Genomic DNA, 72,089 nt, shown 5'->3' on the forward strand with positions numbered 1-72,089 from the left:
CTCTCTCCATCTTAGCGCTCATCCCGCTGCTGCTGCTCCTGCTGCCTGCGCTTCTCTCTCTCTCTCTCTTTCTCTCTCTCTCTTTCTCTCTCACCCCCTTTACCTCGCTGTCTATCTGTCCCTCCCCCCTTCACTCTCTCCCTCTCTCTCTCTCTGTCACACACACACTTAGACACACACACACTCTTTCTCTCTCCAACACATATATACATAAACACACACATGCTCACACACACACGCGCGCGCCCACTCGATCCATCAGAGCCCAACATACCTGTGCAGGCTGGGGGGAGCGGTGCTGGAGGGGCTTTTCGGCAGCGTTGTCTCTGAGGGTGCTGCGCTATCATTTGGGGAAGAAGCGGGTCTCAGTTGTTTCCTCTTTCCTCTTCCTCTCACTCCTGGAATGCTAAAACTGGACTGATGGACATTTCAGAACTTTGTCTTCCAGACCCTCTCAGCTATCATAACCAGTAGGTGCACCTTGTTTCTGTATTTCCACTTTTTAACCCCTCTGTTGTGATGCACTTTCTTTCCCGTCTTCTTCTTCTTTGAACAGTGCCTGCTCTAGTTTTGTTTCTTGAACCCTTCTAGTCTACGCACTGAACTTTTTTCTCTTAGCAGTAATGTACTTTTCTCTCTCCGTACACCCTCTCACTCCTACCCACACTCTTAAACATGCACTTTCTCTCGCTCATTGTTTTAAGGGCTCTTAAATCATGCAGGATTTGACAGTACAGAGCAACAGGGCAGGTGCAACTGTGCAGCGTGTGTGCATGTGTGTGTAGATTTATTGTGCGAGCACGTCATGTATGCCAGTCTTTTTAAATTTCACTCAGAGCATGGCCGATTGATTTAGCCCGTGTGTGTTTTCCCCCTAAAGAAGTCGGGGCTGCTGTCCAGTCGGGTTAGGAGGTTGTTTGCTGATGGCTTTGTTCCTAGATCGGGCCGCACAGGGAGAATGGGGAATTATGTTTTAGGGAGATGAGATTAATGCGAATCCGTAGAATCGGAGAGGATAAATTACACACTGTAATATTTGTAGTCAGAGAGAGAGGGATGAAAGGACCCTGTAACCCTCGGTGAGCTGGCAGCTCTGTCCCAGGCAGCGGCTCACGAGGCTGCTGCTTAGACAGACCCAGGCTGCTGGGACAGCCTGAGCTCACACTACCTAACACACTTTAACTTTCTAAATCCATCGCTAACTTATATTTCATAATATAAAAACAAAACATACGAGGAAAGGAATATTAACATGTTTTATTTTCTATTGGAAAGAGTTTAGTGGTATGATATTAATGAACTGACCTGAATGACTTTCTGAAACCACAGACTGAAACATAAGGCTTGTGTAAAAATGTGCTTAAATTTATAAAACATTTTCTCTCATATTTATTATATTCCTTTATATTTTCAAAAGATAGAATCGATAAAGTAAACTACATATAAAACTGAGGATTTTGTAAAACAAATCACGTTTAAAGAAATTAAAATAGCCTGTTACAGCTCGATACATCAGAGCATCAAACTATTTCAATGTCAACAGTTTAATTCAAATTGTGCGTTTGTCATTTCCCCAATTAAGTGTTATTATTACTGAATTTTTGTGTAGATACCATAATAAGGAGGTAATTTTTTTTCTAAATTAATTAGATTTTAAAGCAATGTTTAAAGCAAAAAGAAAGATATCACGAAAGAGAAATGAATCGAGTGTCAGGTTACAGAGCTGAATCCTGTCAGTGTTTATTTCTTTACTTGACCCACCTGTTTAAAGATCATCTTTACTTTAGGCTGAAATATCTGCAAATTCAAAAAAGTCCCTCCAAAAAAATCTGTTAATTTCTTACACATATGTGCAGCAATCTCTTTTTTTCCACCTCATTAAAAAGAATTTACACGTTCACTTCTCTCCCTGTTACACTTTAATACAAAACTACACACTGAGCAGTAACAGAGGGGCTGCTTCTGTAACACGTCAGGTGTTGTACGTTCAAGTGTATTCATTGTTTTCAGTTTAATAAGTCTTCCCTAAATTGAAAGGAAAAACTTCAATAATTAATATTAACAACACTCCACCAAGTGCTGTGTTTGTATTATAAAAATAGTTAATACATGATTTTCACATAAAGAAATAATTTTTCCTACAAATATTCTGTCCCACACATTTCCTATCATATTCATCACAACAAAGATAAACATTATTAAACTTTGGATCATTTAATTTATGTTACAAAACATTTCTTTAAAATCTTTCCAGTTGCTTTATTCAACTTTTCCGGTGTTCAGGCAAAATTCAGACGAGTATTTTAATTTTTTATTTTACACTCAGCTGTTTGAAACTATTTATCATATATAAAAAAATATACTCCTTAAATTGTACATGCAGAATATTGTTCAATGACATATTACAATAAATATTTATGTTAATTTGTTCTTTTTTCATAAACACTACAGTTACACAGTGACATATTGCAACATTATTATGTTTGGTGAAGATATGCACTGATTTCAGCTGTGAATTTAATAGAATAAAATACAGATTAATATTTAACAACAATCTGCTCAAAATAACGGTTTTATCTTTTTGCCCCACGTTCATAAATTGACCTTATTTTAGAAACATTTCATGTCACGGTAAAAGAATGTTTCAAAGCTGACATGTGAACAGGTGTTCAGTGGAACAGAGAGTGACTCACTCTACATGTGTTATCATAAAGTGTTTCATTATAAAACCTTTTTCTTTTACAAGTAATAACAGTAAATGAGCATTTCACTAATAACATATGTAGTTATGTGTGGTGTCTCTCCAGCATCAGCCTGAGTGTGCTGTATATGTAGGGCCAGCAGTGGCTCTCTCCTGCTAATTGTTCAGCGGTATTTGCAGCCCCTCACTGTGGGCTGGATGTGGCGCTGATGCCTGGTTGAGAGGATTAGTGGGACGTATGTGCTTCATGTAATTAGCACAGCACTGTTGTGGAATCACTGTAGTAATACACTCAATAGATTGACCCGAGGGGCAGCGTCACTGCCTGGGAGTCAGAGGGAAACAGAGTTTTGCCTACAGAAAAGAGACACACACCTCAAAACAGGTTTAACTTTTATTCCACGAATTTAATCCAAATTACAAAACAGAAAGTCAAGCTCAAATTGTCGGTGTTAAGCCCATTACCCTCATCCTTTTCTCTACTTTTCCCTGGTTCGTTTGAGTCTAAATGCCGCCTGGCTCATGCAGCGAGACGAGTCATTTACTGTGCGAGTCTGACAGGCTTGTTGTTGATCATCTATTGCAGTGGCAGTTCGCGCCACTCAGAAGTCAGCCAATGCAGAGGATTGTCAGTTTGAGTTCCCCCGTGCTCGCTAGAAAACACACACAGAGTCTGAGCGGCAGTGAATTGAGATGTGACTTCTCTCTGCTTCTAAATGTTCCATCAACACCCTCGCTTTCCTTAAGCCCTGGCAGAGCCACTGCTATAAACTAACTAGGCTATCCAATTTCCCTTCATGAAATAAGAGCTTTTTAATGTATTTCTTCAGAGAAGTTAGCACACAATGATGAATTAGATTTCAATTTATTTGACTTCATTCCCAGCTTGCTGCATTAGAGCCTGCAAACACCCATCTCCAGCAGCCCGTCCGCTTCATTCTTATTAGGTTTCAGAAAACAAGGCGAGGGAATTGCATTAGTGTATCTTAAGTTAAAAGCTCTTTGCTCTTTGACCAAGTGTTTCATTGTTATTGGGTTAATCAGATTTTTGCTGTCTTCATGGAGATGCTATCGCAGGCTAGAGGCAGTGGTGGGTAACCAAAGCAGCCGTGCACAGACACTATCCAGATGGGATCAGCTTACGGTAATTTGGTTTCAGAATACATTACCAGAAGAGGCTCCTGGCCGAGAATGGCCGTCCCGCGACGCGAGCCAGGAGCTGGTGGCCTCTGTAGCTGCAGCTCCAGGAAACCAACCTGTCCCGCTCCCACCCTCCTCATCTCCCCGAGCGTTTAGGAGGCGTTGGGATAAAAAAAATGTGCCTTTTTAAGAAAAGCTAATGTTTTCAAATTCAGTCTGTCACCCCATTCTAAATACTTCCTTCTTGTACCAACAGGGCTTTGTTGTCCAATTCATTAGAGAGATTCCTGAGTCCACTGGCCACGCTGGAGCCCTCTCATTTCTGGTATCTAGTATCATTACTTTCACTGTAAATATGTCACTCAGCTCAGGCTGAGCGGGGGGAGGGTGGAGCATGTTGTCCCTCTCCAGGCCAAATGGGGATGCAGAGTATATTGACACTCTGGATGTTCACTGTTCTGTAGCTTCAGAGGTATCTGGGTTCATACTCCTTAGGCTGGCACATTAAACTCACTTACTCATTTGTAGTGGGGCTTTATTCCCCAGGCAGTTAACTGGGAAAATGAGAGTAAGAAAAGCATGCACCATCTAAACCTGTGCTGTCCTATAACTTCTTAATTTCACATTTTATTTGCTTTTGCATAAATATCAGTATAAAATGTTACTTTCTGATATTGTCTTATAACATTTCCTCTCTTGAGCCTCATCTGACGCCCGGCCTTTAAACCAGCCAATGATTAGCGTCACTGCCTTTTCGGCCATTTCACCACATCCACCCGCACTGAAACCACCACCCGTCACCACACGCGTCCCTTCTGATTTCTCATCCATTGTAACCTTGGACACCTCCACCGCAGCAGTGTGAGAATCTGTTTAAAAATAACCAGGTCCATTAGTCTAGAAGGATAATGCTAGCCTACGTGGGCTCTCATGCCCTTGTGGCAGCAGAGTGCTATCACTGACACGGTGCGTCAGCACTTCTTCCTGTTGCTCCAACATTGAAGGGCTTCTCCTCATTTACACACACATGCACGCATGCCTGTACACACACTTAAACACACACACACATATACTGTCTAAATCACAGAAGTTGAGGAAATTAACTGAGTCACAAAATGAGCTGTTATCATAGCAACACTTGACAAAATGCTGAAAAGGCAAAGTGGTAAATTAGCTGCAAGAAAACATGAAGTTTTTCTCCGACAATACAGTGTGACGTGTTTCCCTGTAGATATGAATGCTCACTACAGTGCTGCTGCGTTTCTTCCACTCTATCCTAAATGAAGTGGAGGGAAAAATCTAGGTCCACTAATTCTCACTCGGTAAGAAAATGTGATGTAAGCTGGGTAACTATATGGGTGTTTATCAGGGAAGGCTATTGGTATTGAACGGCCAGTTGTTTGAAGGTTATGTTTCGGAGCAGTAATTGAAATGCAAAATAACATTAGGATCGATGGTTAGCTTTGTTTATTTATGAAATCAATATTGAAACCGTCCGTCACAGTCGCAGCTCTGATTCCCACTGACAGCTTCACCAAGTCTCCTGCACACGGCCGGGGTGAGCCTTGCACCCATCACTGCTTTTAGGACAAACACTTTTTTCCCCCTCGTCACTCTTTTGGAAAAGCTGGGGTTAAATGTTTCGGGCTCGCACGTTACAACACACAGACCATTGTACACTTCACTGTAAATGTGCACACAGCATCAGTTTTTACATTAGCTATGTTCTGGGTGTGTCTGTGAGAGAGAGAGAGCTCTACTATCACTCGTCCCTGATTCGCCCCAGGCAAGTAGATGTGACCAATAACCAGCCATTAACATGGCAGTGCACAGACAGGCAGCCACTACAGGCCTAGTTTCTCTGCGCTGGATAGGAATGATTATTGATGCGTGTGTTTCTCTTGACCCACATCAATTATACATTGGTCATTGTACAGAAATTCCCCTTTATTTGAATTTTAAGTTAGAAAAATTCTTCTATTCTTATTATTGTCCTCATCTTTATAGAGAAATCAGAGCAGCAGATTTGGCGGTGTGATTTTTCTCACTTAAAACATGGCCAGTTAACAGTTTTTGATGGTGGTTCATGTTTAAATCTGTGCCATCAAGACCCCAGAAGTGCCCTGATCAAAATCTTCTCTGTATTTTGAATACGAAAGAAATTTAAAATCAAATAGAAACAGCTTTATTAATCACAGCTTTATCAACAATTTGTTTGTGTCATGTCTTAATTTAGAACTTAACTCTTGTGATACAATCATTTATCGGCTAACTGACAGATTTGTTAGTGTAAAAGTGTGTGCGTGTGTGTGTGTTCCTTCTTGCTCGCCTGCCTTCACATTATACAACTGTGTGCTTTAGTGTGTATTTGGCTGTTGGTCACAAAACATGCTCACATTAAAAAGCCTCTTTATGAGACCACCCCCACAGCGCTCAGTGCGATCCAGTAGTCACATTGAGTGTCTGGTTGTTGAACCTGCCACTCGGAGGGTCCCTCCCTCCCCTCCCTCCCCTCCCTCCCTCCCCTCCCGGTACGTCCGGTGACACCAGACGTGCCGAACGCTGAAATGTATGTTTAGATTGCCCCCTGAAGGAGACGCATTAATTCAAGAAATATCCCCAAAGTTTAATTATTCCTGAATGGTGTGGTGGTGGACACTGCCGTATAAATCAGTTAGGCCCACCCGCCTTTTTATTACCGGCACTATTTATGGGGAATGTGTGGCAGCTGGTGGAGATGAGCCTGTAAAAAGCTAGAGGCGATTGCTATGACTGTGTCTGCTGCTGTGGCAGACTGTCATACAAACACTGTTTTGAGCTGCATCAGTTCTTTTTGGAACTGCTTGAATTTTGCACTACAAAAAAAATATTTCAATGATAGAAATCAGGCGCAGTTTTTGACATTATAATGATGTTGTATTCTGCATGTAATTCTATTCTTACCTCGCGTGAACCTGTACAAGCATTTACACATCTGATTGCATTTAAATGATCCTGAGCAGCTGATGATCCTGCTAATATCGGCCTGCTCATTTTACTTTGTATATATTTGTGTGTTTGTCTGTTTATATTTGGCTCGTCTTGTTATGAAGAGATGATGAAGGCAGGACGCACTCTTTGTTTTTAGCAGGTAGAGTTCCCCCCTAAACAAGGACGGCCTATCAGAAGAAGATTAATGAAGTAATTTCATGCATGGCTCTATGCCTCCGTCCTCCTGTACGCACAGTCACTGTGTCTAAACCTGTCATTTACACTGCACTGTGTTAAATGGCCTTAACCCTTTATAATAATATTTCTGTTTGTGACACACACTCACACAAAAATAACACGCAACACAATCAACATTTATTTCACATCTTTTCTCTGTGTGTGACGCTGAACAGGGAGGCATGACTTGCGCTCATTTAAAATTTTTGTGCTCAAGTTTCCATCATTCATATTTTATAATCCCCCCCTCTTTATTTTACATAAGGAACCCTCCTGAGAGGACGTGAGAGGTGTGCTGTGGTTGATATCTGCTGGCTTTCCGCATAATTTATGGCAGTTAAACAAAACCTCGCCTTAAAACAGGATTTTTACGACTTATTCCTATAAATTTAGATCTGCGCAGGTCAGACTGAATCTTTGAGTCATTTCCTCTAACTCTTTTATTAATATGATTATGTTACACTCTTGAATTCAAGGAAAACATCACTGTTAATAAGTGGATGAAATCATAAGGTAACTCGTGATATACTCAATATAGGTTAATGACAACATCATGATGTAGAGATTCTGTGATAAACAACATTCATTTGTGATGCATCATACATCGGTGTATCTGAAGAGGAAAACATACTTAAAAAGCCAAATTAAGTATTTTTATTTTTTATGTAAAATTCTTTACAGCAAACAAAATGAAGATTAAAATTGTGTCATTTTAGTTACATATTCACGTTTTGCACTCATATTAAAAAACAGTCAAAGAGCTCAAAGCTGTCATGAAGCTAACAGTCCAAAAGAAGACTCTACCTCTGCCTCAGTGTTTTGTGATATTGGTGCCAGAGTATCAGTTACGTATCACCAGGTTGAGTCTGATGTCATCACCCACACCAGCTTTCTTGCGTCTGCTTTAGAGGGGATTTTAAAACACAAAACCTTGATAATAACAAACTTATTTTAAGGTTGATTTTTGCAGTATAGTCCGATAATTACTTTTTTTAATTATCACGAGCCATTGTAAATGTATGTTGTTAAATTACACCATGGCCATGCCACATAATGGATGTAATGGAAACTAATCTTTTCTAATGAAAAAGGCAGAATTAGAAATTTGATCCCAAACGTCCCGCGCGGCCGACTCGACTTATCTCTGCACTTCTTTTTTTTTTCATACAGTATGATGAGCTGTCTAATTCTGCAGGGGGCTTCCCCACTGGGTCCTCATATGATTGTTAACTCTTTGCTCCCCACAGCGGGAAGTTTAGACGGCAGACGACTCTCTCACATCCCCCACTGACAGGAGCTCTATCATTAGCCATTTGCCTCTCTCAACATCCTGAACTCAGCCTCTTATAAGAACCAGATCTGCCCAGAGCGGCCCAGACAGTTTACGTCAGACAAACAGCAGCGCCTGTATCACAAGAGGCCCCTCTCTTTCCTGCCAGCAGCATCTCTAGAACAGGAAGGAGCACGAAGGGGGATCAATAGATGTGATCTGCTTCTTGGCCTGCGCTATCTCGTGGTGCCGCTGGAGCATGGGGCTCATGTTGTCGTAGTGGAGTGAGCTCATGGCTTTATAAAGACTACAGTGACATCGCTGTGGAGCAGCTAAATATAATCCTCTGCTGGAGACTGAAAAACTTAATTGCCCAGGCCGCAGAGCAGCTCACCCCCCCCTCCCCAGTGGTAACCCTGCACGAGCCCCGAGCCTACGGACTATTGATCCGGGGCCCTCGCTCTCCATCGGTACGATAAACACAGATCTCTCTCGGCCTCCTCTCTCTCTCTTTCCCTCACGTATCGCTTACTTTGTCTTTCCCTCTTTTCCTGTTTTTCTGTCTCCTCCACTTCCCCTTTTGTTTGCCTCCATAGATCTGCACGTCATAAATCTCTGTCAGCTTCTCCTGACTGTCTGGCATATCCGTTAATAAAGAGGCCCCTCCCTTCCCTTCAGGTCCACCCCCGCCCCTCTCTGTGCCCGAGCTGGACTAATGAATGAGAAACTCCAAAATTAGGGGCCTCTCCCTCACAGATTAGAATGGGTCCCTATGGAGAGCCGGGCTTGCCTCCAACCAAACCACAGCCGACCCCCTCTCTGCCATATTTCCATCTTTCATATTCTGTCTACCACGCTAACACACAAGCCCCCAGAGTGTTTTTGCCCCTTATTCCCCTGATGCTCTTTAACCAGGACCAAGTTATACAGAGGGTGCTGCTCACTAAGAGTTATATTTTGGAATCTTTATTCCCTCTTTTCCCGAAGGCCACCTGAGTTTACATTTCCTCCTGTGAGGACACACACCGCGCACCCTCGGTGGCATACACACCGCTGCATGCGTTTCTGTGACTTTAGTTGGGCTGTGCAGAATTTGAGCGTTGTGTCCGCTCTCCCAAAAATGACTCGGTGGCTGTGTGTTGGAGCGGTAAGAGGTGGCAGTGGCCCCTGGAGGGAGAGGTCAGCGTGGCAGCTGCCAGTGGGCTCTGGCGGTGGCGGGGAGGCTGAGCCGGGCTGAGAGGAGGTCTGTCAGGAGCTAATTGAGTTCGTCCTACCAGCGCTGACTCTGGGGCCAGTGGCTTATCAGGCCACATCGCCCGGGGCCCTCCAGACAGATCTGCCCCTACTGGGGCATCTGATATCAGCATCACCCTGCCTGCAGATGTCAACCCCCACCTCCTCCGCCCCCCCCCCCCCCGCCTTCCCCTCCACTTACCCAGTCTGATCAGGTAGCTGGGATGTGACACTCTGGGATGAGGTTAGCAAATGTTAGAAAATGGTGTTTTTGGCATCCGGTGGCCTTGAGAGTGAAAAGGACATCAGGAATTTACTCAGTGTTTGAGCTGAGCCTGTAGCACAGGTCTGTGCTTTTGATTTACACATGAAACAGGGAGAGCTGTAGTCACCCAGAGAACAGCGGAGGACGTCTGTGTCCTCCTGAAGGGAGCAGGAAGCTCTCAGCAGGAATACGTACAAATTGGCTCAATTAGATCCTTAATGTACTGCCTTCTTACGACGGTGTTCGAGAGTTTTCGCTTGCAGGCGAGGGAAGTGTCGAGACGTGAGAGAACGAGCGCTCCTCGGTTCTCCTCTCGGATGTGGAGGAACAGCGAGTGTGAGACGAGCTGCCAGATCATTAGGCCAGCTAATCCCGGTCACAGCAGCACCGGTGGAATGATATTAGGGATCTGAAATGCTGTTAGGGGGGCCAGGTGGAATCAGATTAAAACCAAACTGCGCAGTGTGCGTTTGCGGGCCCATAACCCACTACTCAGCATGAATTTTGATCGGTACAAAGGGAACAAAAGGAGGAGGAACAGAGAGAGAAAAGGAGAGGGGGAGAGATACTGTATCTTAGACGAGCAGCGCTCCTTTGGGCAGCCAGGCAGCAGAATTCGAAATGCTCTTACCTTGAGGAAGGAAGGAAGACAGAACTATAGATTTTACAGCATCAAGCCGACCCTCTCCTGTCGGCTCTGTCTGAATAGCATACAAGCTAATTAGCACCTGCCCCACATATTGAATTATTTATTACAACTATTGCTGCTGTCAGACTATTTAATGTCCATAATTCATTTTTCCATACAATGGTATTTATAGATTTAAATTGGACCTGTCCCATTAGAGATTACTAATATTTATAGAAATATTTTAGACTGTTTGATTAATTCGCCAGGTTCAAGTGGTTAGTATTCCCTCAGTATCATTAATCAATATATGCAGGCTGGTTAAAAACATAAGCATAGCAGTGGTATAATGTGTCATAGCAGAATGAGTTAAGGGGGATTCTAGCCAGCACATTTATTATAAATGACCACATAGAGCTGGAGGGGAAACAGTTAAGACACTTATGCAATTATGCTAAGTGTCACCCTGAAGGTGGCCTTTGAACCGGGGTTAAGCTTACTCTGAATTTGTGAAATAAAAGCTAAATGGAGCCATCTTGGGCTCCTGCGTTTTAATATATAGCCTTTAATAAGCCAAGTGCAGGTGCCCTATCGCACAGGTGCACATATCCATCTGAAACAGAGAACATAAAGCAGATGAACACAGAGCCGTGCATTAATTTATGGGGATGCAATCTGCATTCATTATCAAGCGCGGCAAGTTCTATTTTAGAAAGGCATGAAATGGATTCACGTTTTCAATTTCTGTCTGCAAGGACGTTTAAGAGCACAAGCGGGTGATTTTTAAAACAGCAAATCTGAATAACCGCCGCTGATGCCATCAGGAGGATTATTTTTTCCCTCGTTTTAATCAAGACATCCTGAAAGGAAAAACTGTAAATAGAAGGATTTTTCTCCTACACAACAATAGTTTTTATAGTGGAGGCTTTATATTGCAAGAAGAATTCCAGAAGTGCTCCGGCAAAGGGCTTATTCCACAAGGTCACCGGCTTTAACAGGGGGCATTTTTTATTATTTATTTTAGCCGTTAACCTTTTTGTGAATTTCCAGAAGTGGTAGTCACCTGGAGCTCCGATGAATATACATGACAGCAGGAAGGGAAACCTGGGAATGAGATTTAATTTGACACGCTGACCCCCATCTCCACGGGCCCAGGAAGCCTGGGTGAGAAAATAAGGTTGACCCACTGACCCCTGGGCCTGAACCTCTCTGTCACCCACCCTCACAATTAAATCAGCCTCAGAGAGCAAGAGGCAGTCCGGCCAAGCGAGTGGGGACGTAGCCGAGGCCTCTCGTTTCCTGTTTCCTCAGACAGACAGACATCGTCCAATCAGGCAGATAGAGCCCCCGCTCCCCGTGCTGATGGCAAACTGACATGTCAAATATGTAAACATTACCATTAGTTGGCAATATGCTAATGGAGCTAATGTGCTAAGGCACAACTTGGGCTGTCTAGCTGCCACTCAGTAGGAGCCCCTGTGTCTGAATTTGCATAAGCCATGCAAGGCTCAATTTTGTTAATGCAGGCAAGTGCAGGTGACCTTTCACCCCCTCCGTGGTGCCTAATGCAAAGAGATGTGTGTGTATGTAAGTGTGTGACCTCGCCTTGACCCTAAGAGGTCACTATGTCTACATTGCATCCCCAACACATTGAGTTATCCTCCTCTACCAGTCCAACTCTTCAGTTCACTCTATTTGCAGACCAAGTTTTCCTCTCGTTCTCCTCGCGTGAGTTAAAGGTTACAGAGCGGAGTCTGAAAAAGATGTCTCTGTGCAGGGACGGCTTCAGAGTGCATTTTGTGGCCACCGCTCAAAGGCTGCACTTTAGTCTGCACACGTTACAGCATCATATTGCATGTACTCCAAAATACAGTTATTAGGCAGACAGTGAAAAAGTCAATATCTTGCCTTCATGTTTCCTTTTGGTTGACTGCTGACTCAAGGAGACAAGCCAAGGTCCATTCTGCTCTCTAAACTATGGAGATGCTCCTGACTTGATGCGCTCTGTTTGTCTGTGTGCACTTGCCTGTTAAGTTATTTGAGTGCTCTGTCTCTCTCTCTCTTTCTATCCTTCCCTGTCTCTCGCTCTCTTTTCACTTTCCTTTCTTTCTGTGTATTTGTATTGTGAGGGCATGTGTGTAACTATGTGTGGACATGATGTGTGTATATTTACTGATGCCATAGCGTGTGGCTTAATGAAGCACTAAGGATCCTCAGTCTGGCTCAGTGGTTTTTAGAGAAGGTTTGGACACTTGGAAAGACATACAAAACAGACGCATGACAATAGTAGATATGCAACATGTTTAAATGTGATCCGGCTGATACATTATGACACATGAATACAAGCAGTACATCACGGCCTGTCTTTCATTCACCATAGGAACTTGAACACAACGTGTAGTTTAAGTGAAAGAGCATTAGTGTTGTAAGTGACATGACTTGTTGCAGGACAATTACATTTTGTACTTACTGTCAATCCAGTAATTTGCTGTTTAGGCATTTATGTCCCTCCACTGGTTGATGAGATTCATTTCTAGTCTCTGAAGACCTCCACTAATCATTTTCCTCTTCTCCTCCCCCTTCCCCATCCACCCTCCCCCTCCGTCTCCCACCCCAGGCTGCTGAATAGAATGGCCGCTGATGACCGGCACCTACCCTCCAGTTGTGGGTCCTACATCAAGACGGAGCCGTCCAGTCCCTCCTCAGTCATCGACACGGTCAGCCACCACAGCCCCAGCGGCAACTCGGACGCCAGCGGCGGCTATGTCAGCACCATGAACAGCCACTCCAACGGCCTGGACTCTCCACCCATGTTCACCCCCAACGGGCTCGGGGCCGGCTCCTGCCGCAAGCGCTACGACGACTGCTCCAGCACCATCATGGAGGACTCGTCCATAAAGTGCGAATACATGTTGAACTCCCTCCCCAAGAGGCTGTGCCTGGTCTGTGGAGATATAGCCTCGGGGTATCACTATGGGGTGGCCTCTTGTGAGGCCTGCAAAGCCTTTTTTAAAAGGACAATACAAGGTATTTTCCCCCTCTCAATACAAGATATTTCATCCCATGTTGCCGCATCACCAGACATAAAAACACCCTCCATACAAGACACCTTTGGCCTCAGTACAACACTGAAACATACTCAGTGCAAGCGATTTACTATGTAAAAAAAAATCACTGGAGTGTGGAAGATGTTTGCTCTGCCTCCTGAGAGCTGCACCAGCCATTAGGAAATGTTCAATACGTAAATACTACAGGATGGAATCAGAAAATATGAAAACTTACTCACTGATTTTAAATAACTAAACATTTAATGTGGATTGTCCTGGATTTAAAGGAAAAAACAGACACGAGACAGATCAATAGTGTAGGTATTATTCTCTCATCTGTCATGGTAGGTGGTGTACAGTGGACATGACATCATCACTCAGAGGTCAGATTTGGGGGAGTGTCGGGGCCGTTTGCCCAGATGCCTCCGGGGGGGGCTCAGAAAAAAAAATCTTTATTATTCCCGTCCTGTTTTGTGTTTGTGTGTTTATGTGTGTGTGTGTGCAGGGGGGCCTGTGTGTGATTGGCTATCTGCGAGGCATGATGTATCACAGCTTCTCATTAGAGAGGCAATGAAAGGCCCCCTGCTGTGAAACTGTGCGCTCTGCTCCAGATTAATCAGGAAGACGGAGATATTGTTGAGCCTGTAAAAAAAAAAAGTATCTGCACAACAGGCACAGCTGCCCAGGTCTAAGCTCTGCCGGCTTAGCGGGGGGATACATGCAGAGGATAAATAGATACAAAAGGTAAACTGAGCCAAACGGTTGGAGTCTGGTGGGATGAGTAAGAGAAGAAGAAATATAGGAATTTGATTTAAACTTAGTCAGACGTCTTTTATCCTCTGCTTTCTGCACATGTTTATCCATAAAAGATTGCAGGTATTATATGGAGAGCAGGCTGTCCGTCTGGATGATAGGTGTTGATTTTGGACCTTACAGCCCTATCAGCTTTAGACAGTCTATGTACCTTTTGCAGGCAAACAAAAGCATTAGGCCAAATCCTGCTGTTTACCCATGCTGCCATCAGCAATCCTGTCTGTTGACAAAAGATGAACATTTTCTCTCAAGTAACATAACTGGGCCTTTGTCCGCTCACTAAAAGTACACTGACGGCAACACAATGGAACAGAAAAGAGGCACCGGGGGAAGAAAGAGACGTCTTAAGTGGAGCAATGGCCCAAACAATTAAGAGAAAGGTACATGGTGGAGAAAAAAGAAAGCTCCTCTTTTTTCCCCTCCTCACTCTGCATTGTCGATTTGAAATCCCTCTCTTTCTCTTCTTGGAGGGCTGCCTGTAATGGAGCTAATCTGCCGTCGTTTGTCCGAGCCACAGGAGTTTTGTCAATAACAATCAGCGTTTGGAAAGTGTAATTAAGGCCGAGGCTTTTCATTAGGAAGAAGGGAGGGGGCCGTCTCCAGGGACGGGCATGCCAATTAGAAACTCAGGCACGCGTCGCCGGGTAATTTCAGGGAAAGGAGGGGAAAAAAACCCAGGACTTCTTTAGATTGGAGAGGGACCCTGCTGCTCTTTCAGAGGAGAGGAGGAGAGGCTTAATGGCATAATAATCAGACAGGGGTCCCAGGCAGAGAAGGCAGGAGGACACTGGGACTTTTTTTTGGAGGGGGGCGGGTAAAAGCTTCCCAAATGATAAAAGAAACACATGCAGGATTGCTGGAGGAAAATGAGGGCGGTAAAAAACGGGATGTAGAGCCCTTGAAAGAACGAGAGGGTGCCGTAGATGAGAACTGATTAATTAAAGGAATAACGAGGCAGTCAAGGGTGGAGTGTGAGACGGCCCTCTCTAATGAGAGGAAAACAAAGGAGCTGTCTTTCCCGGCCCTTTATCACATTGTTCTGTAGCTCTCAGGGCAAACAACATGCTAAGTTAATGTTCACCATGTACAGGACTGTTTCTTTATCACCTTGTGCTCACCTTGTGCTCACCTTGTGTAACTCTGTGATACTGCAGCTCAGTCATGATGGGAAATTTGTAGTTGTTTTTAGATATTGAAATATAATTTAGTTGTATTGAACATATTTTTGCTAAATTTTGGGCGTCTATTCACTGAAAGATGTTGAGTCTTTGTTCCACTTCTGCACTTCTTCAGCCGATGCCCTTTCCTTTTCAACAGAAGCGGTTGGAAAATCCATCTTCTGTCACCTATTCATCCAGTAGAAAGCCCCTTGAACTCTTACGTGGAGATAGTTACATTAGTCAAGGCCAGGCCCAAATTAATGTCAACCTGGATCTCCATCCATCCCAGAAGTACCCCTGTTCTCAGTGCTCCCTAATCACCCCCCCCGCTCCTGCACCTCTCCTGCCCCACCAATCAAAAACATAAATCTCTTATTGAACCGTGTTTTCTTCCCATTTTGAACCCACGTGTAAAATTGCTTGAAAACCAACTGAACTCAGTGGCCCCGCTTTTATATGAAGTAATAGACCTTGACAGTAAGCCTGTAAAAGTCAGTTTAGATTTTGATGAGAAATACCTGCCATTTTACTGTAATTTACTTACAAGACCTGACTTTCCCCTCTGTGCCCTGGCATGGGTCCTGAAAAGCCATAAAATAGATTGAGACAGATACTTATCAAGAGAAGAAGGAGGGAAATCTTTTTCTTCTCCCTTCACTCTGTAATGTTATTGGTAACCATACCGTAACCTCTCTGAAGACAGATAAACCCCAGCATGGCCCTCGGGTTAAAGGGGTAAGCTTCATCTCTGAGAGTGAAACTGGACATACTTTCACTCCACAAGCCAGGATGTCCAGGGTCCTTTTTTAAATGACAAGGGTACCGAAATACATGTAATAGGTGCGCCTGTTTGATTCTACGGCAGCTAAAATATCCTGTTTAAACCCGTGCTAGTGCAACTTTTGTTTTCTTTTAACCTCTTATCTTGTTCATTGCATTGTACTTAAGTTTATTTCACACAAGCTGGTTTAGTTATGTTTAAATAATAATGTTTATTAGCCTCCAAGGGCCGATTTTTTGGTAAATGAGACAAGAAAATATCATTTGTTAACACAAAGACAAGAAATCAACATAAAAATAAGGCCTACATCGTACACTTTAATACCTATTCTCTTTAAAGTAAAGATTAAAAAGAATAAACATAATGTTCTATAATAAATTATGAAAAAAATCATTTTAAATAATAATAGCAGAATAAAAGTAGAGGCTTTTTGCCAACGTAGCTACAAACATTACAAAATATTTACCAGATTTTCTTATTACATGCTCTACAGTGTTTGCATGTATATTAAAGGACATATAATCAATTTTGAAATCAGAGCAAGTTCTAATATTGTAGCTTTTGGAGGTGTAGCTAAATTAAACCTTCACTACAACATGTCTTAGATATTTGTCTTCTTTCGTCACCGCTCCCCGAGGAGGTCAGAGCTTACTGCGCTTTAGACCAGCTAAGAGGCGTTAGTCGTGTTTTGAAGTGGGACTTACTGTTTGTGTACTGTCACTGAAATACTCCCTCTCCTAAATAGAAACCAAATGTAGGGATGAGAAATTAGTTAATCCCCCCTCCTCTCTGCGCTGAGCTAAGAGAAGCCCCCTCTGACAGAACATCAGACGCACGGGGAGCTCGACGGGACAGGTGGACGCAGCAGTGTGTGAGCGCGTGTTTGTTTTTGTTTCTGGAGTGTGTGATATCAAAGGGCTCACTCTCTCAGTTAGGCACCAGGTGTGGTTTGTGCACGTGCACTCCCGAGAAAGGGAGGGGAAAGGGGCGAGTAAAACGCCCCCATAAACAACACATCCTCAGGGACACACAGGGTCAACTGTGCCGGGTTGGGCCGAGCATGCATACCCACAAGATAGCATGCTACATTGGCTCTTTTTGAATGATTAAATAAAGTGAATACGATGAGAAGGTTTAAAATCAATCCCTACGTTCTTTTTAAAGGTATTTACGTGGTAATTGGTTAGTGTATAATGGGAACGCAAACCAAAAAGGCCTGAGTGAATTGATTCCTGCGCAGGGTGCCACTGATTGCCTCCTCCCAGCATATGGGAAATGGATAGGATTATTATGGTCTGGCTCTGCTAAGACAACAGAGAAAACAGGCAGAGGAAAGACAATCAGAGCTCATCAGCCGCTTCCCTCACACCTTTATTTACCCCAATCCCGAAGAGATGAGCAGAATTAGCATAATGATTTCTTACCCAGATATAAGGAGGAATTTCTAATTATTTATAACATCTTGGGACCCTCCACTTGATCTGTCCAATAATGTTAACATAATTGCATAAGTTGTCAAAGGATGTCGGAGGGTTAGTGGGGAGGGGGATGCCGGTGGAATATTACACAGCTTTCTGTTTCTCTGTACAGAAATGTGGAGCGAGGGTCAGAGCTGAGGAGCAGCTACAGGATGTTGGCATGCAATCCTAATGGGCTTCTGTCTGTCGGTTCACACAATGCAACGTATAAAGAAGCTCTTTTCCTGCACAGAATATCTGTGTTTAATCATTTAGACAGAAAGCATATTTGCTGACATGTATGCACAGTTATTTTAGTAGTAATATATCAAGGCAATAATCATGATTAAATGTGATTTTATTTCTCTGCAGTAACGATGGCATGATCTCTGGGTTAAAAGAAAAGTTAAGACAAGTACCAATGTCAAAAGCTTTAAAGCTGAAAGCCCATCCAGAACGAGGATGATTCAAATTCCTGGGCTGAAGCGACCATTACATTGAAACCCTTTATTGAAACCCCTGAATACAGTAAAATGTAGGGAATCAGACGGAAGCGGACGAGCTGCCTCACATATCTGCCCTTTCTGTTGCTAATGCTAGAGCAGAGCTCTTTTATTGTGCAGCAATGAAACTCTTTTTCATTGCTCCGTCCTGGAATCAGACGCTGCAGCTGAATAATGCATAAGGCCTCTTGCCTGTACACTATGTAAATAGTCAACAATGGCAACAGTGGTAACAACAGGTTTGGGTCTGCAGGAGTATTATGTAAAGTGGTCGGGGGCAGCGTGTCTGGCTCTCCAGCCTGCTATTGAGGCTGTGGCAGGCCCCTCTGAGCGCAGGGGGGACGCGGCCCTCGCCCGGGGCCCGGAGGGGACACGCGCAGAATTAATGAGGCCAATTTAGTGTTGGACCAGGGTGGCGTCTACTGATGGGTCCTGAAGGACTACTGTAGCTGTACCTCCCACCTCCACCCCTTTTACCTCTTACTCCAGCTTCTCCTCTTGCTGTGGCCCTCGGTGCTGTAAGGTCCTGTACTCGCTGGAGAACACCTGAGCCACCTGCACACTGCAGAAATGGATTCTATAGGAATCTGTATGATTAACAAGTGCCCACGCCTGGTTGGCGAAAGATGATTTATGATAGACCTGGAGTACACACTGGTGGTTATTACACCAGTAGCTGCACCACATTTACCAGTATATTCACTGTAGTGTCAGGTAAAATGCCTCTAACTCTTATTCCACACAGTATTCGAATAATTCCACAACACTGCATTTTAAAGGGGGGGTATTATGCTAATTTCAAGCTTCATATTTCACTCTGTGATACCTGTAAAGTAGCTTAGCATAATTTACAGTTTAAAAAACTCCTCATTTTTCTCACACTGGTGTTCTGTGCAGGCCCTCATACAGCTTCTGCCTGAAACGACTCAGTCAGCTCTGTCCCTTTAAGAAACCCCGCCCCTACAAGCCTGCTTTCTTCTGATTGGCCAGCTCATCCAACATGCTTTTACCTACAGATTTGAAACTTCACCCACGTTTACGATGGCCATCCAACATTAATATAAACTGTGTGTCTTAAAATGTGAAACAGCATAATACCCCCCTCTTTAAGTATAATGTCATCGTCTTCTTCTCCTCCTCAGGTAACATAGAATACAGCTGTCCTGCCACAAATGAGTGTGAGATCACAAAACGGAGACGCAAATCATGTCAGGCTTGTCGCTTCATGAAATGCCTCAAAGTGGGGATGCTCAAAGAAGGTAAGAAGAGTAAGAACATTTTTATTATTCTTGCACCCACAAATACACATACTGTTAGATTAGATTTTTAACATGTATGCATATAAAGAAAACCACTGCCAGTGTAATAAAACATCCTCAAACACTAATTCTCATTAAAGCCGTTTGAACTCGCAGGCTGCTTCAGTAATGAGTCACACAGTATTTCTCTTCCACCAGCCCTGAGTAAGACACACATACAACCGGTCAACAGTTCCCAGCCCCCCTGTCCTCCCCCTTCCTACACAGCAGTAAATAATGTGCAGTTGAGCTGGGGACAGGAATATGCTGAATAGGTTGATCCTGCCGTCTGAGTAATAGAAATGTAACAGTATTCCTGCTGGAGAGGCTCAGGCCGGGTCCCTGAGCACACGCTAGGCACGGTCTCAGCTCTCCCCGGCATATTGATCCACTAAATGTTTTCCGAACATCTCAGCTCTCTTCCTGTGGATGCTTTTTTAAAGTCACGCCAGCAGGGAATTCAGTGACAATTAAACATGCTTCCGATGGATTTGTCTGGCCGGGTTTTTCCCCCCCCTTCCCTATTGCCAGGGACTTCTGAGCCCCCTGAGACCCCGAGGCTTGGCTTCTTTTCCGGGGGGGGGGACACCTATCCGTTCTCCCTCACCCCGTAAGATGCATTCTCCCCTGCCTCTCTCTGTCTCTGTCTCACTTGTTGGTTGCTCCAGAAAGGCCAGACAAATGAATAATGAAAGATATGTGGCTTGGGGGTGAAGTGGCGGTGTAATATTTATTCAAGCCTCCCCTGGGAGTAGCTCAGAGACTCTGTAAGGAAACGTGTTTTCCTCAAGTGCTGATGAGAATGGGTCAGGTAGCACTTATGTTGTGCAAAGTATGATTGTCCCTCATGGTTATACAGAGGAATAAATACACTCTGGAATTCTGTAATAACTTTAAAGTCAAACTCTGTTCAGCATATATATATTCCACCATTATTCCTCCCGTTATTCACTGCAGAGCAGGATTTATGGATGCATATATATCCAGTCGCCACCTGAAGCCAGAGTCACCGCCCGTATGGATCTCGGCACAGTAACAGAATCCCCTGGACCGCATGCAGCCAGATAAAGCTGGAGTGCCAGAAAGACAGAGTAATCGCATTACTATCTAATGAAAAATTTATGCCAATATATCATCTTGGAGAATAAGAGACTACAAAAATATGTAGCCGTGGCTATAAATGAATGACCAGTGTCAGGTCGGAGTAAAAGGAGTGTAAAACTCAAATATGCAGAGTTGGGCTAAGCCTCAGCTTCTAATGCACACTTCTGTGTATTCAGCACATTCACAGAATAAGACTCCTCTTTGAAACAGCGGCCATCATCACCACACTGACACCATTGTACTTATTGAAGTCTTGCGCAGGTGTTGTCATAAATCCCTCAAAAATAATTCCTCATGCTTGTGATGTTAAACGGGGGAGACAGGAAGTACATAAGTCCTACCTCGAGGCCCGGCTCTTTAAAGCGTCACCAAGACAAGTGGAAAAGAGAGACACATGCTCCGTGTCCACTGTAAGCCCTATGAAGCCGTCGGCTCAACGCCACGCTCGGGCCCGGGCTGCGGAGATGGCCACCGCTCATGTGACTGAGGTTGCCTCTTACTTTCATTACCGCAGAAAGGTCACATTGTGTCTCAATGGAAAATCGCCTAATTATAACTTTACAGCTCCTACAAGGTGCAGTGCTGCCCCCCAATGAGACAGAAGATTAAATCCACCTCTGTCTTTAAAATACAAGATTAGATATTAGAGTAAATTAATGTTTATACTTCCATAGGATATCATATCCACTGAGCAACCGCAGACGCAGGAAGAGGTGTGAGGAAAGCTGTCTTGGAAGATCAGCAGTCTGATTACAAGAGGCCGGCTTAAACCCTGTGTTGAGTCGCTGTACTTTCCCTTGACTGTATAAAGGAGGAAGTGATCAATAGAAGAATCAAATGTCAGGGGCAACAGGTTTTTCCTCTGATCAATGGAAACGGATCAGAGCTTAGAGCAGGAGAGAAGACAAGATACTTTTGAGAGATTACATTGACATCATTCAGTGGCAGCCACTTCCTTTCTCCCTCGCTCGCCGACACACAGACTCTTCCACGTGCACACCAGTGCAGAAAAAAATGTCTGTGAAGGTATCTTTATATTAATAAGACAATAGCTTTTTGTTCCATTGTCCTCAGTGTGTATCAGTGCTGTGTGTGAAGGTAGAAAGTATCCTCTCTTATTCTAGGAGCAAAGTGCGTCTCTGTCTGCGCTGATATACAATACACCTCTCATTGTTCAGCCGACTGGCATGCAAAGAACAACCACATCCCACAATAGCCCCGCCGTAGTCACATACACAACATACAGAACATACGCACAAACCACACTGCACTCATGTGAAGTCCCTGAAATACTAGACAGATAATGTTCACGTGTGATGCAGGCCGTGTGTACCAATACGCAGTTCCAAGACTAATACAGTCTGTTTCCAAGATACAATAATGGCACACAGGGAAGTAAAAATTATACACATTTTTTCTGAGGCCAAAATAACTTCTTTTTTTTTTACTATGTTGTAATTTTTACAAATCTAAAGTGTAGTTTTAAACACCGTTCAGTCTTTTCAATTAGCAGTACGAGCTGCTCACTTGGGATATTGTAGCTAACCTGTAAATGGAGTATGTGACAGGGGTGTCACTATGGCAGCCCCTGGGGTCAGCAGAAGGGGAGGGGGGGGCAATGCGTGACAATTTTTCCGCTACCCTCGCTCATCACCACTCGTGATCAAAAATGCTGCAACACACTTACAAGTATGCAAAGCTGGCAACAGGGGCCCTTTGAAATAGTGCTGACGGCAGTTTAGCGGGGCGTCTTCCTTGAAAGGCAAGGTTCACCATGCCTTGCCATGTGGCCTTCTGATTTTCCCAGCTAAAATAGGGTCCGCCTAAGCCCCCCTTGGCATTGCCAACCATCCCAGACATCCTGACACTTTCCCCAGGGAGAGACACCCAGAACAGGTGAGGGACTCAAAATAAGGGCCCCTACCACGGTCGGCCACACAAAGTGAGTGAAGACAGGCCCTTTTGTAGGAGTGTGCTTGGAAAGGGATTATTATTGTTTTTGGAGAGAAAGAGGAGCCCTAGGTCAGCTGGCCCCAGCCCCCACCCCGAGGCCTGTGCTAATCCGTGCACAAATGCCAGCCGCCTTGGCCAAAAGCCCTCTCCCCCTGCACCCTGCTTTGAAGAGATGATACCCGAGCTCTCCCACTGCTTCCCTCGCTGCTCTGCGTGGTGGCCCATAAAACAGTGAGATGACTTTTGATGAGGTGTAGTCGTCATCTTCGCACATTTATAACACACCTACTGTTTGCTTTGTCGGGACCCCTTAAAACTTCAGGGCGACACATGAACCTCACAAAGAGGCGGTCGTAGTGCCGGACAATCCGAGCGATCTATCTGCTCTTAATCACTCTCTCTACCTGTCTGCCTGTCTCTGGCCCTGCTGGACAGTAAAATGAGACAGGTTAGTGCCAAGCTTTAATTCCTGTCAGCATCTGTTAATTATGGCCAGGACTGTTCTAATTAAAAGAGGCACCCATCTACCTTCATCGCTGGCTTTACACCGGCTCACCCAGCCGCATGACTCAACCGGCAGAGAGGCTCACGGAAAGCAGAGGCGCAGCCACCTGGCAGAGTCGAGCTCATCGCCAGCGCCGGAAGAAACCGTAGAAAGGGGTGACATCACGTTTGACAATGAGAGGAATTTTCCATCCCGACAGTAACGGCAACATCTCAGCTGAATAGGAAAGTTTGAAGCACTTAAGCCTGAGCGACAAGAGGAGGATGTTTGAAGACTTTTCTCAAGATGCCTTCACAGAAAAAAGAATCTGTAAATGTTACACATAACAATGAAATTGTCCTGGTGTGTGCGTGCGTGTAAAGTAGAGGTATAGTTGCCTTCTGATGATTCCCTGATGCTTGCTGGGAAGGATGAGGCTCTGTTGGGAATTGGGGGTAATTAGGTTAGTGGGTTGTCAGTGTCAGGAAATTGAAAGACAATCCTAATCAGATTTGTGTTTCTTGGGAATCAAATCATTTATATAAGTAGAAGAAATCTCTATTCTTCAGATACATTATGATACACTTTGATACATGCGTGGGTGTGAGGGGTAGACGCCTTTGTCATGTAAGATAAGTGTTGAAAATTAGGAAGATATTTTGCATAAATCCTCTTTGTTAAATGAAGGCCAGCACTTCTCTCCTACATCATCTGATTTTGCTTCCCACCCACCGCTCTCCGTGCGACCTCCAATCACAGCGCATGGGACGCATCCAAACTCATCCCCTCCAAGAGCACTCGCTGATGGGCAAATTGTATTAGGCTCATTTGCAGTGGCCACACAAAGCCCAGGTTTGACACCGTCCTCCCTGTTATAAAGTGATGAAATCATCAAGGAAGTGCTCTGGCTGCGGGTGTTTTGTTCACCCAGAGGACGCGGGCGGCTGACAAATTAACTCCTCCTCCACCGCGAGCGTTTCATTGAGCCTTTCCTCATCCCCCCCTTTAGTATTAAATTTGTTTGGGGTGTTACATTATGCATACAAGGTAAATTGAAGGGATTCTCCCTCTTGACAGGATTAAGATATCAGGGATATTTAGGCTGTAAGGTAGCAGCGGGGATGGGTGATAGAAATGTTTGCATACAATTGCATTAAATAACCAAACACCTGCCCGGTGGTATCACATAAATAGAAGAGTGTAGATGAAATATTTTAACTATGTTGAAAATTAATAGAAAAGAAAAGACATCCAAATGGAAACAGTCTTATCAAATAATGAGATAATAAATAACTTATGTTATGATGAGGCCGGTTTGACATTTACAGTATCAGTGTGCAACCTGGCCCTCTAGCTGTGGCTGGGGGCGATAAGGCCTCAGTGCTACTCCTGTGAAAGAGGGGTGAAATAAGGGTCTTTTATGGGAAAGCAATACCTAGTTATCTATCTGCAGCGTGACAGCGGAGGGTTTGTACAGTGTGTGGGGGGGGCTGTGTCTTTGCTAGGCTGGTTAAGTTTCTTTTTCTGGACAGCGAAGACCACACACCTGAGCTCTCTCTCTCTCACACACACACACACATAAGCAAAGCGGCATGTAGCTGGCAGCTAATTAGTATGCAGCCTGCCTCACCCCAAAAGCTAAATAATTAGAGGGCCAGTCTGTGAGATCATTGACCCTGCGTTAAATATTCATATGTTTAGACCTGCTCTGGGCTCAGCTGTGTCACAGTAGACCAGCCAGGCATGGACCACATATGGGAAGGCAGCCGTGCCTCTGACACATCCGCACACACACACACACACACACACACACACACACTTATGCCACTATGCAGTCCTTTTACAGTGCTTACACATAAGATAGTGTACTACTGCTTCCACACACACACTTATACATACATTTTTCATTAAAGTGTTACACATGGAGGATTTCTTTACTGCTATGTCTAACTGAAATGTACACACCTTTTTTTACTTTATTAATTTTCATGTATTTGATATCCCTTAAAATCCATTCTGTAAAAACGCACTCTCTTCATGTCATGTCCCTCCTGTCGTTTCTAACCCAGGGGTTCGTCTGGACCGCGTGCGAGGGGGCAGACAGAAGTACAAGCGGAGGCTGGACGCAGAAAACAACCCGTACCTGGGCTTGACGCTCCCACCTCCCACCAAAAAACCTTGTGAGTACTTCCCCGTCACTTGTCTCCCTCTGTCGCCGCTTCTCCTTTGCCAGGAGGTGAAACTGAGGCAGAGTCATCGGCATGTTCCTCTTTGTCTCCCCCATGTTTGGACGGCTACAGGTACACAGGTCAGAAATATAGGCCAGGTATAGCCCCAGTCAGGGCTGAATTATGAGAAGTCTATAAGCAGCAACAGCTCGAGGACACTTTCCACTCATATATTTGGTCCCACTCTCGTGCATTCTGTAGGGATAAGAGCTTTCAGTGCCTTCATTTCACTCATACAAATCCATCCCCCATCCATTAGTTTGCATAATAAAGGAGAGAGAGATTCTACCATGCTGTACCATTTTATGTGTCTTTTTATCAACACGTTGCATCATTGTGCCTCACTGATCTTTGACCCTTGACCCCACCTCCTTCCTCCTCTTCCCTCAGTGACAAAGATCGTGTCTCATCTGTTGGTGGCAGAGCCGGAGAAGATCTACGCCATGCCCGACCCCACCATGCCGGAGAGCGACATCAAGGCTCTGACCACGCTGTGCGACCTGGCTGACCGCGAGCTGGTGGTCATCATCGGCTGGGCCAAACACATCCCCGGTACGACTTATTTTTGCTTGCTTTTTAACCTCTCTGTTGTGTCTTATTTTTAAGCACTTTCCTCCAGTTGTATCTTCTTATCTCTTTCTCTGTCACGCACAGTCTGTACAAATAAACAAGCTCACACACGTAGCTAATTAATGACAGCAGCTCACACAGCCTCGGGGTGTGTGGACGATAGAGCGGAGTGCAAAACGGACATAGCTGCGCGAGACACAAATCAATAGAGTGCATCAAAAAACCCCTGCATTGAATAGAGAGGGGGACGGTGCCAATGTATGTTGTAATCACAAGGGAGATTCAGAACAAAGTTGGGGGCCTGCCCAATCACACAACACATCATATCACTCACACGCGCGCACACACATGAACGCACAGAAGCACAAGCACACACACACATTGAATTATTGATGGGCATAATCATGTTTCTTCCCTGCCCCATAGGCATTCTGATAGACGAGGTGTTAGGTTATAAGAGGCTGTTGAATTAAGGATACAGCGCCTCACGTCAGCAGAGATTTTGCTTCCTTCAAGAGTTTTCCTCTGATTTTGACAGAGAACACGTTGTTTAGACGCTCTTTTTTTTTTTTTTGCAAGCGAGGCAGATTCTCCTTGATCTTGAGCTTGACCCCCATAACTCTATAACATTACAGAGCTGCAGGGACGGAGGGGTACCAAACTAAATGAATGTGTCCCTCAGCGGCACCCCCGTAACCTCTTCTTCTCATCAGCATAACTCGGACAGGCACGGAGATGTCAGCGTGAGAGAAGTGTGCGACATCGCTACAGCCCTGACGCACACACACATATATTTAAAAGTGTGTGCATGCTTGGAGTCATATCCGTTAATTCAGATGATACATTTGTGAAATGGACTGTACCTGACCTCCCTCGAGCAGGTGCATTTAGTACTGAAAAGGTATTAGACTACTTCTCAGAAGGAGGGGTATTAATCAGGTACAGATCTGATAGTAAGGAGATTAGAGATGGATATGCTCCCAGCCCCTGGCCTCAGCCCCGGCCCCCCTTTGCGCGTCGAAACAGTTTGGATCCCTCCCCACGGGCCCTGCATGGTCAGCAGGCTGAGAGTTTAACAAGGAGCTTAGTCAGGACTGGATCACAGCTGACCCGATAACACACTCTCATCGTTGTGACCCAAAAATTACAGCAGCGTCGCAGCCGTGCGCAGAAATGCGACGTTACTTTCCAAGCTGCTGAGCGGAGGCATGGAGGCGTCACTCATCGAGACACACACGCGTCGTCTAAGGCCACGAAGCAGCTAATAAAAGTCAACACAGCTACCACGCTCGCATGTACTGATTATGATTTGCAATATGATTTTTCTCTGCAAGTCAAACTCCTTTTAATGTCCACAAAGGTTTTACAACCCTGTGTGTGCATCATTATTCTAATGTGTGTTGTACACTTTAATTGGATTGTGTGTCATAGTGTTGAAACACTGTTAATCAGATTACACTCACACGTATTGTACAGCGGATTGATTCATAACATTAATGGGATTTGCCAAACGGATGCGTCCTTAATGATGATTTAACCCAAAACCTGAGGCGGTAAGCCCGACTGTCTGTTCCGGCTGTGAGTCAGTACCTGGAACTGAACAATGTGCTGCACCTGCGAAAGTTTAAGTCGATTATTCAGATCTGCGCAAGCACGCCTATGCTTTATTTTATTGTTGGTAATTCTTTAACTTTAACCGTAAAATCAGACGCAAACTTTTAGATTAAAAATACGATTTGACATGATAAAGACTTCAGCTGAGTGCCTGGTCCCTCTGGTAGTGTCTGTATTAGGACAGTGGGTGTCCTCTGGCCATGAAATGGCTGCATAATTGAGTTGTACATGGCTGAACCTGATCAGAGACGGTTCACTGCTTGAGCGAGACTCCATGCACTAACACTCCATGCAACAACGGTACCCGAGGGCAGCCTAGCATGCTCGCCTCCTACAATATTTCTCCTTCCCTCCGCTGCGGGACGAGAAAGGAACAGGGGGGAGAAAACTGCTGATTGCATTCTGATAGATTTTTGCAGCCTTAGGCGATGGAATTAAAAAGATTAACAGTTCATTATGAAGTAGACCACATTGATTAGGCCATTGACAGATGGGCCAATAACTAAAGTCCAAATGTAACAATTTAAATGTCACGAAAATTGGCACTTACCTTCTCCCAATTGATTTTTAATTTCCCCTATTCACGAGCAACATTTGAAAACGCGTTTGAAAAGTGGCATAATGTGGAGGAGAGTGGCCCTATTGAGTTTTAATTGGAGGGCGATTGGAGGATATCAAAGCTCTATCATTAGTGTAGATGGTATCTTTGTCTTACAGGGTCCAATGTCAACTTCCTCATCCCGGCTCTATTAAGCATCACATGACGGGTCAGCTTGGGTACAGGAAGTGCTTCTCCGGCTTTACAGGATTTTTGGTGCGTTTTTTAGATGAAATAAAAACCTGATTCATCACTCAGCTCAGGTGCACCTGTGCCTGCGGTGTAATGAGGTAGATACTGAAGGCCGGTGTCACGTACCAGGAGCCTTTTTACGGGTTTGCCGTTGCCAGGCTGCAGCCGTGCCCTCGTTCTGAATCAGCCTTTGATTAATTGATAATCACTGCGGAGCTTTTGGACACTAGTGTCACTGCTCCAAATAGCACCATGAAGCAGAGTGTAACACGGCTGTTGCCTGAGGGGGGCAGGGTCATTAGGAGCAGTGTTAGGGGGATGCTGACAGATGGCTTGTTGCTCCTAAGGTGCTAACAACCTTTGACACACATAGCAGTCCACTGTCCACCCCTCTGGCCCCCGTCCATCCCGTAAAGCTGCATTTCACTCCGTCCGAGAGGTTTAAGGAGGAGCTCAGTGTACTGACAGCTTCAGTACACGAGGACTTGTTTACCACCTTGACATTGCTGCCTTTTCAGGAGCGTCAGGATACCAGCGTGACCCGCGCGGCCTCATGTCCCTTCCCACCTGCCATGCGTTCATATGTAAAAATTGCTGTGCATGCTGCTTATACAGGTTGTTTGGTGTTTGTCAGCTCACATCCCGGCTTCCCAGGCGCGAGTGTTTTCAGTTGGGAATTCTCGGAAGGCTAAAGGGCCAAGCAAACATTGACTCTCTGCTGCTGCTGCTGCTGCTTTGCTCTTACACAATAAAACATATTTTTACTCTGACATGTCGCCCCCAGAATGTCAAATATTCAAACAGTATCTGGATTTTTTTAGCGATTTTTCTTAATATTACGTCTTCATGTGTTAATGTAATGAAAAAGTCCTGTTTGTTTTGTTGTTTTCATGACGGGTGTGTTGGGAATATTCATCATCCGCGCTTTATTGGATTCCTGCTCATCAGCTCCGCTGTTGACAGACAACCGCCTGGCGTGTTCGTTGTTAGCATGGAGGCAACGATGTTAAGAAGAGATCGCGCCTCTTGTATGTTGTCGTGTTTGTGTCAGCTCAACCCTCCAACATAATCACCCACCCTCCTCCCCATCAGCCCACCCTCCCTCAGCCCCCTCCGGGCTCCTGTTTTCTCTTTGCCATTAAATTGTGAAATCTACTTACTGTGTTGCCAGCCTGATCCCACTCAAGCTGCGTAATCTCCTTGTAATAGAGTGTGAATACTGCCCGGCAATAAATCAGCACCTCATCAGTGCACTTTATTAAATATAGACACCAACAGACAGCTCTTAGTATATTCAATTTACCCTCTGACGTAGGCTTCAACACGGGAGATAAAGATAGATTGAGCAATCAGGTGGATGCTGAGGCCTGAACCCCGGCAGGAGAGCGGGAAGAAGGCGGAAAAGCTGCGGGGAGATTGAGATGGGGGCGTATTTGGAGGCAGACAGGCAGGCAGGAGTGTGCAGGGCCAGGAGAGGGACATCTGCCAGGCCGGGTGGGGGAGGGCTTTGTTTGGTTACTGTGACACATTAGCAGGTACGTTCAGCATCGCAATTATGAGCGTGCACCGTTCACATTGTCCTAAGTTGAATCTGTACACACCCCTGATCTGTGTAGAATTTTTAATGCTCTGTAGGAAACTGTAAATGCTGATGTGCCTTTAAAAGGCCGTCAGCAGAGCGCCATCCCTCATTAAGCAATGTTGCTTGACGGCAGCGGAAATAAATTACGTGTAATTACGGCGATGATTAAAGCCTGATTCGTCCTGGTCTTTGGGGCTAAACTGAGATATGTAGCGTCAGAATCGGGCAGCGGGACCCTGGGGACGGCTAAAGACCTCTCCGTCAGGTCAGGAGGTCAAAGGGTGCAGATTAAAACAAGGGGATTACTGTATTTAACGTTCTTCAGCCTCATAACGTTCACAGGCTACTGGTCAAATCACCCATTCCCCAGCTACTTAGCGTGGGATAATGGACCGGCTATCATGTTGAAAGAAGGCAGATAACCACACTCGCCTGAAAGTGCGCCGGAGCAAGATAAATTTTCAGTCATCAACCTGTTTTTGAGTCGATTCAGTTTGTATTGACGTGATTTGGTCGAGTATAAAAACAGCCTTTGTGTCATCAAATCAGCGTCCGGGGGAAAGCTCGCAGCAAACCGAGCCGCTTGTGTTGTACGTGCGCCTCGACTGCAGGTCAAATTATTTATGTCAAGCGCAGCAATTTATTACCAAGCGGCTATTGATTGGGTCCTCCTGACGCTGTCATGTAAATTCAAGAAGAATCATGGTCGGCTGCTGCACGCACACGCAGATCCACACACAAACGAGCGCACACACGCTGTTACGAAGCCGCTAAAAATTGCCCTTCAGTCTCGTATCGGTTATACATCTTCCACCGCAGAGTCACTCTGCCACATCAGAGGAATCTATACAAGTCAGAGGTGCATACATCTTCCTCTTGTCCTCTTGTTTGAATATGACGCTTTGATATAGAATAAGCTTATGGCAGCGTGATCATTCAGCGCAGTTTGAGGATAGAATAAAAAAAGGCGTGCTGAACCCCCGGGGTCCTGTTAGGGGCAGTTTTACTCCAACTGGAGCCCGGAGAGCACTTGACTTGGCTGAGGTGAGATTGCCGCTGGGCAGAAGTCTTCAGGGCCTGCTTGTCCTTCTGATAGCCAGCCGTGATAGATCAGCCGCTGTCCAGCCAGAATTACTCTCCTTCCTCTTTCTATCTCCCTCTTCCTTCTCCCCTCATGCTCCGGTTTCCTTTTTTCCACTCTCTTTCTCTCTTCCTTATCTCCCTCCTCTCTGGCCCATATCTTCTCCTCTCTTTTATCCTCCATTTCTCTCCCTCTCTCGCCATTTTTTATTTTTTTTCCCCCTCTCCCGCTTTCCTCTCCCTCCCTCTGTCTGCTGTGTTGTCTGATTGAGGGTGAGTTACGAGGGGGCTGCAGCTGGAGGGGGCCACCGTGCCTCGTAATTACATCTCTTTTTATTACCCGCGCTAATGGCCCTCGGGGAGAGGGAAACAATAATAAATTAATAGAATATGAACTCCGGCTCAACAGAAATCTCCAGCATTTCATTTTGGACTGTCCTGAGCTGTGGCAGATGAAACGGTGCTCTGATTAATCTCTGCGAGGGGTTTGAAGCAGCCGTCTGTGGGTTAGGGCTGCCCCCTCCTGCCCACAGCCGGGGGGCTTTAGAGGAGATAAAGGGAGAGATGATGCTTTTGGCTTTTGTTGCCGGTCTTTAGCGGCCTTGTTTCCACCCTTTGCGCCATGAATGATGATGTGCTGATGCAGTTAGCGGTTACTAAACTGTATTTTTCTTTCTCTCTCACCTTTATTTATTCTTCTTTGAATCGACTGAACCGAACATATTTACATTTAGAATTTAAAGTGGAAATGGACACATGTGATCGCTGTATGAGCAGGGTGCTTAAGCCAAAGTGAACAAAGACAAACTCTGCATCGTTATTATCTCTGTCCACAAAGACTTTCTGACAGAAATCCGCCGCTGCTCTCGGCAGTGGAGTGGAAAAGGCCCTTCAAACGCGGAGACAGGCCTCTCTGATTTGGTCAATATTGTGTCATGTTTGGTCAAACCCCGCCAAGGCAGTGGGCTGGAAATGAAGATGTAAATATTGATATTTCATTAGAGGAAATCACCCACTCCGACGGCACTTAACCGGGCCACCTTCAGAGTGCGGCGGCCGGAGCGCGGTGTGACCTGCGGAGTCGGGAAGTCACTTCATTACTCGATTAAATTGAGTGGAAAAAGGCGAGGCAACGACACGAGATCCCATTTGGAGCGATAATTTAGGCCCTGAAGAGAGGGGATGGAGCAGGGGAAAAACACCACCTCTCCATCTCACAACACTGGATTAAATTCAAGGACTTTTAGCGTCAAAGGTAATTGTAGGCTGCTGGGCTGCATGTGTGCATATGGCTGAGAGGTGTCTGCCGTACGAGAACAACTCTAAAGCCTCTCCAACAAGCCCTGAACAAGGCCTTCACACGGGCTGTCACATCGGGAGCAGCGCTTTAGTTCCGCTTCAGTCCTCCTTGGCATTAAAAGGCTCGACAAAGCCTCGCCTGTGATTGTGATGCCAACCTGATGCGGCAATCAAGACCGCGTCCACGCTTGCATGACAATTTCCCTCCGGCCAGTCCACATTCTGTCCGACTTAATGGCCACGTATGCAGACAAGGAAATAACACCAGGGAAGATTTTAAGATGCAGTCTGGATACGTGTAATGGCACAGGCCTTCACAAAATATGGCTTATTGCCTCGGCTGATAATAGCCGAGTGTTTTGAGTGCTTTCGGCAGTTTGCTTTGTTGGGTCTAATTTGGGCCCTTCAGACCTCTGACCAGTCCAGCCGAGCACCCGCACCTTTCTGTTCGCACTCTATTCTACTGACTATTGATTCCCCTTCAAAATGTGAAGGCCCTCACATTCTGATCCCAATCTGTTAATTAATGTATCCTCCAGCTCTTCCCCTGCAGTGGTCATCACCACGATAAGGGAAATTGAACACTCAGGTACTCCTCTCCCTGGCTCCTCTTTTCTCTCTGCCCGTCTCTCTCTCTCTCTCTCTCCATCCTGCTTCTTTTTTACTTTCTCTCACGCTCTCTCATCATGTCTCTTGTTCTTCTGCACCTGTGTGTGTGAGAGAGGAGATAAACATCTGGTGTGAGATCATTTATATTAAAGACAAAACGTGGGGCATAGGTGTGGTGGGCATCCTGGTCAATACTGTAATCTGTCGCCTCTTAATCACGCTGCAGCAGGAAGCGTGGCGACAGCAAACTTGTAAAGGCAATCATATTAATCAGGGGCGGAGCTGAAGAGGCTAATATGCTGTCAGGATGGGACGCCTGCAGGCACGTGGTGCAGGAGGTGGAGGAGAAAGATGGAGGGGGGTTCGTGCAGTTTATTGACAGCTGAAGGGTAGAACGAAGGGAAAAGGATGACATCAGTATCGAGCTATCTGCTCACTCTTTTTACCCTTATTAATTTTAAGTTTCTCGCAGCTCATTTTTAAGTTCTATTTCTAAGCGTATGTTTGCTGGTGGTTTGATACACCCGGGTTCATCCTTTGCAGCCCATCCAGCTGCTGTTGGGAGAAAGAGGCCCTGGGTTTAAGCAGGTCCTCAGGCTGGGCTTGAACCACGTGACCCCGGCGCTCCGTGTGTACTTTTATATGTATGGATTTATGTGCATACAGAGAGGTGTCGTGATCCTCACCTGCACATGCATGTCAGTTTGTTTTCCTGGTTGACACACGATTGCGCATGTTGCCATGTGTAAGCGCGTGTGTGTGTCTTCTCATCACCTTCTCTGGCTACACAGTGCATGTCATGTCCTCAACCCCTCCAATGAGAAAGTGTCTCGGTGCTAATCCCCCCCTCACACCAATACAAGTGTGACAGGATACAAGGGGTAACCACATGGCTTTGTGTATCCCGGACCTTTGCACCGATTTACTGTCCTCACTTACAGCAAAGCCCACTCAAGAGCTCTGACACGGGCTTCAAAGAGGACCTTCCACTGTGCATTTAAAATTAAACGTGTGCCTCAGCGTGTTCTCCAGGCTACCGGAGCTCTGCTAGTCACGTCTGGTTTACTGATCAACACAAAGTGCTGCCTGTTCTGCTTCTTTTAAATACTTTATTTAACTTTTTAATAATAAAAGAAGACTGAATCGAAGAATAGGCACAATAAGCATTTTTTAATATGTTAACAGAAACACGCAGACTCCATTTTATTTTCCCCGTCCTCACACGGCGTCTCCTCTCTGTCCTCGCAGGGTTCTCCTCCCTCTCTCTGGGAGACCAGATGAGCTTGCTGCAGAGCGCCTGGATGGAGATCCTCATCCTCAGCATCGTGTTCCGCTCGCTGCCGTACGAGGACGAGCTGGTGTACGCCGAGGACTACATCATGGACGAGGAGCACTCGCGGCTGACGGGCCTGCTCGACCTCTACGTGTCCATCCTGCAGCTGGTCCGCAAGTGCAAGAAGCTCAAGGTGGAGAAGGAGGAGTTCGTCACCCTGAAGGCCATCGCTCTCGCCAACTCAGGTGAGGCGTCTTCAGCAGTCTGACGCGTTCATAACAACATTCAGCTCAGTCATGATTTTGTGTTTTTTATTGAGAATAACCTCTGATGAAAGAGAAATTATTTATTTCACGATTTATAATGTAAACTAATTAATTTATACAAATCATTTCTTTAAACAATATTCATCATCATTTATAATAAGGGGTTACTTACAGATGAACAAACCTGTTTCAAAGTGTTCATTAGTTTAGTAATTATTAGGGATGCACGATATTGGATTTTTTGCCGATATCCGATTTGCCGATATTTTCCAGCCCTTTTTGCCGATTTCGATACCGATATATTAGGCACATGTTTTTATCCACCTAATTACAGAGAACACCCCTGTAGTGGAATTGATATCATGTCTACTCTTCTTGTAGTGGCCCACTGGCAGATGCAGAACTAACATAATACAGTGCTTTTTAAATGTACACATTCACTGGGCAACATACACTGGGTTATGTTTATTTGTTTGTTTATTTTCTTGTAAATAAAACTGTAATATTCATACAACTTAGACAGGCTTGGTTGATGCTCTCCCTGAGACAATCCTCACAATATCCCCACAACTAGGGCAAATTTAACCTATTAAACAGAACAAATACATGGAATGAAATTTGCCCAAAAGGATCATGGGAAACTAAGTGCATTGTACAACTGTACAGCGATTAAAGCCAGCTGAAATAACAGAGAAATAGTGAACTCTTTTTCACAGTATTGAATAAATGAGACTAATAAAAACTGCCATACTGCAGACAACTTGACGGAAAAGCTAATGTCGTAGCTTTTTTAGGGAACCATCGAGCATTCAGGTGTAATTGAAGCGTTTTATGGGCGGAAAATATCAGCAGAAAAATGACATATCTGCTAATGTCATTTTCAAGCCATAATCTGCAGATACCGATAACGTGCCGATAATATCATGCATCCCTATTAATTATACGTTTTTATTACTAGTTATACGTTATTTTTGTTTGACTCTATTTGTTTGATATTACCGTTTTTGCTTTGTTTTGAAGCTTATTTCCCCCTCAATTTATCTCATTATGTTGTTAAAGTATCAGTGTATATTTAGTGAAATATAACATAATACATAGGGGAAAAATAGTTTTTCACAATTAATGCAGACAAATAATAATTTGCATTTTAGCTATTTTTATCTGCTAAAATAAATGAGTATGTGTTTAATATAGGCAAATACAATGAAAGTTTTGCCTTTATAAAAACAGACTTTACATGATAAAGTTGGACACCTCTCTCTCCTGTCCCTCTGAGTAATGCAGCCATGACGGTATAATATCCAGAAACAGTGAGATATCGTCTAACACACTTTCAGAAATGACATTTCTTAGTTTTTCCGGACTTTTTCAGTGTAACCTTTAGTTTGCAGCGTGGGATGGAGAGATGGAGAGAAGATAAGGGCAGTGTGAGCGGGAAAGAGAGGGATGGAGGAGTGAGCTTTTTTAATTGAACACCTTCCGTGTTGTGGTATTTCTCCCACCCTCCCTCTCCTCCCCACCCTCTCTTTCTCTATCTCCATAACAGTCGCTGCGGGGCACAGCAGCCACGGGAGATAAATTTAGCATTTCATTAGGAGCACAGGGGCTGTCAATAAAATGTGTTAAGTCGAATGGAATGAGTATCAGGGAGTGATAGGCCTCGTTTGTTCTGATGCCGAGACGGCACGCTGCTATTGACAGGCTCCTTTTGAGGAGGCAGGACCTGTCCCCGCTCTGATCAATGCGCGCCCGGGTCACTGGGCCGCTTTCCCTTGTTTTGTCCGCGGCTGAAAAATGAAAATGCTGATGCTGGAGCTTTGCTTTCAGACGACAGAGCTTTGAGAGGGGAGGTGAGGGAGAGACGGGGGTCGAGGAGAGAGGAGGAGGAGGAGGAGGAGGGTGTCCAGAATGTTAGAACAAGGTCTCAGGGAGATCGCTCTCCCGGGAGCCCCTCTGTCTGACAGCTGTGAAAATTCATAGCCATTGATTTTGTAATTAGCAGTTTATCAATCGGATCGACGCGGGCTCACTGATGGATTGCGAGGAAATTGTTTCTTCAAAGTTGTTTTTTTAAGTCCACCCCTCCTCCAAGGACTACAAGCTGCGTGCTCGCTGTCTCCTGCCCTCTTTTCCTGCTCGTCTGCTGAGATGTCTCTATCTCTCTTCTTATTTTATCCTTTCTTTCTCACCCTCACTGCGTCACATTTAATAATAATCAGCTAAAATCAGATTTACTGAGTGTTTCCCAGCGTTAAAAGTGGAACAAAATGTTGGTTTGATTTGTTAAAAAGCAGCTTGTTAGCTTGTGAATCCAGCCACTGTGAAAAGAACAAGAGATAATTATGTCACAGCACATCCTCAAATGAGATTTTTTCTCTTTTTTGCCTTTTGTTCTTCCACCCTCCCCCCCTCACCTCCCTCCCTCCCTCCCTCCCACATTCACTTTACAAAACGACCTACTTCATTTTACCACTGTGGATTTGAAAACCGTCAGGGTGAGAAATGTCTCAAGGTCTTGGGAATACAGTTGTTCCAGTCAATGAATTTGGGGCGAAGTCTGAAATCTGTTTTGCCTTTTATTGTCCCGTGTGGTAAAATATGCACCGCCAAGGTGAGACGAGTCAGGCAGCCAATGACACGCCGCCTCCGGAGTGCCAGACACCGGTTAACCAGTGAGAGAAACGGCGACCCCGGGCTGTCCCTGAGAGAGGCTGGGAGGCAGAAAACGGAGGCAGAGGAAGGCGAGAACGAGAGAGGAGAGCTGTAACATGATGTACAGTAGGATCGGTGAAAAACGGTGGCAGTGTAGCGAAACGTTAGAGGAGCAGAGAACACCGGAGAGACGCCAGACGGAAACTGGAGACTGCTCTAAAACTGTCCAGGAGGTGGGAGAGGTTTGGAGCAGTCAGTCAGTTTTTTAGCTCTCAGTAAACGGAACAAATATTACAAAACAAATACAGGGAAATTCATGCTTCAGAGTTTTACCTGCTTTAATTAGATGAATGATTTTGGTTTTGCACCAAGCAGTAAAATAACCCCCAAACTCACTGTGTGAGGAAACTAATCCCAAGGAAGTGTTGTCGTCATCTCAGGCTGTTTATGGCGTCCAATTCTCTAATGGAGCCCCCTTTTTTGTCTTTGTGTTTTTTTAGTACGAAAACAATCTGTCCTTTGGAACAGCGAGGTGTTTAATGTGTGCTCACTCAGCCGAGATTGGGTGCTATTCATGCCATTGTTACTGGAGGATAGCATTGATTTTCAGTCTCGCTGGTCAGGGGCCATATGAAAACTCCGCCCAGTCCCCCCCAAAGAATAAATATATAAATAAAATAAAGCAGATGTTGTTTTTTTCTTTTTTATGATCTATTCTTTATCTTGTCAGGATGTGAGTTACACTGATAATGTGCTCTCACCTTCCTGCTCCTGACAGAGCCGTAAAGATCAATCATGAGATTTAATTTTGCTTCTGAAAAATCCATTTCCCATCACTCGTCTTCTATCACCACTGTCTCAAAGTTAAAACATCTCCTTCCAGTTACTTTTCTATTCTCAAATAATTCACGCCCCTGTCTCTGCTCTCGTCCCGTCAGACTCCATGCACATAGAGGACATGGAGGCGGTCCAGAAGCTCCAGGACGCTCTCCACGAGGCCCTGCAGGACTACGAGAGCAGCCAGCACCAGGAGGACCCTCGGCGGGCGGGGAAGCTGCTCATGACGCTGCCTCTGCTGCGGCAGACGGCCACCAAGGCCGTGCAGCACTTTTACAGCATCAAGGTGCAGGGCAAGGTGCCCATGCACAAACTCTTCCTGGAGATGCTGGAGGCCAAAGTCTGATCGGAGGGCTGCGTCGGCGCTACAGGAAGTGACTTGAACCAATCCAGGAGAGGGAGACGACCCCCCCCACACACACGCTGACTGTGCTAGGCAGGACAGAGACCTCTCACTCCTCCTGGAAAGCTGGGACACGAAATAAAAAAGAACAAATGCAAACTTGGTTATTAGTATAAATATAAAAATGATGCAGATTAATTTAAAATATATAAGAAATACTATGTACAGTAATAATTTTTTGGTTTTTGTTAATTGTCAGTGGTCATGCTGTATATGAAGAAGGACCCCTCTGCCCCTCAGCATCTTCAGAATAAGTAGTTGCCAGTTCTTGATAACAAGAAACAGCGTTTTCTTTCTAAGTCGTTCTGAAGACGGCCGAGGCGTCAACACCCGTAAACTGACTCACTTGTCTCACAGTCGTGTTTTTGCCTGGACTTGACCAGGACGTGTACATATTTATTAATGGAAGACTGAGTGTACAGTTCAAAGTCTGGTGACCTTGGTGGCCATTTTTCTCTTGTTCTCCTCCTGGAAAAAAAAAGTTACCTAAATGTGAACTCTTATCAGTTTTAATGTACTTGGATATACCTCTCAGAGCAGTAAGCCGTGTGATCTCTGTGGATCCGTCTCAGATTGGAAGACTTGCTGGTCCCGTGTTTAACCAAACTAGCATAGGCAGGTTCAACTAGTCAGTCGTCTTATTCTGTAGTAACTCAGCAATAAAGGGAGCTGTGGGGAAAACGGGCGTAACCTCCTATCTTTCATGTGCGTTTCAATGCTGCTGTTGCTGTAAGACCATGCCTGTGAGTCCCACCAGTCTGACACACCACTGCCCCGCTCTCACACACCACTGTTCTTCCTCCGCTTGTGTCGGCTCTGTTCATGCAACCCACTGAACCCCAAATTTGGTCATTGTTTAAGCCCGTGGAAATCGCCTCTTGGCATGCAAATAGATGACCTGATTCACGCTAGGTGAAAGATGATCAGCGGGTTTGGCGTGGCGGTATCAAAGGATTTATGCCGAGTGGCAGAAGTCCAGGAGATTCCATGTTCAAACAATCAGAGGCCCATATGTCAACCGCTCTATTTTGGGCCCCTTTAAGCCCGTGGCAGAGTCATCCCACACAGGGAGCAAGGTGCCCAGCATCTGCTCTCGCCATTTTAGACACCTCCCTTCTTTTAATAGCTACACCCGCATTTATAGAGCTCCAACCAAACGGAGGTAAATGGCAGGTGCAGAGCGGCAGTGGTGGTACTTCACACTGGGTTTTATTTTTAACCCAGCGGGAGGCTGTTGTCTGCGCGGCCTCCCTCCCTCCAGGAGTACAGTAGACACGTGGAACACTTCTTCTTGACCTCATGTTGACACAGCGGCCGGCGCAGAGCGGAGTAACACCCTCCACAGCGGCCAGGAGGCGGGCGGGCGGGCATCCGTGAGGAGAGCTCGGGATGCCCAAGCATGCACATGTGAATAGCTATGCAAGAAACAAAGTGTCAGCAGCAACCCCACGGTGTGTCAGTACGAGGTGTGATCTCTGGTGGGAGCCGCAGATCTCGTGCTCCCCTCTCGTCCACTGCGCCGGGTGTGAGTAACACTGTAGTCCGCTCCACTCGTCTCCAAGTGAGGGGGGAATGTGTTTGAGGTGAATGCTTATACTACTGAAGGATTTTATGTGATGTGATAAATTGTGGCGCTGTCACAACAATATGATACTGTGATCAAAGGAATCCCTGACATTGCAGTAGGGTTGAGTTGCCGCCGTGCTTGCGATATCAGTGGCTAGCACTGATCCTGCAGTCTGATTGGCCACGTAAAGAAGGGTGCCTCGACCCACTCAAGCACCCAAACATCCCAACTTGAACTAGCCGCTATCCAGTTAACAAGCTCCACTGTAGAGGGTGACAATATAACTTGAGTTATTTTACTGTTGTGCAATACAGCAGGGACCAATTCTGACTGAAACCATGCTGACGGCATGCTTTGACTTAGATTTGGGAGAATTTGTGCTATTAAGTGACATAATCTGAATCCCTCTAATCAGAAACATTTATTCTGTGTATCAGAAGAACTTTAATTGATTTGCTCCACTTAAGACTTTTGTGCTTGTTTCAATAAAAGTGCAGTAAAAATGAAACTTTTGCAGAAAATCTTTACAAATAGAATTTTATAGTGACCCGAGATGATCAGCCATAAGAGTCATAAATAACGGGAGTCTTCTCATCTCCCTTTTTCCTTTCTACCTTGCAATATGGCACTGTGTTAAGTAAAGAAAACATGTCTTACATTACAAACTGTGTCTAAGTGTGTAAATATATAAGCGTCAAAAACAGTAGGTTGCCGAAATACCATTGAAAATAAAGTACGCAGCGCCCTGCTGACTGCTACCTCATGATCATATTGTCAATATTTCTGATTCACTCTCTCACGTGTGTGACATACCTGAGCCATCCATGTTTCTACCCAACACACCGTCTCCCCCTCCGTGCTCCTGCCAAAACATTTGTAATGTAGTTATTGATCTCCTCCCATTCATTCTTCATCGACCTGTTTGTAAAGGTAAAGCATGCTTCACGTTGATCACGTGACTTGGCCATCAGTGGGCGAGACACCCCCCCTTTTTTTTTTTGGTTACGGAGTGGGTGTGTGTTTTTATGAACATCCGTGTGTCAGAATTGGTCCCTTGATGATAAATTGCAGACGGGGGCAGGTGACTGATTTCCTGCTTCTGTGCTTTGAGTATTTATGGTGTGAAATATATCATTTGGCAATGGTGTACATTGATATCTCTGATCGTTAAATCACCAATATCTGTGTAACTTTTACGTTTTGATTTTCAAAAAGGTAAAGGATCAATGAATTAAATACTCCCTGAACTTTGTGATTCTTTTGTGCTCAAACTAAAAAACGTTTCATAAGTTACCATTCAACCGTTACATTTAAGCTAACAGTTAGCGGCTTTGTGAGGCTGCTTATGTCCACATGCATGCATAATGGCAATGCTAAGGTTTAGCAGGTATAATGCTTACTATCTTAGATGTTAATATTTGTTAATAAGCACAAAGTACTGGGTCTAAGGATAGATCGTGTCATACGCTGAACAGATCATAAAGCCCCTGAAGCCATGGTTCTACAGCTGAGGATGATGGGAATGTCGCTAGCTATGCAGGTATTTAGTTGACATGGTGGTTAATGGCGCAAGATAAGTTAAGTTAATAAATCAAACTTTCATTGCGACCCGTCCAATAGTTATCGAGACATTTTACTCAAATTCAGAAATACCAACCAAAGTCATCATAGATACGTCATCTATGAACTACATCAAACTGCTGCAGTGATCACATCCGTCTTATTTTTGGGTGTCTTAAAGTTGTTCTGGTTTGCACATCATGCGAGTGATCAGCAACGTGGATCACACATTTAAAGACGTTTCACTAGGAAGAACAGCCAACGCGTCTGTGGTATCCAAACTCTGCAACAAAACAGGAGACGTGAGACCATGCACAACACTTCAGTTCAGCCTGCAAGAAGCCAGTTATCTAGTGTGTGCTGTTTCGCAGCGTCAAAACAAGGAAGGCAAAGAAAAGTATACCATGTTCTGTTTCAGGTTCAACAAGTTCTTTTGTGTGCGATCGCCAAAAAGATATTGGCAAGTGGAGAATTAGTGCTAGAATCATTAAGTGACTCTGCATAAATGTTGAGGGATTTCACTTTCCCAAAGTTCCCACAACTGTCCCACGATTGATCCTCTGGTGTTCATGAATGTCATCAATCCTGTAGATATTTTAGTCCGGATCAAAGTGGTGGACCCACAGGCAGACAACCACAGAACTGCTGGTGTGGTTCAAAACAAAGTGCAGTAACTGTGAAAGTGTTTAGTTACGTCTTTGCAAAAAATAACATCTAAACTACACGTTTGCTCAGTGCTTTGGTAACATCACCAGAGCAGTTACTCAGGCAGTAGAGCGACCCTAACCCCGCCTTCTGTTCGGTGCATTTACTAGGGATAGATATCGTTAGGATATCATCCATACTGATACTGCTCATCGATACTGATACTTATTGATATTCTTATCGAAGTCTTTATTAGGGTGTCTGATAATGTGCCTCTAGAGGGGGTTTGTAACTTAAGGGCTGTGGTCCTCTTCCTAACGTAACAACAGTTAATACTTACAGCAAATGTAGTAACAATCATAAGCAATACAAACAAAGTTTTCTGGCTGTCATGGCAACTCAAAGTTCACACTTAGACGAGCTATCACTTACCAACGTACCTAAACCAGTCTGGCTAATCCCATCTGCAGCATTGCTGTCCGAGCCACCGGGACCCAGAGGCTGCACTGTGGACGTACTAGCAGTAACGCTAGCAACGCCGTTAGCATTGGCCGCTTTGCTAAACACGCTGCACTGCTACAGATTTCATGACTGTTGAACTTGTGTGAGTTTCATGAGGTACCCTCTTTAGACGTAACTACCTTTTTACAGAAACTGATAGGGGCACTGTTTGTCCATGAGCTCGGTATGTTTGGTACAGACCAATCTTGTACGGGTACCAAAAAACACCGGTTCTCGATACCCATCCCTCGTATCTACCCGCTCGTCTCCGGACACTCACACACTCCTGGACTCGGAGTTCAGCTAAAGGACAGAACAAAGAGCACGTCCGAGCTCTCAGCCGACCACAGATGCTTTTCACCAAGAGAGGCAAGCCAGTCGCAGATTCACACAGGCCACCCACCCGACCATCACCCACAGCCTGTGCAGGGCCAGGCGTGTTGAAAATGGATCCGTCACAGGAAACAGGCAGGCAGACACGCTAACGCTGATGGAGGCTGTGGGGGGAAGCGAGGGGCTGCAGCTCCATTATTTCAGGAAGCTGATATTCCAGGGAGTTAAAGTATTCCCTTCTCTATATAATTATAAGAGCCAATTTCCCATTTTGAAATAATGTCTTGCTAACCAATTAATTGTAATAATCCTCTTCGTGGAAACAATGGCATCACACGACGGGAGAAAAGACGACTTGAAAGGAGGGAAAAAGAGGATTTTGAAAAGCCGCACAAATAAAATGTAGAGCACAGCTGCAGGTGCTGTATTTCTGCTCGCAACTCTGCTGCTCGTTTCTCATGCAAATCATCCGTTTGGACCAGATATTGCCGTCAATAAGTTTCCCACAGATACAGTAGCGAGGCAATCATTTACCTCCATTGGCAGGTCAAAACACCTTTCATTAGAGTTACGAGGCGTCTCATCGAGATGCGTCGGCGCTCGCAGCTGTACGACTGCTGTGTATTGCTTAAGTGTGTTTCATTATTCCCAAAGCAGCGTTGATGATGGCGAGGGAAAGGATTACACGTCAGGGTGAGTGATTGGGTTTGAACAGAGCTGCTGCATACACTTTGTATCAACCCAGGGCTCAAATTACACTTAGGTTGAAAACGGAGCACGCAAATGCCCAGGAGAGCTTGTGGCACAGAAATGAAGAGTGGGCCACCATCTCTCTCTCTCTCTCTCTCTCACACACACTTCTCATCTCCTTCCTTTGTCAGATTTCTTTCTTTCAACCCCCCCGCTCCCTCTCCCAGCGCTCTGCTCCTTGTTTTTGAGGCCCAACCATCCCTTTATAGGCGTTCTTATTGTTCCTCTGATTCTGTTATGTGTATTTATTGCTCCATTTGTGAAATTGGAGGCACCGGCCGACAAGCCTATTACTATTCAATAACAGGAGCCGGGCATTTTCACAACCGTGGGCTATCAATGTCCCAGACAGAAACGTTACGTCACATCAATTTCAAACAGCAGACGGATTGTTCGACTGTTGTTGTGGCTTTTATCACAGAGGGAATTTCACCGGTTTTCCGACAGCACGTCTCATCTTTAAAAAACATCCACTCGGACGAGGAGTGGATCTATTTCCTCGTAGATCCCGGTTACTGCTGCCCTCTCTCTACCTGTCCCACTAGCAGTATCTGAGCCACGCAGCCCCCCCCACACACACCTCTGACCCGGCCCAAGACTCTCCTCGTCTGATCAATAGACTGTCAAAGTGCCTCGCAGGCACACAGGCCGGGCCGTCTGAGATTTCGCCCTCTCATGGTCCATCTTCGCTGTTTTAAGTGCATTTATCAGGTTACACGGCGGCTCTCCTCTCCGCTTAATGCACGGCTGAGTGTCGCTGTCCTAAAAAACCTTAATGGCCACGAGCGGACCTTTGTCCCACTTTGTTTAATTACTCGGGATACATTTTTCACCATGAAATCAGGCAGTGAAAGGAGAAACTTTGGGCCTGAGTACAGCTTAAGACCCTTTTTCCGCTGCAGGTGTCACACAAAAACAAAAACCTGAAACAGCAACGGATATAAAGTAAGATATCAAATCTATCATAAAATCAGCATGTTTCTGGGCCAAACTGTGGGTACGGTTCTCCAGAAAGAGCTGCATGAACAAGCTTCAGCTGTTAAGAGAAATTAAGCGACCCACAAACTCCTGTGAGAACACGTCCCAGAGGACGCAAAAAGAAGCGCAACACCCGGGCGCCACACAAGATGCCTGTTCGGATGAGATGACACTGACCCTCCTTCGCTGTGGAGAAATACAGCTTTTAGCTAAAATCACACTTGCAGGAACACGAGCGCTGAGAGGGAGCGGGCAGGTTATAAACTGTACACACACACACACACACACGATAACTGCACGCGACGGGTTTTCCTCCTTCATTTGAGATTTATTTGCCCAACTGTATCTTTATCTGTGCTGCTCACTGATATGAAGCTGTGGAGGAGCAGAAATATTTCCAACTATCTGCTGAATGTATCTCCCTCCACCCAGCGAAAAACACTGGTGGGATGCGGGTGGGGGTCTTTCCTGCTGTTTTATTGCCTCTGCCATGTATTCACACGTTCTTATGGGCTTTTCCAATTTAACCACTGGTTTGGAAATAATGAAGGGAGATAAGGAACGTTGATAAGCATGGATACGTCCATCAAATGGAGAAAAACTCACACGCGGGGCCAAGTGTGTGTGCTCACTTTAACACAATTACTGTGTTGTTCCTGCGGCTCAGGCCTGTGTGTGAGACATGTGAGTCATCTGAGTGTGCAGGTGTAATGGGTCATATTTAAGGGGCTTTTATTTTCTTAAGAATACATTAGAAATGCTAAATGCGTTTAAGTTTTCCAATTAATTTTTACCTTCGTTAGCTTCCTTAATATCCTGCCTTCAAAATAAGAGCGCAAAGCTGAAACACAATTTTCTCCACGTGTCTTTTCCTACCTCGTTGGTACCGTGGATCCCGGGATTTCCCAGGGTCCAAAGGAGCAGGGAGGAAACGGTCACGCTCATCTCCGGGGGGAGGCCGCGGATGGGCCTGACCTTTTCCTCATGTCAAGCAAAGGTTAGAAATCTCCACTGGCCTTAAAGCAAATGCACTTGTTTGCCATAATGGAGGCGGCCTCTGCCTTCTTTCAGCTAGAGACCAGGTCTGGTCCCGAGAGAGCTCGCTCTGATGGAATTCTCTCAGCACACACACACACACACACACATATAGAGTACTGTCTCCATTGCTGCCTGCTTTGCTGTATAATTAAGCTCAAGCCGTCCAAACCAAACTCAATGTGTTTTCTAGCTAAAATTACACGACATACTTTGATGCGATAAAACTCCCTGCATCATGTTTTTTTCTTCGCTTCCATTGGATGAACAGGAAGTCAAACAGCCATCGGCATGATGCGCCCGCACGCCATGTAAGAAACAGATCCGTGATCAACCACCTAAGACCTCTCTCAGGGAAATCAGCCGTCCCTGATCCTCTTACGAGACACGCTGTCGAAATCTCATAAATATCTCCGCGACCCTCTGCCGTCTGCAGCCTATAGACATATTGTACATCATATAACACATATGACCGCTCGTAATTCACGCATTTATATTCATAAACGTGATTTTGTATTTAAAATATGACTCATAAAGCGTGATATATGGAAATTGACAGATCATATGTGATTCCTGAATTAAATATCATATAGATCACATGCTTTACGTCCTCTTCTCAACCCTCTCCTCGCCGCAGAAAGGAGCCTTGACCACGCCGGTAATTTACAGTGTTATGGGATGAGTGCAAAACATGCTGTAAATAAATAAGAGTCGAGCCATTTCATTTGACTTAACCAACCCCCTCCTCCCCGCGTTCCCCGCCCCGCTGCCCCCTTGGAAGCGGTGATGTCCCATCACCGGGTGCGTCTGTATATCACCCGGAGAGGAGCGGGCCGCAAATGGGGCAGCAAGCGACACTATGCAGTCCATTTGCTAATTTCAATATGGTGTCCGTCTGTGTGGGTATGGCCTTGGGCACAGTAGCAAACCCCCCACCCCTCCTCTTGGTTCAGCAGCGCTCCCCTCCGTCTCTCCCCGGTGTCCCTTTGACCTTGCACTCAATCACAAACAAACCTCACACACACACACACACACATATATTGACTCTAGGAACTACACTCACATCTGCTTTCCAGCTTCTCTTTTTTTACACAACACAGGATTTCAACGTCCAGAATTTTATCTTTTGTTTCACTCGTGCAAAACGCAGCCGCCCCAAAGTGCCTCCAACGCAGTCGATGCAAACGTCGCCCGTGTCGATGGCTGACGAGCATCGACACCTGCAGCTGCAAGACTCTCCCTGTTGTCTTTGTGCAGTAAAAGCTCACATATTGGCAGGTGTTTTAGGACACTTTCTGTGGCATTAACACCGTCAATGAGCCGATCAGGGGATGGATTATTGTAGAAGAGTGTCCCTTGGTGTGTTTGTGCGTGTGTGTGTATTGAGGCCCCAGCGGCAGAAATACTCTTGCATTTGAATTGCTGTGATTTTCTCAGCTATGATCATTGGCCAGCTGTACGGTGCAATATCAAACAGGCAAATGAATCGTGCTTTTATTCAAATATTGTTCTCCCGGATCTCTAAAATAATCTAACAAAAAATAGAAAAAGAAACTTTATTTAACTCCAGTTGCAGTTTGTGCACATCCACAACCTCCTAACTCATCCTATCCTGCATGTCTTCCCTCATCCTCCCTCTCATCTCATCAGCGAGTGTGTTAGCAGCAGTGTGTGTGTGTGTGTGTGTGAGGGATAGGTGTTGGAGCAGAAGCAGAGGGAATATTACACAATCCTCTGTGCATTATTGTAATTAGATTTCCCAGGATAGCTCAATTAAGTCATACAGCTCCGGGGACCCGCTGGTTTGTGGTTTGACACTCGCTCACAAGGGGTCCGGTGTGTTAAGTAAGGCAGAGAAACCCGACGATTAAAACGGTCACTATATCCTTTAAAGTGATACGGCTCCACATTCCTCCCTCGTGCATGTTTGTCTTCCTGCTCGCAGCAGAGGGCAGGTGGAGGTAGAAGGCACGCTGCAGCCCCGCTGCTGCTGCTGCTGAAGAATGAAGGACATGCGGCGCGCAGTTACCCGAGGACAGCCTCGTAATGTAATGTAATGTATATTCTAATGAGAAGAGCTCCATCTATGGACCACCTGTTGAACTGCATTCATGATAAAGAAAGAGAAGAGGAGAAGAGAGAGGCTTGTGGTGGTGAGTGATATCAGAGGTGTGTTTTTAGTAGGCGCAGGATGAATGTGATGGACGCTCTGTGTTGCAGTAGAGGTCAGCTTTAAAGGGCCGCCCGGGCTTCCTGTGATTATTTATTTGTATGAATGGCAACAGAACGTGAATATGTTTGGAGGAATTGCACGTCATGTGTGGTGACAAAGGGAGATTCAGCACTTTTGATGATATGTGGTTACATTACTGGTCTCAAGGCTGGCGCCGAGTTTAAATGCTCCAGTAACATTTCCTTTTATTTATATCCGCAGACCTTGGCTGAAATAAATGAGTTGAGACAAGTGTGAGGGGGGACCGATGTTACGAACAATTTCTTCCTGACATCGGGGAAAACGAGTATGCGCGAGACATTCAACTCTTTCACTGCCAGTGGCTGACAGGCTCGTCCCGGCTCGGCAGCGGGAGGCCTCTTAAAAAGATTCAATGTCGGCATCAACGTGAAAGTCGTTGTGTCATTATCTTAAATCTTAACTATCCTGCAGGATTAAAGTGTGAGAGACAACCGTATCTGTCAGGGGTCGGCAGGAGGTGTTTTATTCTCTGTGTACAGTTTCGGCACACGCCGAGCGCCGAGGCTCCAACAGAGAGGAAGTCGCTCCACGAGGGTCATTCTGCAGCCTGCCTTCAATTTACTGCCACTTTTAATATTCTGTCATAGTTAAAATCTTTATTGCCCTCTTTTATGACCGTATCCTTATGTCCTGTGCTTATGAACTTTTCTATGCAAATCACTCACTCGGATCAAAAATGGAGTCTGCTGCTCTTTGTTTTCAGGCAGCTGACGCATCAAGAAAATCAAAGACAGAAAAGCTGCCTGGTTTCTCAGCGCGCGTGTGTGGTCCGCTGCAGCTGTCCAGGCGAAAAGCGACTGAAGATCAGCCTCGGATATCTGGAATCCGAAAAATGACGTCAGCTCACCCGCAAATGATTCAGAACAGAGGAAGTTTCTCGGCATGTGAGAAAGTGGACTGTGAGAACAAACAGCAAATCCTCCGCTGAGCCTAATGACGCTGGCTTTTCTCTCTAGCTGCACACATGGACTCACAGGGGACTACTTTCTCCCAGCTCAACATTCACCTCGCTGTATTTCCACACTCATCTTCTTCACCCTCACGCTCTTGTTTTTTTCTTCCTCTGAGGCTTTTACAGGCCGGGGAGGGAAGAGGTAGAAGAAGCAGAAGAAGAAGAGCGGGAGATTTACGACTGTATGGATCTGAAGTTTATGAATACATTTAGATTTCGTCCTCTGACGCTGGCGTCCTGTGCGCTATAGGTTACACAGCTCTGTGCAGTGACACAGAGAGGCATGGCTTTTAGCGTGCTGCAGTATGGATCATGCAGCCAGCCGAGTGGGGGCGGAGGGGGGAGACAGAGGGGGTTGCCGGGAGACTGACCAGTGGCCGGGAGGACTGGACTATTGTCCTGGTGCCAGGGCGACTGGGACCGATCAATATTACATTAGTATGGATGCGCCATATGGATACAAATATAGTGGTGACTCTTTCTCTTACGTTCTGTCTGTCTATCACACACTTTTTTCACACACACACACACACACACACACACACACACACACACACGGGCTTTTAATGGCAGTTATCTGATTGGGAAAGGTGCGTGGAGCAGAGGGCCGGCCTGACCGGGGTGATGTGTGGATGTGCAGGCGGCCTCTAAGTGCTCATGAATGGTCCTAATGAGGGTAGAAAATGGAGACATAAAGAGGGAATGGGTACACTTTTCACTTTAGTCTGACATACCGTTGCTGCCCCCCGAAGCCCTTGAGGGGGCATTTGGAGAGGGTGCGACCATGCTTCAAATCCTCCTCCTCCTCCCCGGGCTAATTGTTGAGGATATTGACCTTGGGAAAGAGGAGGAGGAGAGAGCGGGGGGAGGGAGAGCAGGAGGGGAGATCGGGTGAGGGGTTGAGGTGGCTCACAGTTCAGGCCGCTCGCGTGACCTGCGGAGAATTTATTCCTTCCTCAAAGCGGCCCACACGCACGGTAAACAGTTTGCTCGCTCCATGTGGCCATTTTGGAGGAAAGCAGGATGGAAAGAGGAGTAGCGCAAATCACAAGGCGTCAATGAACGCAGCATCATAACTGCTGGAATCAATCAGTCCAATTTCAGGCCTCATTTTCACCCCATGTCATTGATTTGGAGCACACACAGCACTATTGGATCCATGCGGGAGAATGCGGGGGTCTCACACACACACACACACACACAGACGCACACACAAACATCCCCGTCCCCTGTCCCTCGCCCTGACCCTGATCTGTGTTAGACAAGTTCACCATCCTGTTCTTCCTCAAGTCCCGGTCAATGGGTGTCGATACGCTGGATTGGCCGGGCGACAGGGGCTGGAAGGGGAGTCGATGAGGGGCTGATAAGCAGCGAGAGGCTGCTTTGTTTTAGTAATGACGGCTTAAAACGAACGCCCACCGGCCCTTCCGTTAACCCACAGCGTCACCTCAAACAACAAGCTGTCATCAATAACGGGACGGACACAAAGTATGGACCCTCGCTAAGCGGCGTGTGCGCACAGCTCGCAGGTTCAGAAATGTGCTCAGTATTGTGAGAAAGTTTGGGAGCAGCTAAACACTTTTATTTTCATGCTGATTAACTGCAAATTTAATGGCATTTTATAATGTTACATTAACACTTTAACGATTTAATACTCTTGGGTGTGCAATGGTAATATCCAAAGTTCATTAGAAGTAAATCTTATGTAATTACTGATGGCGCTGTGGTTATTGAAACTGTAACTCTGATTTATATCTCAACAAGAGTGCAGAGGAAAACCAGGGATGCAGATGTAGCTACATGCGCGCACACACACGGGGAAGTGATCACATGCAAGACAGCGCAGTGCAAACAAAGTCATTGATGCAGACTCAGAGCATCCTCCTCTGGCTGCGTGTTAGAGCGCTCTGCAGAAACAACTTCAATTGTCGATTTCTGACTTTTAAAACTAAAAGTTTACAAGTATACTCACAGGTTGGTCGGAAAGAAACACGCTTCCTGCGCGACAATTTACCCCAACTTTTAATTTGAAGGAGCGGTTTGCACTCCACTGTCACATCCCAGGACCTGCGTTGTCGTCTTACACCTCTAATTGACTCATCTACTCTGTTAATTTTACAATATGTAGACATGGTTTACACACATAAAAAACACTAAGATCATGTAAATCACTGCACTTTGCTGTGATATATTTATGACATTAATACGGGAGCTGGTAGAAAATAAAAGAGTCATGTTTTCAACGGATCATTGCTCCTGTTAACATTTAGCATAAAGGCTGTTCCGCCGCTGCTTTGACCACTTGCTGTACTGTGTGACTGCAAACAATAGCCTTTTACTACAAAGCCCTCCTCCTCCTCTCCTACGACAGGCTTTTATGGCGTGACAGTTGCACTATACCTCCGCAATTACTTTTCAATTAGCGCGATGAACATTTCCAACACTGCGGCGCAATTATTTTATAGCCCGGTGTCTTAGCCCATTAATGGTGCTACCAACAGCACAGGAAGTGATAAACCATCTGGCCGCGCTCCCAAAGAGATAGAGCACACTTAATGGAGTGAAAAAGTAAAAGCAATTAATGTCACATTAATATAATGATAATAATGCCTTCCCGTACAGCTCTGGCAGGCAGAGCGGGGGGGACTGGGACAGGACAGGGCTTCCATAAGCGCCGCTAAGCGGAGGAGAGGAGCTCTGCTGGGACTCTGCACAGGCCCCCAAACAGCCTGCGGGACGGGGACAACAACCTCACTACAGCTCCTGCAGCTGGAACGTGCAGGAGGGAAACATTACTCCAGCCGGGGAGGAAAAGTCTGAATGGAGGGAGCAAGGAGTCGATGATGTCACACAGTTAATGTGTGTTCATCTGGAAACAGGAAGCTGGTTCTTAATTGCCTCACAATATTGGTCTTTTTGAATATTCCTGCTTTTATTTTGAAGGTTTATATTTGGGTAAAATGCCATTGCTTCTTATCGTGAAAGAATTCAATTAGCATGTTAGCCTGCAAATGCACCTACATGCATAGGTGCATAAACAGGAAATAACGTGTGTGTGAGTACGTCTGCAGGTGCACATGCTCAGAAACATAGTTGAGTGTTCATTTTATTTGAGCCTGTGTGTGTGTGTGTGTGTGTGTGTGTGTGAGAGTGTGTGTGTGTATGTGTGTGTGTGTGTGTGTGTGTGTGTGTGTGTGTGTGTGTGGCAGCGCCTGTCTCAGGAGTAGCTCCCCCTGTCCTATCTCCTGACCCCTCTGTGTTCCCGCCGCCCTGCTCTGTTTGTGTTAATTCCTCTACATCTCCAGGGTGGCTTACATTAGAATATCTTAACCACTGGGCTGCATTAGCATAGCGTGATGGATGCCGCTGAATCTCCATGCCAGATAATGTCCACATTTTGCATTTTAAACTAAGCTTCGCTATGGACGTGCTATCCATTTTCACAGGGGGAAATTAGGTCCTGGTGGGAGAGCGCCTGGCACTCTGTCATCCCCGGCGAAGCTCTCTGCCCGGGTTTTATGACACCTCTGGGGCACCATACAGAGACAGGTTGAGGGTCATTGTCTAGCACTGGTCAGCTGTGATGTCACATAAACACTTGGTAAACTTAGTGTCAGTTGTTTTTTTTAAAAGCCGGCCAAAGTTGGGGACGGTTTCCTCCTGCAATATTCATGCGCTTTCCGCGCGTCCACCTGCCCGCCACTCTTTCTGCAACGCACGTCGTATTTCTTCTCATGGAGTTACTTTCAAGTGAAGCGTGATAAATCATGCATAATTTCCATTTTAATCCGCATAGTCCCGCAGACGACTCCTCGCGCGCGTATGTCTCGGTGCAGCCAGACTGCCGTGGCTGCGAGGGGAGTGTTGATTTCCGTTACAAGGCTGTCGTGGCCCCCGGCAGCTGATCAATAGGAATAAATCAGCGGGCTCCTTTATGTGACATGAGATAGTTGTACATTTATAAGCCTCTTTATGAGATAAGATCTCAACACTTGAGCTTGCGTCATGCACACTGACACACGATTACATGCAGAGCCGCGGCCTGGGTGCTTATTAGGCAACAGAATAACAGCATGACTGTCGGCATGAGGGGGGAAATACCTCGATGGACACAAACTACTGCTAGCTTCATATTTTAAACCGACTGGCAGTGAGAACTCAGACGGGGGTTTCAAAGTTGAATCTGCTTCTGTACGAAGAAAACATGATGTATGTATCTATGAAGGAAAAAACAAAAGGTTTGTGCAGCATGAAAACTGTCCGTATCCGTAGAATTATAGCCTCATTGATTAGTCGTCTCCTTGCTTTCTCTTCACACAAGCATGAAAGGCATCGCCGTGCAGCCCAGTAATTCCGTAATGTTCTGCTAATTACGTTTGACTAATTATGATTCTTTTATGTGGCAATATAAGCTGGGAGTTTCCCCCCTTATTACGCTATAGGTCCTCGCCCTGCTTCATTGATCATGATTTGATACCGAGGCCTCCGTTTTCTGTTTATTTTCTAATTAAATATTAGCTTTAACCACTTTAGGGGGAGATAATTAAACTGTTATACCCCCCTGCCTCTCCACCCATTGACCGCTCCAGAATGTGATCAAGTGAGACTCAAGCTTTAATTAGATGCTTGGACATTAGTGGGGGGCTTTTTTTTCCAGGTTAGGAAAACCAGGCAGGATGCTTTCAACACCAAGCACATTGACGGAGCTCAAATTACATCCGCCTTTAAGTAGCAGATTGATTGGGAAAGGAGAGGCTGTCTTTACGAGCTAAGTGTTTCTGAATAGAGCCGCGGCGCATACCTCCTCCTCTGTCCTTTCACATGGCCCATAAAGACGAGGGCTCCCCTGGAATGGAGTGTGGAGTATGTGAAAAACAGGAGGGATAATTTAACAACACACGTGTAGATGAAAAGGAGGGGAGGGCGGGGGGTGCTGTGGCAAAGACAGGATGTCTCAACAGAGAGAAAGAGTGTGCGGGGAAAGGTGTGTGTGTGTGCAGGGAGGAGGAGGGGGGAGGTGGAGGTGGAAAGCAAAGTGCCACTGCGCTCTCTTTCTATTCCTCCACAGATGATGGATAGCAACAGTGGGGAGAACAAAACCAAGCATTCCTCATGCTGTCACCACAATGAAACAGGGACATAACAGGATTTGGTCACAATGCGAGCGGAGCACTTCAGAGAGATGCCAGGCCATCATGCCACTTCTACTGGAAGTCAAAGACTCCATCCATCACCCGTAACGTCCCCTTAGCATTTGACTGGGGCTGGAGCTGCTGTCTTCCCTGGGACTTCCCGGTCTAACTCGCGAGTCTGTGTGATGAATTTATCGCTCCAGCTATTGTTTTGCTCGTGTTGTTATTCCAGGTTGTGGAGCGTTTAATGTAATGTATTCAGAAAAAAACATATTTGGTTATTTCCTTAAGTGGTTTGAAGAAGTAGTTGAGACATGTGGGAAAATACGCTTATTGCTTTCTGGCTGAGAGACGGGTGAGAGGATCAATACCACTCTCATGGCTGTGCTTAGATATGTAGATGGAGCCCAGAGCTGGCTAGCTTAGCTTGGCTCTGTCCAAAGAAAAACAATCAAACTACCAGCATGTCGAAAGCTAAACAATAAACGTCAAGCACATTGTTTGATTTCTATAAAAATAAGTGTAGAAGGGTGCCGTTGTGGCTCAGTGGTAAAATCGGCGGCCCATGTACAGAGGCTGTAGTCCTTGATGCAACTCCCAGCCTCTGCCCCTTGCGACATGTCATCCCTCATTCTCTCTTCCCCTGTTTTCCAACACTATCCACTGTCCTCTCTCCATAAATAAAGACATAAAAGGCCAAAAAAAAATAAATAAATAAAAAAAAATAAGTGTAGAAACATGAATTTGCTGTTTAACGGGGGGTAAGCCTACATGTTTCTTTGGGTAGCTTAGCTGTAACTTCCTGGAGTCTCAGAGTTTAAAAAAATAGTCAAATTGTCACGTTCACGCTTTGTAGAATAATCAAACGACATCCAATATTTTAATTAGCAGACCTTAAAGGTTTTTTAACAATTGAAGAGACCCAAGCTAGCTGATTTCCCCTGTTTCCAGTCTTTATGCTAGGCTAAGAACTGCTAAGAGGCTAATCGTGATAGCTTCATATTTATACAATAAGATTGCTATTGCTATCTTAATCTATTTATTACTTTTAAGCAGATTTCTACGGAAGCCCTTAGCAGACATGCATCCATTTCCGGTGATAGCGAGTTATTTCTGGTCGTTTTCTCGAGATCGGCTTATTTTTCCCGTTGTAACGAAGCTGGTTTTCCCATTAAAGCGGATGAATTTGTCTAATTTTCTCGTGATAGCGGGATAATTTTCCAGCGATCCAGAAAACAAAACAATAGAAGACTGACGAGAAATGTTAAGTATGTTTCTATGTTCGTTTTGTGCTCTTACAACTGTGGGGATGCGAGTCATGATCATCTGATGTTGCGGTGGTGCCGCGTCGTTATTTCGTGATAACGCGATAAGTCGAGATCTCGAGAAAACGACCAGAAATAGCTCGTTATCACGGGAAAATTGAGTAAAAATAATGTATGGATGCATGTCCGCTAAGGGCTTCCATAGGTTTCAGACATCAAGAAGTTGCACATTTAATAAAGTATAAAGTGGACTCAAGGAATTTTATGGATTTTCAGAATAAAAGTATCAATAAGTAATTTACTCACATTGACATATATTTGGTTGCCGGGGGGGGGGGTTGTTTTTCATTTGCATCAACTGTGATTTTATTAATACTGTTAAACACAGCTTATTATCTTTATCTTCTATGGGTCCAGTCGACATCCAGGGACTGCAGCGTAAGCAGGTGCTTCCTCTGTATCCACAGCTGAAACATCAGCTCTATCTGTAGTGGTGGGCTGTGCTCCCGTCTGTAACGTGAAGCCCCCCACTCACACTACACAAAAAAGGGAACTAAGGGGGGAGGACAGCATTTACAATCAGGCTGAATAGCTGGCAGCGGCTGATAAACATGATTGTGTAATGCTCCTGTATGTGATAATGTGAATATTGTGCTGTGAGGAGCGGCGGGGGCTTTTTTTGGGGGGGTGGGGGTAGGAGGGGTGGGTTGCGGGTAGAAAATGAGGGATTGGAGGAGGTGAGCGCTGAAGGGGGAGTTGCATTCTCAAAATTAAAAGTTGTAGCCTATTAGTCTGTGTTTGGTAGCTGAGCACGCGCCCATGCCTAACACGGCTGCTAATAGGAAAAGATGTGTGGAAGTGTATGATTTATGGTTGCACGCAGGCAGGGGTGGAATAATTTGGTGCAGAACGGGTACTTACTGAACGGCAACAACTCGGCTACTTATCCGTACTTTCTGGTGATAAATTAGCTCTTGTTTAAAGTAGCCGGAGACCCATTTTTCATTTTGATTACTACACTTGATATCTCTTTCTTTCTTACTCTCTCTTTGTCAGCAGTGATTCTGAGCAGTTTTTGTGTACGGTGGTTTGCAGTGTGCTGTGTGTGTTTGTGTGGATTCAGCCCAGCTGCTGGTCCCTTAACCCCTCGGTGACTGAACGCTGCAGGAACCTTCATGTAAAAACAAGCTTACGTTGTTAATTGTGAGGAGACCAAATAAGGCCGGAGTGACACGGCTTTTCTCATTGACCGTAAGCTGTCCTGCTGCCAGCTGGATGCGGGGCTCCTGTCAATCAGCGGCCGACCCCTGCCGGGACCTTCCCCTGCTCAGACAAGGTTCCCATTGATCCCTCCGTCGCCCCTCTGACAGGAAGCAGCCTCAGTGGAGGAAATAAGCAGGTGAAATATTAAGTTATAAGTCAGCTTCCAATCAATAAACAGAGCCGGGAGCAGGGGAGGGGCAGGGCCAAGTCCCCAAAGCGGGAGCCCCCACTAGCCAGGGGGTAATGCGATTGAGGTCTGTGGATCACCCCGAAGACCTGCAGGCAAACCATCTCTGACTGAGCCCATCACAGAGGCCGCTGCCAAGTCCTGCAGCGAGCGCTGGCACCCGCTCTTATTGTCCTCTGTTTGGCACTGCAAGCCGTGCCAGTGCCCGGGCAGAGCTGGACACTCTACAGACGGCATAAATAAAACATATGAGAGCTGTAATGAGGAAAGAGCTGCAGGGCCAACAGAGCCACAGAGCAGTGTTCATTGATACGCGCAGATAGACAGCTCTGAAAGAGTCCAGTACAGTTGAAGCAGGAGGCTGCAGAGCCAACAGCTCCACCTTTAGTTCTCATGGAGCGCTGCAGCGTGACATTGATCACACGTCTGCACGCGTCTCCGGTCCATTGTCCTGAGTAGTTTGTTTGAGTCTCTGGCCCTGAGGTTGGAAAGCTTGGCAGGTGTCAGCGGTTATCTTAGCCTGTCTTCTGTGGACAGGACGACTGAGGAGCCCCTGTCAGCCCCCCTCCCTGTTAGGCCTGGAGGGGGCAGGGGCGCGGGGGCAGCAGGGCAACCCAGAGAAGGCCCTTTTTTTTTCCTGCAGGGCAGCATCTCCGGGGTCTGCTCCTCCAGCCCCCCCTCGCCGAGCTCGTGCTGCTGACTGACAGCTATCTTCCAGCTGCGGGACACGCACCCCAGCAACCCGCCGCTGATAAAATGTTAATGTAATTAACAGATAATGGCTGTTGTTTTTAGCTGTCAATACTCGGACTGGGAAGGGATAAAGGATTGGAGCTGCACAAAGTCACATTCAGATATCTGCCAGCCATTGTAGAATTCAATTATTTCGGCAACACTACCCCCACCTGTCTTCATCTACTAACCTCCACACCAGCATCACAAGCCCCCTCCACCTGCACGCATCTGATCGTCTTCATGTGGTATTGACAGCATCTCCTCTGGCCTGCTGTTCCAGCCAGCTGTGGAGGAAAGACAGGCCCGCTCTCTTTAACTTTTTTCATATTCAGCCATCTTTTCCTGCATGCAGCTTTTAGATCATAAATCATGTGACTGAGGCAGGCAGCCACGGGGGCTCCTCTCACCTCGGACAGCGCGTCGGACACAGACGCTCCCAGCCAGCCTCAAGACAAATGTATTTATATTTGTAACCAAAAAACAAGACGCCTATCAGGACACGGCCGGCGCTGCTTTGGACACCGGCCGCCTGACTATTCTGGTATTTTAATAAGTATCAAACCCAAACAAGATTAGGCGCTTCCAGTTTACGAAATGTCAGTGAAGGCAGCGCTATCACTCATAATAAATGGGCTTATGCAAACGCTGGAGGTTTTTGCCATGCAGAAGAGCTTGTTTGGAGAGCACCGCGGTGATGCTGTATGCTGATATGCAATTATTCTAAAGAGTATCAAAGTTCAGGTGTGAGTCTACCATCTTGTTGTAGCAGTGGGGGATGCTGGGAGCAGCTACAGATTACTGCAGGAATATTCCATGAATAAAGAGGGAAAACTTGGGACGATAAGGCGGAGTATGATAAAACACAGTCCATAATGGATGGTGCTGTGTGTATTCATATTTTGTTTTTGGTCCGGCTGATACGCGTGATAATTCTGGAGCTGCTCCCTCAGCTGGATTCAGTCTGAACCATGTCGAACTTTGATCAGTCCATCTCGACTGTTTGTGCTCCTGCTCCCTAATTAACCCAGTTTGTATGTGCTAATGACACCTAATTATCATTTGTGTAACAAGATTGCTCTCATTGCCATAATGAGAAAAACTCCTTCAAATGTTGCTCCGCTTACAAGCGGCTTTCTGCTGTTATTAGCCGAGTGTTTATGCAATCACATCTAATTGAAGTGTTAATTAAATCAGGAATACCATTTTGCCATACAAAGACGATAAGTAGCGGGAGTTGGGCCTTCCCTACCAACCTTTACTGCCGGTACCCCCCCACCCCTTACACCAACACTACCCGACCCGCAGCAGCATCCGCACCAGAAGAAGAAGAGCCAATCAGAGTTGATTGGCACTTTGACTGTCGGGTGAAACAGGCCCCTCCCTCCTGCTGCTTCGGTGTTAATTGCTATGCACAGGAAGGTGGGAGGGCCGCTGGCTCTTGACCTTGTCCACTCGTCAATATCCACGCAGCTCAGGACGAGGGCGATCTCAGGTGACCAGACACACACAGGACAAAGGGAATTATCAGCAGTCAGCAGACAGAGAGACAATACACATTAAGAGACGGTAAGTATGTGTGAAGAACGCAAGACTGATGGTGTCTTTTGGAAAATGTTTGTGCAGTATTTATTTAATTATGAACAGATTGTATGATGTATATGTACTTTGCTTTGGACAAAAGTGTCTGCTAAATGAAATTGTAACATTGTAAGAGAGACAGAGTGAGTGGAGGGGCTGCAGAAACAGCATACACCAATCAGCCACAACATTATGACCACCTGCCTAATATTGTGTAGGTCCCCCTTCTGCTACCAAAACAGCCGTGACCTGGACTCCACTAGACCTCTGAAGGTGTGCTGAGGTATCTGGCACCAAGACGTCAGCAGCAGATCCTTTAAGTCCTGTAAGTTGCAAGGTGGGGCCTCCATGGATCGGACTTGTTTGTCAGCACATCCCACAGATGCTCGATTGGATTGAGATCTGAGGAATTTGGAGGCCAAGTCAACACCTTGAACCAGTTGTCGTGTTCCTCAAACCATTCCTGAACCATGTTCGCAGTGTGGCAGGGAGCGTTATCCTGCTGAAAGAGGCCACTGCCATTAGGGAATACTGTTTCCATGAAGGGCTGTACTTGGTCTGCAACAATGTTTAGGTAGTTGGTATGTGTCAAAGTAACGTCATGGCAGGGCCCAAGGTTTCCCAGCAGAACATAGCCCAAAGCATCACACTGCCTCCGCCAGCTTGCCTTCTTCCCGTATTGCTTCCTGGTGCCATGTCTTCCCCAGGTTAGCGACGCACACGCACCCGTGCATCCACATGATGTAAAAGAAAACGCGATTCATCAAACCACGCCATTTTCTTCCATTGCTGTGGTCCAGTTCTGACGCTCTCGGGCCCATTGTAGGCGCTTTATGTGGTGGGCAGGGGTGAGCATAGGCACCCTGATCGTTCTGAGGCTATGCAGCCCCATACACAACAAACTGTGATGCTCTGTGTGTTCTGACGCCTTTCTATCAGAACCAGCATTAACTATTTCAGCAGTTTGAGCTGCAGTAGCTCTTCTGTTGGATCGGACCACACGGGCCAGCCTTCGCTCCCAACGCGCATCAATGAACCTTGGCCCCCCATGACCCCGTCGCCAGTTCAAAGGTTTTCCTTCCTTGGACCACTTTTGATCGGTGCTGACCACTGCAGACTGGAAACACCCCACAAGAGCTGCTGTTTTGGAGATGCTCTGACCCAGTCATCTAGCCATCACAATCTGGCCCTTGTCAAAGTCGCTCACATCCTTGCGTTTGCCCATTTCTCCTGCTTCCAACACATCAACTTCGAGGACAAAATGTTCACTTGCTGCCTAACATATCCCACCCACCATTGTAACAAGATAATCAATGTTATTCACTTTACCTGTCACTGGTCATAATGTTATGTTACTAATCACAGTGAAATGTGTGGTTAAAAAAAAACAGAACATCACTTTGAAGACACAAATTTTGCAGTTGTCAAAAGCTTATTTTAACACAAAACACTGTGGACAAAATGTATTGTAATTGAATATCTGTTCAAATAAGGGCTTAAGCACTTATCCCAAACTGACCAGTCTCATGTCAGGTGATGCTCAATGCAAGGTGGCAGTTAAGACTATTAATGCACATCTATTTGCATTTTACAAGACTATGAATATAAGGCTATGAAAAAGTTGGTATTAACCTCGAGAGCTAGCCTCATCTGTAAAGGTCGTGTTGTGCTCTTGTGATTCATTCAACTAATAAGCACTAGCGCGTGTACAGAAGAGCAAGCACTCAAAACAAGAGCAGCAGTGCACAGTGTAAAGCCACACACAGGAAGTAGTATAATATCATATCACCACTTAGAAGCCAACATTAAAATATTCATCTGAAAGTCTCCAACACTTAAAGCTCCTGTGAGGAACTTTGGGTTTGTGTTGATTTTGGCGCCCCCTGTGGACAAAGCCGTACCAAAACATCTCATCCTGCTTTCTTTCAGTCACATGTATCACTCACTTTAAATTTCTGCCCTGGAAAATGTAAACAAAGGCAGCGTGCAGTTAATCGAATTGTCTGACACCTACCCCCCCTACCAGCAGTTTCAGGCATTAAAAATAACTATATAGAAATAATCAGCCTTGTCGCTGATGGTCTGGTTTGCTTTTGTAGCTCATATAGAGTAACCAGAATTAATTTCAGTCTGTTTCATAACAAGCAAAAAATTCCTCACAGGAGCTTTAAGTACTGCCAACGACACATGCTTTTGTTCTCGTTACACCTTTATCTTATTGATATTTAAAGCACCATGTGAGTTAGCCCACATTAAATAAGCTTATCTTATCTCAAATGTCATAAATGGACAAGATTAACGATATGTGTTAAAATGCAAACAATATATTAGTATCTTAAAACAGGCTGAACGGAGTAATTCAGTCAGCGTTGGAGCTCCATCCATCCCCCAGTTTGCATACTGATCCCGGCTCTGCTTTCCCCTTTCTTTGCTTTAAAAGGATGATCCATTTCTCTCCTCTGTCTTTACCTCCTCCTCTCAATCTCATTTCATACCCCGGTCATTACGTCTCCCCCCCCCCCCCCTTCTCCCGTCCTGCTCCTGAACGGGACCCATTGGCCCTGATTAATCTGCTGCATTTGACTTAATGAGAGGTCATTCACATATCTGATCACAATGGCTACAGGAATCAATGATAGATGGCCACTTGGCAGAAATACTGAGGCGCTGGAAAGAAACCACTTGAATCTGTTAAGACTTTATTAGATATCCCCCCTCAGTGTTGTATCATTGTGTGTAGAATATCTGTTTCCAACCTTTAAAAGGCTCTCAGATTGCTTCTTCTCCTCTCTGTGGTATTAAAGTCAACGCCTGTAAGTCAACTGTGCTACTTAGATTCTCAGCTCGACACTCTGCAGTTGGATAAGGTGAGTGTTGTGACTGAAATGTGTGTTTAGACTAGATAAACAACAGGCCGTTCGATAACACGACATTGTGATACACACATATAAGGAGAGAGAGATATAGCAGGTATCAGCAAATACGCACACGCGCAGAAAAACCTTCAGTTGGAGATTATGAATTGATTTCTTCCGCCCTATAAAGCCCGCGTCTTCCTCGCCGAACGCCGTAATGTGTCCACTTGACCTTTCTGTTGGGCTCCTTTCGGGTGAATTGACTCCTAAGTGTTTGGCCCTGGCCTTTTCAGCACCATGGGTGTCCTCCGTCTGCAGTGTGGCCCGGCTGGCAGACATCCGCAGCCTGTCAGCCCGTCACGAATGCAAACGCCCAAACACAAGCGCAGAGACACGACAGAGAAGGCCTCAGTGCAGAACCATTTGTCCATCTGAGGGTATAACAATGCATACAGCTGTGTTTTGTTCAGACCAAGTACAAATACCGGAAAACTCTGTTTCTTCCCACCTCTGGTTGGTAAATGGAAAACAAGATGTAGCATGCGACCACCACATGACATTTTACTTTGATGACCTGCAGCGTGCATGTTGAAGTAGATGTACTGTAGATATAGTCCTACACAGCCTGTCAGCGATCCATTCCGCTACATTATGCAGAGTGAGACACGTGTATGGAGTATTTGCTGCCATTGAATTTCCTGGTCTTTGTCCAAGTGCCATCTCAGGCTGTGGAGTGTGGTGGCAGTGAGACTGGTCAGTGACACCGAGGTCCCGGGCATCTGAACTAGCATCTGTTGCGGACGGGAGCAGCACAGCGGCCGCCCTGTCCTCGCTGTTGGCCCGACACCATCCTGCACTACCCGCTGTCTGTCACACCCGGCGCCCTGCAAAGTTAATTGTGAACTGGAGTGGCGCGTTGGGGCCCTCTCGCTAAGCAGCCCCTAATGACAGGCAGAGAGACAGCTACACATGTTCACCGGCTCTCCCTCTGGAGGAGGCTACAGATAGCGCTCCGGCACAGACACCGACCTGTCACAAAGCTGTCAGCAGCCAGCCTGTCAGCCATGCAAGCCCAGCACGCAGCCCGGCTATCCCAGGTGCTCGGCTGACAATCTCCACACCACGTTCTGTCGGCTGCTCTGCCAAGCCTGCTGCTGCTAACATTCATTAAGGCTCTATTCAAAGCGGCCTCGGCCACTTCATTACGAGCCCACTTAAGAGTGCGTGGGACACGAATAAACAGCACTTCTCATGCTTTAAATGGCTGTCTGGAGTCTTCCAGAGTCGATGTTCAGACGTCTTGTATCGGTGTTAAATTTCCAGAAAACTCTCTCTACCTTGTTCCACGTGGTGTCCCGTGTGAAGACGACTCCTGTGTGTTTTGTGTTTATGAAGGATTCTCCTGGTGGTGTAATGGAGCTCAGCACAGACGTATGGAACACATGTGCTAATATCTCCTCATAGGAGCCCAAATGAGCCATTACAGGAGCTAATCTGACAGGCATACTGCGTTCAGTTTCCCATCTGCCAGAGCCACAGTGTGTTCCTCCTGAGTGCAGAGCCGGGATGGATGGGCCAGATGGAAAACACCCTACTTTAGGAGCAAGTCACTGACCATGGATGTAGGGGATTCGGGGAACTGCGAGCATCTTCGCGACGCGGTTGAATCGCCTGGTGAAAGCGTAAAGTTTGGGAGAATCAACATTAGATTCAGCACTTCTGTGTGAAGGAGAACTGCTGGACTGTATCTACTTGGGTATGTTGGACCTCCACCTCTCCTCCTTCCATACGGTTTCCTCCACACTCTTAACCCATGGAGAGCAAGGGGAGAAAGGGTGGAGGGAACAAAGGGCCAATATAGGCTGCCGTCTACCTCTTGGGGAAGAAGACATATAACATTAATGGTATCCGTTAACATCTCCTTAACCCCAATCCCCCCTTGCTTGCCGAGCACCTCCCATCCCCTTCTTTTCCCCCCTGCAGCCAACCGCAACCCGCTCACAACCCCACCACGGTCCCCCATCTACCTCCACCCCCCTCAGGCTCTGCTCCCTGGGGGCCTGTTTGTTTCCCTGCCAGGGGCACAGGCGGCGGAACACTGATGAGGTGCTCAGGCCACCGTGAAATGCGCCATAACCTGCCAGCGCAGGGGCCTGGTGAGATTGCCGTATTTACTTTTTAATCTGGCCGCCTTAATACATGCGATAAAAACTTTGTCACATTAGATGGTGACAGATGGGCCCGGAGATGTTATTACTGGTCGGGAGGAGAGAGGGTGTTGGGAGGAGCGGGTGAGGCCGAGGGAGGGGGGGCACAAGAGGGAGAGAGGCAATGCCCCCAATCACGATAATTTTTCATCACCCCAATTACATTGTTGAGTGCGTCTCGGCGGTGGCATGTGCACACCCGGCGCTGCTGCTGGGTAAAGAGCGAGGCAGAGAGACATAAATAAAGATAAAATGAGGTGCCCTAGGTCCTCTATCCCGCTCACTACTCCTCTGCCATCTCTCCAAACTGATGGAGGCCCCGTTTAAATGAAGGCTAAATCTTATTTAGATAAGAGAACTGAACTGCTGCCCGGGACGAGAGCATCATTGTTTGTTACTGATGGCTGGAGAGGCAGGAGAGGGGGGAGGAGGGGAGAGGAGGGAGGAGGGGGGGGAGAGCGGCTGGTGTTTGCATGTTCTTACGCTATAAGAGAGATTGAATATTGTTTGTGTGTTTGCAGGCATTCAGACCACATGCAGAGAATATCTGTCTCTACACAGATAGACAGGTATGGGTTATGTTTTCTAAGTGTGCATTTGTGAACTGAGTCCCCTGGTAATAAAATTTCATTGTAGTAGATCCATCCTAATGTCGTTTCCTGTCCTGGAGCTCTTTGGCTGTGTGTTGTGTGGAATACAATATCAAAAATATAGCTGTTTTTATAACTCCTCTTTATAGCTGAACATCAAAATGTGTGTTGGTGCGTGTGTATTTGTTGCACAAACATTTAGTTTGAGCCATTGAGCACACAGCACTCAGTCGCCTCAAGCAGCACAACTTTCGCAACTGTTTTCCTTTTTAATTGTTGTGGAAATTAAATAAGAGTGTTTGTGACACGGGTGTTGCAGGTAATGAGAGCCTGGGAGCAGCTGGGAGGCTACGGGCCTGCGTGCGCATCATTAGGAGCTCAGAGGCTCCCAGGCTCCACGCTAGCGTAAGCCGCTAATGAAAAGAATGTAGTCACAGATCTCATTTTTCAGGCAATTCTTGTGTAAACTGGAGATTTTCCAGTGTATGCACAGTGGAACAGGGGCCCCACATAAATCACACAGGCTGGCTGCCTCCAGTGAAGGAAAGAGGGGGTTTGGAGCACATGCTAACCACGCAGACATATGCTGCAGGAAACTGGGAATCTGCAGCGGCACAGCCAGAGAGAGAGACACTCACAGCACCTACACCTGTCCACCCCCCCACCCACTTCCCCCCCCCCATCTCCTCTAGCTCTCTATCCATCTCCACTGTTCTGTCCAACAGCCCAACCCCCATCCTCCCCCCTCTGTAACATCCCCTCCTACCCGCGGGCAAACCAACCAGCAACGCCTGCATGCAAGCCATTGAAATGGGTCATTTTTTAATTAAATACAATATTAATTACTGCGAGCATCATTACCGATATGTGAGATTTGACTAATTAGTGTAATAGTTTTGGAGTCACGCTCATTAAATATGAAAATTACAGCAGTAGAAAAGATTGGTTCCGTGATCAATCTTGTATGGACAGAGAGGAAATGATTTAGAGAATAGCTTTTATTGTACAATTAACTCCATTACAACCTGCCAGACAAGAATAAAGAGAGCAGGGAATTTGGTCGCTGTTAAAGAGTTCCACACAAGTGCTGCCTTCGGCTGCTGTCTGTCTCTCTGCCTCACTTTCAAATGCAATCTTTAGCCTGTAACTAGATGAGACACTTGCCAAAGCATACAATACCCTCCAGAGAAGCCGTAGCCTCATCACACACTCAATTAGGACAGCTGCTAAATGGACGACTTGTTGATCTCTTCCATTTGACGCCCTCAGAGTTCATTGTACTTTAGTTTGGCAGCTTTGCACTTAAATAGAATAGCAGGCCACCGTCACTCGGCAGGACAGGATTGTTCTGGTTAACTGTGATTCATTTTGAGATTCATACGACTTTGAAAGCTGCTTCGGGAAATGGCAGCTGAACCCTCTGGCACTGATCTTTTACTAGAGATGTTCTGATGCCATTTTTTCCTTCCGGATACAAATTCTGATACCTAGAATTGATTATTGGATATACCGAGTACCCTTTTGATACCAGCAGGATTAAAACACACACATTATTGGTGTAAAAACACTGATTGTGGACAATTTGCTAGCTTTGAACATTACCTTCTCACCTAGCACTGCATTGTTGTTTTCATCACGTCATAATTTACCTGAAAACAGTTGATTTTTTAGGGGGGCTAATACACCGCGTTCCAAATTATTACGCAAATTGTATTTAAGTGTCATAAAGATTACATTTTTTGTTTTTCAATTAAACTCATGGATGGTATTGTGTCGCTGGGCTCTTTGGATCACTGAAATCAATCTCAGACACCTGTGATAATTAGTTTGCCAGGTGAGCCCAATTAAGGAAAAACTACTTAAGAAGGGCGTTCCACATTATTAAGCAGACGACCATTTCCAAGCAATATGGGAAAGAAAAAGGATCTCTCTGCTGCCGAAAAGCGTGAAATAGGTCAATGCCTTGGACAAGGTATGAAAACCTTAGATATTTCACGAAAACTTAAGCGTGATCATCGTACTGTTAAGAGATTTGTGGCTGATTCAGAGCACACACGGGTTCGTGCAGATAAAGGCACAATGAGGAAGGTTTCTGCCAGACAAAAACATCGGATTAAAAGAGCAGCTGCTAAAATGCCATTACAAAGTAGCAAACAGATATTTGAAGCTGCTGGTGCCTCTGGAGTCCCACGAACATCAAGGTGTAGGATCTTCCAGAGGCTTGCAGTTATGCGTTAACCTTCTATTCGGCCACCCCTAAACAATGCTCACAAGCAGAAACGGCTGCAGTGGGCCCAGAAATACATGAAGACTAATTTTCAAACAGTCTTGTTCACTGATGAGTGCCGTGCAACCCTGGATGGTCCAGATGGATGGAGAAGTGGATGGTTGGTGGACGGCCACCATGTCCCAACAAGGCTGCGACGTCAGCAAGGAGGTGGCGGAGTCATGTTTTGGGCTGGAATCATGGGGCGAAAGCTGGTCGGCCCCTTTAGGGTCCCTGAAGGTGTGAAAATGACCTCTGTAAAGTATGTGGAGTTTCTGACTGACCACTTTCTTCCATGGTACAAAAAGAAGAACCGTGCTTTCCGTAACAAAATCATCTTCATGCATGACAATGTACCATCTCATGCTGCAAGGAATACCTCTGCATCATTGGCTGCTATGGGCATAAAAGGAGAGAAACTCATGTTGTGGCCCCCATCCTCCCCTGACCTCAACCCTACTGAGAACCTTTGGAGCATCCTCAAGCAAAAGATCTATGAGGGTGGGAGGCAGTTCACATCCAAACAGCAGCTCTGGGAGGCTATTCTGACATCCTGCAAAGAAATTCTAGCAGAAACTCTCCAAAAACTCACAAGGTCAGTGGATGCAAGAATTATGAAGCTGCTATCAAATAAGGGGTCCTATGTTAAAATGTAACTTGACCTGTTAATGTTTTTGATTGAAATAGCTTTTGATTTCAGTAAATATGACCTCCTAATGCTGCAAATTCAAAAGATGAGCATTTTCAGTTCATAACAACCTATAAAATGTTATAAAACTCTGTCGTGCGTAATAATTTGGAACAGTGCATTTTAAGTTTTTTATTTTTGAAAAATACTGTTCTCATTGGGAGGTTTGTTCAATAACATTCGAATTCATTAAACTAACGGTTGATGACTTGAAAATTATGCTGACTGTCATTTGCATCGACTATATAGGAAAATCTGAGAAAAATATCATTTGCATAATAATTTGGAACACAGTGTAAATTATGATGCCCAATACCCAATACCGGATACCCAATACCCGATAACTGTTACGTCCCTTTGGACAAAATTTACATTGTAACATTGATACCCAATAACTGATACCTTATACCTGACACCCAACACCCAATACCTGATACGTCGCTTTGGACAAAAGCATCTGCCAAATGAAATTGTAACAATGTAACATTGATACCCAATAATTGATACCCTATACCCCATACCTGAAACGCAATACCTGATACCCTATATCCCATACCTGATGCGCAATATCTGATACCCTATACCCCATACCTGATACGAAATATCTGATACCCTATACCCCATGCCTGATACGCAATATCTGATACCCTATACCCCATGCCTGATACGCAATATCTGATACCCTATACCCCATACCTGATACGCAATATCTGATACCCTATATCCAATACCCTATACCTGACACCCAATACCTGATACCCAATACTCGATACCTGACACCCAGTACTTGATGACCAATACCCAATACCACACTTCAGGTAGAGAGAAAAAGGAAATAAGCGATCTTTTGCAATCACATCTGTCATTTATTCTGCTGATCTACCAGGCAAACTCAGTAATAATTGATTAAGTTCCCTTATTAAAGTATTTTTTAACTTTCCTGTGTATGGAAATGATCGACAAAGTGTTTGTTTTACGTTATTTGTTAGCTTTGAGTTTGAAATTGTCTCATTTATTTTTTAGTTTTCATGGTGTTCCACGAAAGAAGCGTGGACTCTTGTATGACCAGTAGGTACATTACAGGCTAAGAGGATGGAGTTATATAATGGAGTACGTAAAAGGCAAAATAAAGACTTTACAAAGCAATAAAAGTATTTAAACATGCGCTTTTGTACAAAACGAACAGTCCTCAGGCTAGAAATAGAGTATGGATGGTCTCCAAGATTACGAGTGGGCACTGAGCTCCTCTGTTGTTTGTGTGTATCAGGGTCTCTCTCCACTGCTCGGGTAAACACATTGCATAGGACCACAGCCAGTGCATAAGAGCTGAACAGAGCTCCTCTATGTCCTCAGCATGTGTACCACTAAACACTGAGCGACAGAAATTGGCCCCTTTGCTGGAGTGGCATTTGTGTGTTTAGCATATCAAAGCTGTGAAAATAACCGTGTTTGCGTTGCCTCTTCTCTTTCCAGGTGGTCTATCATATCTGGGCCCTCAGAGCGGATGGCACGCGCTGTGTGTGTTGATCACGGTGGCATCTGGGTGGAGGGGAACACCCCTGGCTGGCACCGCAAGTGTGTTAGTTTCAATACAAGTGATGGCAGCCATGACAGAGCAAACAAGACACAGACCTCATTCAAATTAGGGGCCTTTTTACACAAATGTGAGGATGGCGATAGACAAATGCCATCAGGTACAGTGCTGAGCATGCCCTTGTAATTATTATTCATTAATTGTTATTACAGTAATTGCCTAGATTAATTACATATTTCTATAAAGTCTTAGATATTTGAGGTTAAATTGATCCGTCCTTATTGACCCATAAATAGTATCTCATTGAATTGATTTTTAGACGTCATTACATCGCTGAAGATGATAATTTTTCTACTTATTTGCATCCCTTTAAATCCCCCCTGGCCTGCAGTAAAACTGTCCATCGCTTATGACCTTGTACCATGAATGTCTTTGTGAACCTCTGCTTCTATACGTATGTACCATAAACATTCCCCCCTCTTTGAATATATGCAATAATCCTATCTCCAGCCACATGAATACTGGCCCTCCATATTATTGTAATGCTAACCTCCAGACTGCACGCCTGATAGCCAATACTTTATCACAGCTTTGCCTTTTTTATGGGTCTGGTGTCTCTTTAAAATGATTGCCCCTGTTTTGATCTGATTAATTTTGTGTGAGCACAAACAATTACTTTTCATCTTTATCTGCTCAGGGAATCACCCCTTTTTATGGGTATCATTTATTACAGGTGGACAGCTACTTGTTTATTAGAATTTCAAGCAGCCTATCGCGGCCGAGATCTCCCGCGGTCTATATTTACATTTCAACTTCAGCTAAACAGGCATGACAAACACACATAGCAAAGGGCCAGCCGCGGCCGCACTTCATTTTCATATTGCCTCCTCGCAGGGCCAGACGGGCTGGACTTAATGCAAAAGTTCCTGACATGATGGCAGAAGGTGCTGAGCGGGAGGGAGAGGAGAAAAAAGAGAGATGGAGAGAAACAGAACGAGCGAGGAAGCAGCAGAGAGAGGAGGGGAATGTGCTGGGATGGTGAGAGCAGGTTGACTGAGTATGTATTTGAGCTTTCAGGTGAGTGTCCATCATTCAGGGAGAGAGGATGGGTTCATGGCCTCTGAAATCCATCCATGGCAAGGGGGTCTTCACAGTGAATATAAATATATGTGTGTGTGCCACGGCCAGGGCCACTCTTGACAAGCCAACAGCTGTTAATTATGAATTGGCCTGCAGAGAGGGAGACAGGCTGGTGAATATGCAGAGCTGAAGGAACGCGCAGAGCCCGTGCAACACAAGTGTCAGACCCCCACTGCACCCGGAGTGGCAGGGGTTGACCTGGGTGTCAATCACAAGCTCCGGCCAAGCAACAGGACAGGGACCGCTTGGAACTGACCCAAAAAACTGTAGTTTGACTCATATGGAAATTAACTTTTTTATTTCAAAGAAAGTTAAGTATCATCTGACATCTCTGCCTGACAGATATTCAGATACAAAAAAATGAAGCTCAAGGTTGTTAGAAGTAAAGTTGGGAACCAATTAATCTCTGTACAGTCTCAAGGAATGTTTGTTACTTCATTTACCAACACTAGCTCATGTGGAAACCTGCCATTTACAACTTCTGACTGGCTGCAGACAGGTCCATCATCATCACCTAATCTCCTATCCCAACTAGGAACAACAGTTAGCATCAATGGCTAATGCACTTTAGAAATTAAGAGCATCACAACTGAAAGGGAGTAAGGTGTTTGTGTAAAGGCTAACACCTTTCTGGAGAGGATGTCACAAGGAGCTTTACAAAATCAGACATAAGCAACAAAATGGATCGTAACAAAATAAAATGAATGCTAAATTTAAGTTAAAAACATCAACCACATCAGTCACCAGCTCCGATCAAGCAACGGGACAGGGATTGTTGTGCCAGCAGAGCTAAATGCTGAAGTCTAGGGATCGACCGATTATTGGCCGGGCCGATTATCTGCGCCGATATTCAGCATTTTGACGCATATCGGCATCGGCCTTTTTTTTGTTTGTTTTTTTGATGCCAATATTTTCACTTTTACTGCAAATGAATATCGGCTCCAAATATCGGTTATAGGCCTCCTTGACTACTTATAATCGGTATCTGTATCTGCCCGGAAAAAAACATATCGGTCTATCTCTACTAAAGTCAGAATTCTCACAAAACCAATGCTAATATGCTGCTGGTAAGCAATTAAAATATTTACCATGAGCACCATCTTGAATGTGTTAGCATGCTAACGTGCGTTTTAGTACTTCACACAAAGTACAGCTGAGGCTGCTGGAAATGTCAAACAAAAGCAACATAGAAAAGTTTGAATTAGAATTTAGAGTAACAAAACTCTACAGCCACGTTAGCTGCACAGCAGTAATTTTAGCTAAAAGCTAACTCCAACGTGCTAAGACACTAACAATGACAAATGCTACCAGGCTGCTGTTCAGCAAACAAAAGCTGAAGCTGCTGGAAATGTCGAACAAAAGCAATTTTTAGAGAAAAATGCAGGGAAACAGAAATCTACAGACGAGCAGCAGAATTTTGCTTTGAGCTAAATGTTAGCAACAGTATGCTAACATACTAACAATGAGAATCCTATCATGTTGCTGCTCAGTAAATATAATGCTTACTAAGTTTCCCAACTTCGAGTGTTAGCATGCTGATATGTAGTAATTAGAACTAGATATAAAGTACACCTAAGGCTGATGATTTAGCAGGAATTTCTTCATAAACCAAAGTATTCAACAAATAAAGGTATGATTCAGTGATGGCACTTGCAATCACTTGAATGAGATTCATCTTCTGGGCACCATGTATACGAAATTTCACGACAATAATTGTTTTGGATCTGCCACCAAACAAGACAGAAACAGACTACAACAGACAATCAGGTCTGCAGAGAGGATTATCAGAACGGATCTGCCCTCCTTTCAGGACTTATACCGGTCCAG

The 72,089-nt window shown here is 45.5% G+C and overlaps 1 protein-coding gene across 1 annotated transcript; it reads left to right on the forward strand.

The window, feature by feature from the left end:
• Window positions 1-275: 275 nt before the first annotated feature.
• esrrb (estrogen-related receptor beta) lies at window positions 276-38,191 on the forward strand. The gene is made up of 8 exons (XM_069661455.1): window positions 276-470; window positions 4,098-4,166; window positions 13,062-13,471; window positions 19,348-19,473; window positions 25,114-25,224; window positions 25,663-25,824; window positions 34,065-34,334; window positions 37,946-38,191. Exons 1-8 carry the CDS (start codon window positions 421-423, stop codon window positions 38,188-38,190), a joined length of 1,443 nt encoding a protein of 480 aa, XP_069517556.1. The 5' UTR covers window positions 276-420; the 3' UTR covers window position 38,191.
• The last annotated feature ends 33,898 nt before the right edge of the window (window positions 38,192-72,089 follow it).

This window comes from Semicossyphus pulcher, unplaced genomic scaffold, assembly GCF_022749685.1.
Source record: "Semicossyphus pulcher isolate SPU_LCO1_2020_fin unplaced genomic scaffold, fSemPul1.0.p SCAF_14, whole genome shotgun sequence".
Taxonomy (NCBI): domain Eukaryota; kingdom Metazoa; phylum Chordata; class Actinopteri; order Labriformes; family Labridae; genus Semicossyphus; species Semicossyphus pulcher.

Bases quoted from the DNA above. Each gene is read 5' to 3' on its own strand.
- esrrb (XM_069661455.1), top strand. From the start codon at position 421: ATGGACATTTCAGAACTTTGTCTTCCAGACCCTCTCAGCTATCATAAC. The intron at 13,472-19,347 runs GTATTTTCCCCC...TCTCCTCCTCAG, and splicing joins TTTTAAAAGGACAATACAAG to GTAACATAGAATACAGCTGT. The intron at 25,825-34,064 runs GTACGACTTATT...CTGTCCTCGCAG, and splicing joins CTGGGCCAAACACATCCCCG to GGTTCTCCTCCCTCTCTCTG.